Source organism: Setaria viridis, chromosome 1 (genome assembly GCF_005286985.2).
Source record: "Setaria viridis chromosome 1, Setaria_viridis_v4.0, whole genome shotgun sequence".
In the NCBI taxonomy this organism is placed as follows: domain Eukaryota; kingdom Viridiplantae; phylum Streptophyta; class Magnoliopsida; order Poales; family Poaceae; genus Setaria; species Setaria viridis.
The window spans coordinates 32,919,378-32,987,148 of record NC_048263.2 but is presented as its reverse complement, the minus strand read 5'-3'; the positions used below and the strand labels follow the sequence as shown (position 1 = coordinate 32,987,148).

Below are 67,771 nucleotides of genomic sequence, written 5' to 3'. Positions count from 1 at the left end.
CTAGGATCCTTGTGAGCATCTATGATGTGATACCCCTTAAATCCCCCACAGGTTCAGCTTGAATTTGTAGTTTTCCCAAAGTCTCGAGTTCTTGGTAGGGTTTCAATGTTCTCCAAAATTAGTGATGAATATTTAAGCTTTTTGAAGTGATTCTTTGGGAATAGCTTTGGTATGTTGTTGTGAGTCATAGGTTCAAATTTCATGATTTTTGGAGGTCGTTTGATCGAGTTTTGGATTTTTCCAACTTCCTCACGAAGGCTGTTTTTCTGGAGCTGCGGAATATTCCGGAATATTCCAGAAATTTCTGTAGGTGCGGAATTTTCCGAAGAACTTTCTGGAAAATTCCGTAGGTGCGGAATATTCTGAAGAATTTCTCGGAAATTCCGTAGGTGCGGATTCTTCGAAGGTTTGTGCGGATTCTCCGGAAGTTGCGGAATTTTCCGAAGACTTTTGCGGAGTTTCCGTACTTTTGTGTTTTGACACTTGTTTGCGTTCTTTTCTGCTTCCGCTAGTCTCTAATTTGGTTCCTAGCACCATTCCTAGGTCCATTAGCTCTTGCATAGCTAGCGGAACTTGATATTAGAAGAGAGGTTTGTGGATTGGTTTGAGATTTTCGCCAAGTTCATTGAAGAAATTTGAATCGGCAGTGCCGCCCGTTTGGATCCTTCACCATGCTACTTGTCTGACTAGTACCCGTGCAGTGCACGCACGCGGTACGTGCGGTCGATAGCTTACCGAGTGTACTGGACCCTGAGGCGGCCGGCGTTGCGGAGCAGGTCATCCTGGCCGGGCTTCGCCATGGCGCCGAACGCCGTGCCGCTCAGGTCGAAGTGCACGGGCTCCTGCTGGCACGCGCCGTCGGGGCACTCGTCCGTGAGGACCACGGTCACCGGGCTGCCGGAGCACGACGCGTGCTCGGTGCATTTCACCTGGAGGTAGAGGAATTTATTGTTAACACCAACGGCGGCGGCGTCATGCATTAAGTGAGTGCAGTAATACGAGTGACTTTGAAGATACGGCCGTGTCATGGTTTGCACGAACAGTACCTGAAAGCAGGAGCCGCAGCCCTTGCCGTTCTGGAAGATGGACAGGCCGCCGGCGGTGACCATGGAGGAGAACGGTGGCTGTTCCACGGCGTTCTGGTACCCGCACGCGCCACCTACACACAAAAAAAATTGTGACATTCACGTACGCGGGCAGGCATTACTAAGAATTCTTCGTCTATGCAACTATGCATGCGGTTGGAGCAGAAAACGTATGAGTGCGGTTCGATTTTGCTATGGATCGGAGAACTCGCTACGCGCGTACATACAGTTTCATGTGTGTCTCCGTGCATAGACAGTTCGACACCGTCGCTCCCAGCTCCGTGGGGTGGGCCGTACCACGTCGCGCCACCGTCGTTGGACCAGTCGGAGAGCTCAATGGGCGCCCCGGGACGGAGAAGGCAGGCGAGAGCCACAAAGGGTGTGAAACGAAACCGGACCTGGATCTTGGAAGCCATGACGACCTTGCCGAAGGACAATACTCAGGTACGAGGACGAGGGGAGTGGTTCAGCGCAGTGGTGTGTGCTACCAAGTGTGCTCGAGCCGTCTACTCTCTATTGTAGCCTGCAGATCACTAGGTAATATACGTGGCAGCAGGTACACGGGAGATTTATTCGGTCAAATTCCTCTGAACACATAAAAAAACATAATATCTGTTACATTAAAACAACATGGGTTCTTCCAATAAATACTTTGATGAGTAGCAATATCTACAAAATATTCTTTTTACTGAAAATATCTATAGAGATATACTCCATTCATTTTGAAATATAGACAATTTGACTCGGTACAATCTTCAAATTAGACTTTGACCTATATTATATTATAGTGTTGGTAGCAATAAAATAATAAAAATAGGATATTAGTTTCAAATAAGAAATTTAATACTATCACTTTTGTTTAACAAAATTTCATCTTGTTAGGCAAATTATTGGAGAAGATTAATGACAATGGTCAAATATTTAAATTTATGCATGCCTTATAAAAAAATAGAGGGAGGATCTGGCGGCGTGCACAAAATTTTCATCTTGTTAGGCAAATTATTGGGTTAAGATTAATGACAATGGTTAAATCTTCAATTTTGTACATGATTGTCCTTCGTTGCCTGCCTGCATCGTCAGGTCGATCGATTGGAGTGGAGTATGGAGGCAGGCCGGCGGATCCTCCCACCGCGTTATTTTAAAATAGAAAGAATTGTTTGTTATGAAAACATCTTTCACAAATCTAGCACATCCAATATTTTGTTCTAGACATTAATAACTACGATAAATGACACAAAATGTTATATCATAACAAATCTAGATGGATTTTTATATTTGTGTAACTTGTGGTGAAGACAAAAACCAATTCTACCTGAATTTATTACTGACTCGTTACTCATCTGCTGGAGCGCGACATGCACAATTGCACACCAAGCACATTTGTTTAAAAAAATTTCAATATACAGTTTAGACGCAAAACACTTACATGCATACATGTATGGATACTTGCGTATATAAATGCACACACGCACATTGTGTTTGTCGCTGTCGATTGACACTTCGTTTATCACTAAAAAATATCATTAGTTCTTAATATAAATTCATCAGAACACAAAAAGCACATGTGTTGATTGGATGATACGAACATGGTTATATTCCACCACAAATAACCTATCTAGGTGATCTATGCTCGTCTGGTAGCATGCGGATAAGATCAGCCTATACTCTGTTATTTGTGCAGAATAATTAGTACAATCTAGATACGTCTTCCACGGCGACGATCTTCGACTTAACCGAGTCCAAGATAATCTCATTAAGACCTCGACCAAAATTTCGGATGGACACAGTCCCAACTGAGTGCCTCCTGATCATGCCAGTAACTAGTCCTACCACCGTGAGGGTATGGACAAACCTACCTTATTCGCACCTAAATCCATATAATTATTATTCATTCCTTACCCTCCTCAATCCTAACCATATCAATAAATAATTAACTTTGTACTATATATATATACATATGCAATTGATTAATTTGTACCCTCCCATTTTTAATGGGTATATTATTTTCTATCTATATCCTTCCATTTAAAGTGGGTGTGGATTTGGGGAAGGTGTGGCAGGCCTCCAGTAACCGAGTGCACCCAGCTTTGTTACCCAAGACAGACCCGAGCCGGCGTAGCAAAGTGCTAATAACGCGGTGGGAGACTGGGAGGACCCGCCGGCGTGTGTCCGCACTCCACTCCGATCGCCTTGAGCCCTTGACGATGCAGGCAGGCAGCGAAGGACAACATGTAAACGCAGGTGGCCAAACTCTTGCTGAAGAAGACCGCAGTTTCCGTTGTCAAGTTGCTCTCTCGGTCTCTCCCCCCGATTCCTCCCTGATCTGCGTGATCCCGGCCCCGCCATCCCGCCTCGCCGGCGGAAAGAACTACCCGCAACGTGGGCCAAAACTTCATGGCGGAAGCAGAACTGATTGCAGCGGTGAGCCGAAAGGCCCAGCCTACGTTTTGTGGGCTGATTAAACTGGGTTAGGGAGAAGCGGCAAAAGTTCGATGGCTCAGCTGACCTGGGCTGGGCTGGTCCGTTCTTCGAAAAAGTCACGGACCTGAGCTGGGCCGGGCGGCTGCAGCTGAAACTGCACAAAGTGCAAGTGCCACAGACTGCAGCAGAGGAGCTGAGCCAATTGATTCGCCAGAAAGAGAGACCAGTTCATTGATCCGAAAAAGGAGAAACATGAGTTGAATAACCACTAATAAAGTACATTAACGCGTACAGTTCAAGGAAAGCTGGTAAAGATCCCGTTCTGCATTTAAGCAGAGCTCAACCTAATGCTCAAGCACACCCAATAGGCTCGGCGTCGGCGATACCTCATCGTACCGGAACAAGTAGTACTGACTGCTTGCAATAAAACGCAACTAATCTCACCGTCTCTCTGTCTCTCAACAAACGAAGGCAAGGTGTTCTAGACTTCTAGACAGCTCGTGAACGTAAGAAACAAGGAGGCAGTCCATTTCTTGCAGCCAAAAACGAAGCATTTCTCGAGAAATAATCCGCTGCACAGCACGAGCGCCCCCGGCCCCAAGTGCCAAGCAACGGAACAAACGAAAGGCCACATTGCACGCCGAGACAAGGAAAGGATTTCAAAACGTTTGCTTGCCCCCACCGGGCCACGGGCCACCACCACACGCTCCTCACCGCCAAACCAACGCCACCCTCTGAAGCGGCGAACCTTGAACTCGCCGGTCGCCACATCGCGGTCTTCTCTTATCCCGCTCCGCGCCCCCGCGCCTGAGGTCGTCAAGCGGCAAAGGCAACGTCAATTTCCAATTTCCAAATCCCAAAACCCCCCAACAAGCCCCCCCGGCGGCTCGCATTCGTTCGAATCCTCAGATCCCCAACGCCCGCCGCGCACCGCCGGAATCGCCCCGTCCGTCCCCGAATCAGAGGCCGCCGCCCCCGGCCCGCGCCGCGCGCCGCGCTGCACGCCACATGCGGCTGCGCGGCGCCGCGCCAGCGCCACCCGCTGGAGCCGAGCCGGGCGCGGTAGATGCCTGAGGCGGGCGGGGACTGCCTCGGCGACCTCGGCCTCGGCAAGCGCCAGCTGCTCAAGGGCTGGCCCGACCTGTGGCTCGCGGGGGACAGCACGCCCGGCCTCCGCGCGCGCCCAGCCGCCGCGGCCATGGCGGCCGCGCCGCCGCACGAGCCCGACCAAACCCTAGCGCTCCCGGACGCGCTGCTCCTCCGCGTGCTCGCCTGCCTCCCGGAGCCCCACCTCACGGGGGCCGCCTCGCTGGTCTGCAGGCGGTGGACGCGCGTCGCGGGCCGCCTGCGCCGCCGCCTTGCCGTGCGGGACTGGGCCTTCGTCGCGCACCGCCTGCCCTACCGCTTCCCGGACCTGGCCGACCTCGACCTCTTCCCGGCCTCCATCGCCGCGCCCACCGCCGCGGCGCACCACGCCGCCTCCGCCGCCCCGCTCCTCACCTGCGCCGCGGTCTCGCTAACCCTAGACACCAGCGCCGACCCGCCGCTCGGCGCCTGCCGGTTCCTCGACGACAACGCGCTCGACCGGGGCCTCGCCGCCGTCGCCGCCAGCTTCCCCAACCTCCGCCGCCTCTCCGCCACCGCCGCCGCCGAGTCCGGCGGGCTCATGGCCATCGCCGGCGGATGCCCTACGCTGCAGGAGCTCGAGCTCCACCGCTGCACCGACCTCGCCCTCCGCCCGGTCTCCGCCTTCGCGCACCTCCAGATCCTCCGCATAGTCGCCGCGGCCCCTGCCCTCTACGGCACCGGTGAGGGCGGTGGCGTCACCGACATCGGCCTCACCATCCTCGCGCATGGCTGCAAGCGGTTGGTGAAGCTGGAGCTTGTGGGTTGCGAGGGGAGCTACGACGGCATCGCGGCTGTGGGGCGCTGCTGCGCGATGCTTGAGGAGCTCACCATCGCCGACCACAGGATGGACGGCGGGTGGCTTGCTGCGCTCGCTTTCTGTGGGAACCTCAAGACCCTGCGCCTGCAGGGATGCAGCCGGATTGACGATGATCCTGGGCCGGCAGAACATCTTGGGGCTTGCCTCACGCTCGAGAGCCTGCAGCTGCACCGGTGCCTGCTGAATGACCGCCGCGCTCTCCATGCCCTCTTTTTGGTCTGTGAGGGTGCCCGTGAGATACAGGTCCAGAATTGCTGGGGCCTGGAAGACGATATGTTTGCCTTGGTTGGCCTATGCAGGTACTAGAACCACCAATCTAATTACTTAAGTGTATTATTACTGGTTTCTTGATGTAGTTAATGATTGCATAATGGAGACAGTTTTGTGCTTTTGACTGTTTCATTCATCCTGATTTATGTTTATTCTGTGATTGTGACATGCTGGCAACAAATGATGCTATGTTACACAACGTTTAGGTGCTCTATTGGTAGGCGTCAGATGTAAGGCTAAGTTTGATTGCTGGGAACTCATGGACCCCTCTGCGTTTGGAGTCCCCACTAGTTCTCTGGTGATTGAAAAATAAAGAATTGCCTTGCCACTTTGGAGTGCACATCATGGTTATTTGCAAACCTTCTAACATCTGCACTATGATATCCTTCATTAGCAGATTTTATATGTTTACCGATGTTGCTGTACCCCTGTGTGACCCTGGCACAAGTACTGCAGCTAGGCGTTTGGTGCTCAAGTACAATTTGATAGTGTGCTTTTTGTCAAACTGGGGAAGAAAAATATACATCTCAATTGCAGAATGCAGACATGCGCCATTAATTTCGAAAATGCATTTAGTTGTGTGTACCAAGCCATACTGCCGCACGCCCGCACCTCATAACTATTGTTCCTCCTCCATGGCAGTTTATTTAGGCCAATGATATCCATACCCTCATGTTTTGTGTAGCTTTGATATATAATAGCCTTTGGATTATCTGTACGTCACTGAGAGTTTGACTAAATAATAACAAAATGTAAAACATGACGTAGATAAGAGAAACCTGAATAAGTGGGTTTGATTAAGATAGCAAACGAGTCATTTTCAGCTTCCACCAAAAATCATAAACCAAACGTTATAACACGACTATTCAGAGCAATCAAGAATGTCATGTCGATACTGAATAAGTATATGCTTTACTTGTTTGATATACGGCTGAACAATCTTCTTAGGCTTCCTAGGTTGTTAGTGTTCTAAAAGGTCAAGAATCGACCGTGTTCCAGTATTTCATCTACTAATCTAGCTGTGCAAGCTACTAACTTTGATAGTTTTTTCTGTCCCATATGAAGTTATTAGTTTACTATGCTATTTGTGCACAAATGTGACCATGTCTAGACAACTCCTGATCTCTGTTCTTCCTAATGGGCTCTGGGTGTAAACATGTACCATTTGTAAGTAGACTTGCATGTGTAGTTAGGGACCCATATTTACATGTGTGCTTTACTCTATGCCTTTGATCTCGATTCTTCTTGAGCTCTGTCTCAATTTTCGTTTTGTGGTCTCTCATTTTCGATGCATTTCAGTACTCCATGTAAGGTGCTTGGCTTTCCTTCTCATTTTTCCACTTTCATAGTAGGGGTTTGCAAGACAACACAGTCCTGGGTTTGCATAAAAAAATTGTACCATCTCCAGTGTCGTTACACTTGTTGCTTTACTTATCAAAACACCCCTTCTTGTTATGTAGTATTAGATACAACTCAGTGAATAGGGAAAGGAATGGCTAGTAGCCACAGGTGTACTTCTACTGGAATCAGTAGGGTAATTACTAAATATTCTTAGCTTTCATCTGGATATTTATATCTTCCCTCTTTGGAAATGCCTGAGTATGACCTGCAAAAACATGGTACTAATAGAATTGGAGCGATATGGGGCGTACCAATATATTTGCAGCATAGAGGATTAGTTATATGTGTATAAACATACTATTTATGAGACCTGGTACAGGATTGTGCCTAACCATAGTCATGTTTTCATCTTGTGCAGGAGAGTAAAATTCCTGTCATTAGAAAGGTGCTCACTACTAACAACTCGAGGTCTAGAATCAGTGATCACCTCATGGAGTGACCTGCAGAGCCTAGAAGTTGTCTCCTGCAATAAAATCAAGGATGAGGAAATAACACCTGCCCTTTCAGAACTATTCTCCAATCTCAAAGAGCTGAAGTGGCGGCCCGACAACAAGTCACTTCTTGCTGCGAGCCTTGTAGGGACTGGAATGGGGAAGAAGGGCAGGGTATTTTTCAAAAGGGTATGAAGTCTGATCATCCTGGTGCTCCATTCCCTGCGATGCGCTTCACCTGTAATCTGCCCCATAAGGATTGACCTTTCTTGCAGCAGATCTTACCGGCCCACCAACGGATCAAAGGGAAGGTGCTCAACTATTCAGCAGGTGTTGCTGCTTAGTTGTTGGATTGCTGGTAGTCAGGAACTTCGTGCTCAGAAGCTAAATTCATCGACTTTAGACCAAAGGCAGCCACATTTCTTGATACTCAAAGGGGCCAGTATGCGAAGTCTGGCACCCGTTCTTCGTTCAGATCAAAGACACATCATAACTAGTCAGAACCTGGTAGTTAGAAGCACATTTTCGGTACTGGGCGCCCGACTGTGTTTGTACCTGAGTTGTAATTGACAAGCTGAGATTTGCTCTGAAGAGCCTGACCAGAGTATTTATGTATGACCAAAAGCATTCCTTCATGAATTATATGCAAACTTTGTTAGTAATTGATTGACTGGATAGAACCTTCGGAAGTTTATGTTTACAGCATGTGATTTCGCTGTCAAACGAGTTGTTTCGGCACATTTGCTGCCGTGTGTAACGGTCTGACTTGAATACGTAGCTCACTTCTGTTAACCTGCCTCCGTTTTGTGGATTTCTGTATCTGCTAACCTGAGCTGCTCTGCTCTAGAATACAAGGTGTCAAGGTGCTTCACAACTGCTGCAAAGGCGGGCCCACCAGTCAGCAAGCCTAGAGCATCGCATGCCGCGGCCCAACAGCCAGAAGGCCCAAGACCTGGAAGCCTATTACATGATGTAAAGCCCGCACACATGCTGTGACACGCCGACACGAACCCCCTCCTCGCTCCTCCTCCATCTGTCGTCCTCAAGGGATCGAAGGCACAAACACAATTCACGCGCGCGCTCTGCAATTAACCAAGAAGAGGCGGGGAGGGCGAAAGGAGCAGAGCAAGAAGCCAAGAAGATGGCGGCCGCCGCCGCTGCCCCCGTCCCCGTCCCGGACGGCGTCTCCTCCTGCGGGAGCACCAACATGCGCCGCGCCGACCACCTGCCCCCGCTCCCGATCCCACTCCCCTGCATCGGGGAGCCCACTGCGGCCTCCCGCGTCTCGCCGGGCTCCTCCCCTGCCCGCTCCGAGGCCTCGCGGGGCGCCCCGTGCTACGCCGCCGATGCGGAGCCGGACACGGAGCCCCAGGTCGAGGCCTCCGTGGGGCGGAGCACGCAGATGCTGCTCGCGATGGCCGCCATGGGCGGGCGCGGCGGGCACTACGGCCGCCGCCCGGCCTCGTCCTACGGAAGCTGCGCCGCGTGGAGCGCCGGGTCGCTCACCAAGCACCGCCCCGCGTCGCCGTCCCCCATCTGCAGCCCCGTGAGCAGCCACGGCGGCGGGGGCGGCGGCGGGGGCGGCGGCGAGCCCCACGGCGGCGACGACGCCTCCTCGTTCGTCACGCCACGGATGGTCAGTCTTCGTGTTCTTGCCTTCTTGGTTCCCTTTTGCGTTGCTCCGCACAGGTTCTTGCTCGAGATGGAGGTGGTTCCGTGGTTCTTGGTTCTTGATTTGGCCTGCATTTGATCTTGATTGCTTACTTATCAGTTCGCGGTTCTTGAATGCTATTGGAATACGCCGATAAATTGTGATATTTGTTTTCTGGCGTAGAGGTGATTTCTTCTTTCTTGGATGGAGGTTCCCAGTATCATCCATGCCTTGTAGGAACAAACGGGTCAATTTCGACCGTTGTCTCAGTTTTTTTCATAAATCCTATATTTGTAAATGTTGCTGGAGCAGTGGAATTGTCTGGAAATTCCCAGGCTAATTAACTTATACAAGGAGCAAAGCTTGAAATTTTGACGATTTGGGCTTTTCCGCATAGCATTTCTGTTTGCCAATTCTTGAAAGGGCCAAAATTCGAGTAATATTTGCTCATTCGTCTTGATTGTTGCACTTATTTCCTTAGCTTCTGCGTCATCAAATAGAAATTGGATTATTCAGGGTCTGATGCCATCCAATTGTTACATGCAGCTCCCAGTTTTATCTGAAGTTTGCTATTTTCTCTATCCATTTGATCTTTCACAACTCAGACTGAAGCAGAAATTAATAATCCAAATATATTACTGCAGGAAGAAGAGCAAGGGAGGCTGCCAACCAGAGCAGATTTCATGAAGCCTTCTGCTACACCGCGAAACATCAGAATACAGACACCCAGGCTGGATAGGAGAGGTAGCACTTTTCACTTGTCTCTTCCATTCACAGATCAGATGCACATTTACTAGCAGGGCATGTTGTATAAACCAATTTCAAATCTGCAGTTGACGGGGCTAATCAAGTGCCTCCAAGATTCATCCACAAGGCCACACCAGCTAGATTGATGCGCCGAGTTCGCTCCTCACATAATTTCCGTCAACGTGTGGGTGCAATAGATGCTATCAACGAATGGAGATTGCCCAAAGTCAGTGAAGGGGAGGACGAGGGAGGCGATCAAAAGGACTGGCAGAATGAGACCGTGTCATCTCGTATATCCTCAGGTATTGGCCTGAATCTCATGGGGTTAATCAGATCTTCAGCATAATCTGAACTTTGAGACAATCATGTATGTTGCAGCTCGCGATTGGAATTTTGAGTCTGATGGTGCCTTTGAGGGTAGCAACCATAGTGACCGTGCATTTGGCGATTCAGATGGTGAGAACTGTCCAGGTGCAGGGCCAAGGGTGGAGAGACGACTCCCGAGTTCTGTGTTGAAACCCCAAGGCAATTTTGTCCATGCCAAGTTGGTTGCCTGGAAGGACGCACAGGTTGCAAAGCTCATAGAAAAGTAATCCTTCTTATCTCATCTTCTATAACATCTAAACTTGGTACTTGTTAGCAAGTAATTTTGAACTTACTCAGAGAAAGAATTATAGTATAACTACTTTGTATTGCTATTATGATCAGATCTTATTTTCAAATGACCTGTTACATGATTATGTAGCATCAATATCCCTTTAGCCTGAAATTGTGTTTGAAGTAACAAGCTCAATTCATTATTGGTGTGGATACAAAAATATTAACTCCTGTGAGTAGTCACTGTGCGCTCATTGCTGAAAATTTGAATTTAATAACCCACAGGTCTTTGATTTTCTTTTACTACTCAGATCACTACTAATCTTACATAAATTAATTAGGCTGAAAAGGAAAGAAGCCGATGTTGATGATTGGCAGAGGAACAAGGTCGCAAAAGCCAGGCAGAAGATGAGAAACACTGAGGTATGCTTGATAACAGTAGTTCTGTTTGAAACGGATAGGGTCGCTCTCCTAATTTCACACTCTCTTTTGTACCTCAATTGAAAACAGCTGGAGTTGGAGAAGAAGAGAGCGGAAGCGGGAGAGAAGATGCAAAAGGCGATAAAGCGTGCACAAAGGAAAGCTGATAAGAAGAAAGTCAGGGAGCAGGCAGCCACTGCCAATCAGATAGCTGGTGTTGAGAGAGCACTGGTGAAGATGTCAAGGACAGGAAAGCTCCCCTGGTCACTGGCTTTTCTGTGATCCAGGTCTTCATTTCTGCCTGTCCCAGAGAAGCTGGTTTGCCGAACCGTGAAAGCTATTGGCGATGCCTGCGTGGCAAGAGCAGTATGAATGAAATATCTGCTAAAACTTGAAATCGGTACATAGCGTATTAAGAAAAAACAAAAGGATATATTGGTGATTACCCATTCTTGATGATGGAAGTTTTGAACATGACATGAACAACTGGGGGTGAATTAAGCTAGTTTCCTGTATGTTGAACAATAACCGTTCTCAGACATAATAACATCCTTGATTCTTGTAAATTGACAACTTTGCTGTGTTGGTGTACAAAGTAATTCAGCTTTATGAGTATGATGTGACGAACAATGCTTATTCAGATTTGCTTATGCGATTTTGTCTTCTTTGGTCTGCGTCTTCCCAAACTATTCCAACAATATATGCACTATATGACGTTTTTGTGTGAAACTTCTGCAATGTGTAGATATCCTTTGGGATGTCCCTGGTCTACTCCAACAGATTTATGACGTGCCGTTTAAATGAGGATCTAATCTTTGACGGATTTGAAATCGTAGATTAGGAGGACGTCGAATCCGCCGCATTGTCCTGGCCGGAACACAAAAACCCAATCTTTGGCCTTCCAATTCGGCTACATTTCTTGTCGCATTCGTCCCTCACAGGCCGCATTTTCTTCTCTTCGCTTCTCCCCTCGGGTCAGGCATAAATCGGGTTGTTTACAATCATATATTCGCAGACGCATTTTATGAGACGGAATTGACGATTCCATCAACGGTTGGCTTCATAGCTGGGCTCCGGCAGCGCAACCTAGACCCGGCTCCCGGGTGGGTGGGATCGCGGACGACGTAGAGCGGGACTGGCCGGCGGGAAGCGCTGCAGCGCAGGAGGCAGGAGGATTGGAGGAAGAGCGTGTTGCACGAGCCTAGCAGCACCAGAGACGCACTCGCAATGCCGCAATGGCACTGGGATTTGCCGGCACCCGCGAGAAGCTCCATCTCCAATGCCCAGCAGCAAGAACACGACGGCGACTCGCGAGACGCAAAATCTCACAACTCCGCTTTCGATCGTGTATATGATTAGACAGAAACTGACAGCCGAACTTCAACCATAGCCATGTGGGCCATGTGGCTAGAAGCCTAAAGCTCGCATCCTATCGAACTCAAATGAAGAACTCCAATGCCTGATACAAACACATACGGAGACTTCCGTCCAAAGGTGTACAAAACTGAAGGAAACAACCAAAGCTAACTTCGAGGTTCCAAGTATTCCCTGGCGATCTGATTCACCGAATTTAAAGGAACCGACAGCATATGCAATAATACCAAATCATAAACACAATTATCAGTTCATTCTTCTCTAGCATTATAACAGAATCGCGTTTGGAATTGTACTGAGCAAATACAGCCCAGACATCCTTGCATGTTATTTATCAAAGGAAATCACAAGGCATCAGCTCAAAACCTTGAACAACCTTATGTAGCCAAGATTTGTGGATAGGGTAAAAAGGAGTACTGCTCCAGACGTTCATTTAGATAACTACTCTACAAAAATCATTTCAGTCCAATAGCACGACATGAGCAGGTCTTCCAGCGGTTTATCACCTTCGTACAGATAGACCCATCTCTATATAAAAACAAAGAAATAAAGCATAAATCAGAGGATTGGACATTTAATCATTCTTCAATTATAAGTGTGAAGCATACAGTGTTGCATTGCATGTGAGGCCCGACAGTAACATTTTGACTTTACAAGTTTGGCTCTAAAGCATAAGCTCTATGACTAAAATGTGGTTGTCGCATCATTGCCAAATATCCAAGCACCCACCTTAAGACATTGCGTAAATGTTTCACGTACCATCATTTTCATCTGAGAAAAGAAGAGTGATCATATGGTAAACTACAACGGCGACCAGATTAAAATTCTCTGTTGAATAAAAATATCAAGCAAGCATGCAGCTCTCTCAAGATGCAAACATGAGTCTCAAATAAAAATGCAAAAAAGGAAAGAAAGAAACCAGAACAGGCTTACATAAACAATAATTTCAGCATTGCACCCAGACATTGACTCAAGTAAATGATCAACTACCGTGTAAAACATTCAAAAAGGATGCCACATTATTGCATCAAGATATTCCTCAACAGAGGCAGCTAGTAATTCTAGCTAAATAACATAACTCTAGTCTCCCATTACAATTTCACATGTTAAGTACTCATTCTTCATGATAGTATGAAGCAAAACAGCAAGCTCCAAGTAAATTCTTTCAAGAACTAGCAAGATCATGTGCCTGCAGCAGTGCCTGCAGAAACCAAATTTCTTACTTAATTGACCTCAACTCACGAAAGAATATTTTTGGATAAGAGAATCTGAGGAATTGTATGGCATGCAAAACACTATCTTGTCTTGCCATACAAGCAATGATTGAAAATTTTCTCTAAGGAACATGAACATATGAGACATCTTGAGCAATTAAACAGCCTCAATACAGAGACTGTAATCTAAAAAATTAGGTAATCTGCTACAGTCTTATTCCTACCTATCAAAGAAAATTATCCTTGTGGGAGGAAAGAGAATAGGGAAATTCATCATTACTGCACACAATTTCAACATAACTAGTAAATTATTGTTCCAAAGTTATTATAGGGAAATCCGGCAAGGCTTTCTTTAGACATTTCCTATATATGCACAAGAATCACAATACTGGAATCATCTAATAGATTCAAGGCTTCATTTCCGTTTAAATATATAGCCATCAAATAAAGGTGCGTGCATTCAGCGTTCAAGGCTTCATTTTTTACACGTACTTTCCATTCAGAGTCCATAAGGCAATCATGTATTGAGCACTGCATAGAGCAGCAGACAACATTCAGGGAAATGTAGAACATGGTCACTAGTCAGCTAAAATTGTTAGGATGATATTGTTAGAGCAGAACAATGAGTGGCATTTATTTGTGTCCAGATCAAACAAGCACACCAGTTTCTTCAAGCACGCAGTTAACTATGAATCGACTCGCGTTTAGGAAAACAAAATACACGAGCGCGGTTGTCACCCAAATGGAAAGCAAACACAGACAAGAGCACAATCTTACGATGTTAAAGCCCGGGATAGGTGCGACAGAGGATACCCTGAGAGAGAGCGCGGCAGCTCGAGTCCGTGCTCAGCCGCGACGTCAGCCTGGCCGCCGCCACCGCGCTGTGCAGCGGCAGCAGCGACAACCCCGCGCAGCACCCGAGCTCCACCGGTATCCTGCACACCGCCACAGTCCATCCATTACAGATCTGGCACTAACGCCCCTCACGGCACTAATGCGCCAGCAACAAGGGAAAAACAGAGAGAGGAACGGCGACCGTCACCTGGAGAAGCAAGGGGCGCGGCGGGCAGCGGAGGAGGCGGCGCGGCCGGCGGCGAAGGGGGCGGAGCGGGCGGCGGCCGCCGACCGGCTGGCGGCTGAGGCCACGCGAGCGGCGGCGCGGAAGCATGTCGAGACCATCTCACGGGGACTGGGGAGGGGAGAGGTCAGAGGTGGGCGGTGATGATTGAGGAGCTAGGTTTCGGCGTCTGGGGAATGCGATGCGGCGGCGGCGGCGGCGCCACGGATTGCAAGGATCGGAATGGGGTTCGCTTTCCTTGGAGAGAGGGAATGAGAGTGCTGGGCCGTCGAGCCCACTATAACGGGAACCTGTTTGGGGGATTAATGGGCCGATGTGGGTTCGACCTTGGTAGATCGTATTGGGCTTTTCTGGTACAGTCCGGAATTTTTTTGACTACATAACTTCCATTGTTTGAGATTTGTACCGATCAAAATGAACGAACGCGATTGAAGCTGGTGGGAGAGCAAGCAGGGTGCAGCTGGACAGCTGACGGCACATGGGTGGGTGTATGCATGAGTTAACTAGCTATATTCCTTTTGGTTTTGATCTTTGAATTCATTTTTCTTCCAAACTATAAATTCTTTTGAAATCCGTTTAAACCATTGTCTTAGTTAGAATTTATACATCAAAACAAGATCCGATATGAATATATTTTTAAGTTTTTAAATACTTTTTAAAAATAAACATTCGAAATGTACTGTTTCAACATTTTAAATGTGTGTATTCAACAATTTGGATATACTAATTCAACATTTGCATATAAAATGTTGAACTAGTTTATTAGATTCGTTGAAGTAAGTTTGAGTACATGTTGAATCTAGTAGTTTAAATTGTTGACTACATTAATTTATTTTGAACATACTAGGTCAAAAATATTTACAATAATATTGAATTATTGATACAGGTTATAAAAAAAAAACCCTGCCACCAGTATGTTTGGTTGTCCATCATATCCTCGTATCTTCTCTGTGCCGCTGTTGTGCTGCTTGGGCCTTGCTTCCTGCGCACTACTTGCTGCAGATCGGGCCGTGGTGGGCTGTGTGTTTGCAGACCTTGCTAACGTACGGAAGTTACGTAGGAGCTCCCCTCAGTTCGGAATATCCTTTTGGGCTTCTACAGCTTCACGAGTTGGTGGAGTCGTGGAGAATATTAATTGCTATTTATCCTGTCACTGAAATCGGTACTTACAAAATTGAAGTCGCGCAGCCAGCAATTGTGGTGCCTCGTTCAACCTCGGGCCTATTTGGTTTGAGTTGCTTAAGCCACTTAGGGGGGTGTTTGGGAGAGGGGTGCTAAATTTTAGCCCCCCATTTTAGTCACTTTTAGCCACTAGTGCTCCCAAACACCTAGGCTAAAATGGAGGGGCTAAATTTTAGCCCCCCATAATCCATTAGCCCCTCAAGAGGTGCTAAAATGAACTAAAGGGGCTAAAAGTGGTTCCCCTATCCAAAATTCCTCCCCTTGCCCCTCTCTCTCTCCTCCCTCTCACTCCTCCAACATGGGTAAATAGATCTTTTGTCAACATAAGTGCTAAACTTTAGCCCCTTACCCAAACACCCCAAGGGCTAAACTTTAGCCTCAACATTTGAGAGGGCTAAAGTTTAGCCCAAGGCTAAATTTTAGCCCCTCCTCCCAAACAAGGCCTTAAAATAAGCAACTTATTTGCTTATGAAACCAATCACCCTGACTTATTGGGTTGCTTATGGGACTGCTTATTTTTAGCAAATAAGCAACACAAGAGTTGCTTATGGGGACTAAAAGGTGCACCTTACACCTCCTACCCTCATTCAATGCAATCTACTCCTCTCTCTCAAACAACTAGGGGCAAATATGATAATATCCACCTCATTCAATGCTCATAAACAAGGGTATCCAAATAACTAGACTAAAAATAAGTAACTCCTTTAAATTGCTTATAATAAACAACTCAAACTAAACAGGTCCTTATATTGTGTATGTGAGTACTATCTCCAATAGTTGACCTCATCTTCTTGTGTGTTTCATGGCAACACAATGGGCCTCCTTACCAACCTACAAACATTGGAGCTCCTCTTAATTTTCTTTTCTATTTTTGAGAAGGAAGAAGTAAGAAAATAGAAGGGGGAGAAGAAGAAAGGGAAGAGGAAGGAAAAAAGACAAAGGAGAGAAGAGGAAGGAAATAGGATCCGTCGTTGGTTTGGATCCACTCCCTCCATTCCAATTTAACTGCATTTGTAAGGTTAAAAAAAAGTCCCAAATTAAACACATGAAGTGCTCATCAATCCAGCACTTAATGTGTGTGCCGTTTTCAGTCGGTAGCTGCTGAAATTGGCTGTTACCCAGTGTCTGGGTCGAGTGATGTCTTGTTTTACGGCAGCTAGACTGATGAAAATATGGAACTTGCCGTGCGTGTTAAGAAACAGTTGGGCATGGCGAAAAGAGATGGAATCATGGGAGTAATAACGTGATGCACCAGCGCTGCGCGCCTGCGCCACTGCCGCAACAGCAAAAGGGTAGGTCCTCCCGGGGCTTTTCCTGAAAAGCCGAGCCTCCTCCATGCTGCACCAGGGTACGCTAGCCGCCTAGCCGGGGGGAGACCCACAAAAATATCTTGCCCTCCCGGCTCGACGAGCAGCCGCCGTACGGTCATCATCTACAACGTTCCATGGATATTGCTACAAGTATCTCTTGCTTTATTGCCCTCCCTGTATATGCTGCCCGGCCATATCTCGTTGTTGCTTGCAGTTGCAGGCTACAGAAACAGAGGATCGCATCGCATCGCATCCGTCCGACGGCAAACCAGGCAAATGAGGCGGTGCCATGCGCTGGGCTCAGCGCTACCCGCCCCACTCGCGCGGTCCACACCCTGTGCGCTCGCTGCAGGATTCAGTGGATCACTGGATCAGGCGGCGTGCTCTCACGTACTAAGCTCATCGACAGGCGGGCCGGGCGCGCTCGCTCCCGATCGCTCGTCGTCCTCGCAGGCCACAGGAGCAAGCTCTGGATTGTTCCGCGACAGCGAAGAACCGATCGGCATCGCCTACCTGCCGTGGGCGTCAGCGTTTCATGTGCGTGTAATGTACTACCCCTAATCAAATCCGGCGGTGCGGGCACATGCCGTAATAGTAACCTGACGGCGCGGCGCCGCGGGGCTCGGGCGCCCGGGGCACGGCAGGCACGCCGCACTCGGTCCACGCGCCATTACCCCCGCGCTTGCGGTCCTGTCCTGCAGCTGCTGCCCGCGGATGAGGCCGGCACCAGCAGGCCGCCGCCCAGCGCCCGTGCTAGATCTAGCGGGTAGCGCGCGCATCGCTCGACCCCCCATACTCGATCCCCATACAACGTACGTACAAGTACATGCAAGCGCGCGCGATCCGACAGACAGAACAGAAGAAAATAAAGGCGAGAGCTTACTACGCTACGTAGACCAGCAAAAACCAATGCAAATGTAAGATCGCGAGGTGTCGTCTCCTCTAAGCAAAGGATCGAGTTCTCTCGAGAGGGGATCCGGTACTGTGTGCTCGCGCGCGTCAAGGTAGTACGTACATCCAACCACAGATTATCACGTTGCATTCCAAGTCGTCATGGCGTCCGTGTACTACCATGTACTAGAGGCTTAATAGTGTGTACTCCATCCACGCTGATTGTTCATTAATTTCGTACACGTACAAACAGAGCGACCTAATCGGTTGCTGGTTCCCTTCCTCCTCAAGGTGCGGGATTGCTCCCACGATTTCTTGAACAGTCGAACGATTTCTTGAACAGTCGAACCAATGTACAACTTCCGTTTTAAAATGTAGGATGTTTTAATTAATTTTTCTAGATATATAAATTTTACTATGTATCTAAACATAACTCTATATTTAGATACATAACTCTACATTTAGATACATAGTAACATCAATGTATCTAGAATAAAACCTACAACGATCTATATTTTGGAACGGAGGGAGCAACAAATGCTCTACTTTACTCAAGCATTTATCTTCTCCACACTAAAAAAACTACTCTTCCTGTATGCAGCGAGATTCAGTCTTATCTTATACAGGGAGTGTATTTTCTTGCTTACCTACTCGAGTCACGAACTCCATCTGCTCCAGCAAAATCGAGCTACTACGGTGAATCTCGACTAGAGTTCAAGAATCTATGGTGTATTTTTCCCTTAAGACAAGCATATGTGATTAGTATACAACTTTTAGGATATAAAATTGGTGTTGTTAGATTCCCATTATCTGAATTACTTACTTTTAATTAAAAGTATGCATAAAAAATGACACATTGATAGAATAATTGCTAGTCAAAGAACTCCATCTGCTCCATCTCTAGAGATATTTTGCTGACAACGTGACCTTATGGGGTTAGGGGAAGGGAAGGGGTCGAGAGTTTCTAGTGGTTTCTAATAAATATTTTTTTAATACCAGTTAATAGGATATCACAATATTATTTTTATCGTTATTGGAAGAATTACTTTTGCAAGCTTCTAGTAATCTCGTCCCAATCCAACTGCTGTATTAGGATAGTCACAGCTCCTCCTTTATTCAGGGAGAATTTAGGTGAATTATTGGGTTGTCCCAATAATTATGGGAAAAGGAAAAGTTAAAGGAGATCGGAGCACTGGAGACTATGTTCTTCTCAACTCTCCAAGCACGATGGTTGGATCGGAGACAGGAAGACTACTAAAGATGCACCACACCTTTTTTTTTCCTGCCTTTACACGCACGTATAGACGCTGGGACACGTGGACCGCCTCCCCGTCCCGCCCGGCTACCCGGTCCCACAGCTCCTCCGGCGACCTCACACCTGGTTGCCGGGGCCCACCCGCCCATCTGACGATCTGATCTCTCCCTGCTGCCTCCATCGACATCCCTCGCTCTCGGATCAGTATTTAAAGCCTCGTCCTCCCTCCGATCCGGCCTTGCTCCTTTGCGCTGCCACCGCGCGCGCGAACGCGAATCTCTTTCTCCTCTCTCCGGCCTCCAGCTCTCCAAGGCTAATAGGCGGCGCGCGGCTACCGTCCGGTCCACGCTGACGCGCGTCTCCGTCCGTGTCCGCCGATGGCCGGCACCACCGTGTGCTCCATGTGTGGCGACGTCGGCTTCGCCGACAAGCTCTTCCGCTGCGCCCGCTGCCGCCGCCGCTTCCAGCACTCGTACGTACGCCGGCCCAACGACTTCATCGTCCTTCCATTGAGTCCGTCCAGCTACTTCCCTTCGTCATCGGACTAACCATATTTTCGTTCCTTCCAATGCATGCGCGCAGCTACTGCACCAACTACTACGGCGACGCGGCCCCGGCGGAGGCGGGCGCGGGCGTCTGCGACTGGTGCCTCAGCGACGACGTCGGCGGCAGCGGCGGGAAGAAGCGGCCGTACAACTCCTCGGCAGCGTCGGGCTGCAGCAAGCAGCAGCAGGCGGCGGCAGCGGCGCAAGGCAGGAGCGAGCAGCAGGCGTTCCCGACCATCAGCGGGTGCGGCAAGGGCGCGGGAAAGGTCACCGGCGGCGAGCTTGAGGCAGGCGGCCGGAGAGCCCGCAGGTACAAGCTCCTCAAGGACGTGCTCTGCTAGCGAGCTGGCTTTAACTACCTAGCTAGGCGTGCTTCGATCGTTGCACTATAAAACAGTTGCTCGCTAATTAGACAGGTGAAACTAGATTAGCTCGCGAGATGGTTTGATCTTTTTTACCATCCCTTGTACGATCGAGTGTTTGTGCGTTATGATGAGGACTTTGGTTGTGCATGTGTATAAGCTAGCCGCTGCCTTTGGCGTTGAGACTTTTCCTCATCACACGCGTGTTGTGTTTGAGTTTGAGTTGATTAGCAGCATCGATCGATCTCTTCGTCAAATGCGCTTGGTCTTGCGTATCAACAACTCGTGGTCAGCCAACGGACGTCACTTGCTTCCGTAAGATCGATCTGCAGGGAAACCATTCGCAGCATGTGTTTTCATTTTGACTAGCCGGTCGATGCGACGGTGGTTTAGCTTAGGCCATAATCAAAGCACACTCTCACCTACTCCTAAAGTTAGGAAAAAAAAAAAGGGAGCGTCTACCCCGCACTCGAGCGTTTCGGAGGGGCCTATCACCCGAGCATTTGAAACAGCCAAAACACCTGAAAAGTGGAGGAGCAAAAATCGTGTGTTTCGGGGCCATCTGACACCCGGTTTTCTGACCTTTCAGATCAGAATCAGGCGGCTCAAAAAAATGAACACCAAAATTGAGGATAGGCTATAGCTTCTACAGAAAATACAGCTACTGAACACATTCATATCGTGCCAAGACAGAAATTTAAATTGGGCGTGATCATATTGAGTCCGTTATGATATGAGCTTCACAATCAAGTATCTAAATTTGTACATGACACCATGTCTGATGAGCCTAGATAATGTCCATATGTTCCCCAAAAAAAAGCTTATGAGTCTGACATAATACAAAGATAGCATATTTACATTGCTTCAGTAAACAGCAAAGAAAACAAATGAGGGCCTGAACAAACATTCAGATGTCAAGCCTCCTAACAACAAGTTGAGCAGTGTTGTCTAAATTACAAGGTTGAATCTTGACTTTGACAACAGCAGCAAAGGTAACTTGATCTTCACCGGTATCTTACACACGTCTATGCAGCATGGAAGCTTGTTCGTTAGTAGGAAGCAGCACATATACAAAGTTGCGGAGATGATCTAAGAGCAAACCTGCACACAAAAGAAAATATTAGAATATGGTTTCAGTCATATGCAAATCAAAAGCTTACACACTTAAGATTTGGGGGGAAAACAACAGATTCTCAGATTTTTTTTCTATTGCAGTAAAACAACAAATTTAATGGTTCCGTAATGAAACCCTACATATGCAAAAAAAAGATAAGCAAAGGAATATCAGCAAGACTAAAATATGAATAAATTCTCAGATTTTTTCTATTGCAGTAAAATAACAAATTTTATGGTTGCTTAATGAAACCCTGCATATGCAAAAAAGATAAGCAAAGGAATATCAGCAAGACTAAAATATGAACAGATTCTTGGATTTTTTTTTCTAGTGTCAGTAAAATAACAAATGTTATGGTTCCGTAATGAATCCCTACATATCCAAATTTTATGCCTTAGATAGGAGAAATCACAGTAATTTTGTCCATGTAAATGGAGTACAATTGAATTGTACATGAATCCTGTATATTTTAGTTGATGCAAATAGCACCATACCAGCAGTTGCAGGAACCAAGAAGACCACTAGTGTTGCAGGGATCAATTCATAGCTGAGAGTCACATAGACGCAATGAAACAGGAGCATATGTGCATCAAACTGAACAGGTAGTAATTTTTTTCACAAAATTTACATAATGAAAAGGCTAGAAAACCTTGAAATTTCAAAACTTATTATCTATTAATAAGAAATGAACTACCAGCACCAATATAGTGAACAAATATACCTTGTATGCACACAAAAACACCAATTACACATGCACATATATGAAATTACAGTAATGTCGTCAGTGTAAATAAAATACAATTGAAGTGTAAATGAATTGCACCTTTGAAACCATAGTTGCGCACAGGTTAAATTGCAATAAAGAACTGAAAAACTTGTAGATCCAACAATATTCTCCAAAGCACAAAAAGTAACCATGAAACGGTTGTTGAGTCCACTGCCATCAGATAACCTCAGTGGAATGCAAATAGACTAAATTATTTGGGTGCTTAATTAGATCCAACAAATAAAGATTGGAGCAATGGTAAAAATCCAATCTATCATGATGCAATACTCATGAATAATTTGCTGTAAAATATTAGTGGTGTCAACTGCAAACCTTGTGGTTCAGAAAAAATGGGACTATAACAGTTTGAATTGAAGGAGATGGGAGAAACTTAGCATTCATTTTGCAGGAGCCATTACCAGACAACATGTATGATGATACATCTGAACTTGAAACTGGCAGCTTCTCTTAAAAAAAGGAAAGAAACTGGCAGCTTGATCTCTTGGCCCACATGGAAGTTAAGCAAGTGAAGAAACTTATAAATATTGTAATTAAATGAAGTTAATGCTAACATCAACAACTTGTATCAGATACATTTTTTTATAACGAAATATCAGATACCTTGTGATGGCAGTGAGGATCACCAAAAGCAGTTCAACAAACAACACTTAAGATTCAGGGAGCAACTATAGTGCATAATAAATTATGCAATAGACTGTCCTGAAAATGATGGCTAAGGAACAGAGAATGGTCTAATCATTATCTAGACAGTAGAAAATTTGAGGGGAAAGTATTAATAAATAAAAAATGAATTACAGGTCAATTTTATACTAGTGTAGCAATTGAAAAACTATAATTAGAATGGCATGCAATACTACTCCATTCAAATTTGAACAAATGCAAGCATGATCCCTACTACGACCATCCACAAAGTAAAATATACAAGATATTAGGAGTTGTGGTCAAGAAATCTGCTCATCCCCGCAACACATGGATGGTCATCATAGCCAGATGCAGCTTCTCCTCCCCCACTTTGTTTGGCATGAGCTACAGAAATAAGTTGAGCTAATATAATGCCCGCCACATATTTAGCAAATGATCATGTAAGAGGGACGTATGTCTTGCCAGCTGCTCAAGTGAAAATTAATCTTTGACTCATACTGATACATGAACAGACATAAGCAAAATAATAGCACAACTGACCACATAACCACACTTCCATATCCATACAGTAGAATTGCCAGTGATATTATAACTGTAAATGCAGTACACTAGAGTTGTAAATGAATGGTGTGTGTTAACTTTGATGTGTATTTGGACCATATTTGAAGATGCAAGGAGAAAAATATCTTATTGAATACTATGAAACCCTTAGATTTTACAAGATATATTGTCAATGATAGGAAATGAACTCTCGGATTCAAACAGATGGGGGAATGCATGGCCTTGATGAATATCTAAATACACTGTTTGGCAGACAACAGGTATACATATGAGTTCCCAAAAACTGATCTCGGAATCAAGCCCATATACAAATTTGAATTACTGCAATAGGGGGGAGGGGAGCTACAGATATGCACAGGTGCAACCCATCGGGCGCACAAGAATATTTACTGGATTAGATAAATATGATCTAGAACCTCGGAACAACGATATCTTACTAAGATTTAGTAGCCGAAACAAATTTGAACAACAGGGGGATCTAACAGAACTAGAGCAAGATTAAGCTCATGCAGGTACCGTAAAAAAAAATCGATCAAGCCAATAGAATCCCTACAGACATACCAAATTGATTCAACTGAAAAAAAGAGAGAAAAATTGAAAGAGGATCGTACAGAACAGTAACCCAAGGGGCACAAAAAGCAAAATTACTTACTACCACAACCAAATAAACAGGAACTGTATCAGGGATGGGAGCTAACTCATAAATCTACCCGCGGGAAATCCATTGAGCCCCTCGAATCCCCTGCTGATTTACCAAATCTAACCAAAACGAGATCATACAAATATGAACCCTAGGGACGAAATTGGCCACGGAATGGAATTAAATACCAAACAACAATGATTCCACGGAAAATACTAAACGCCCCTACGAAAAATCAGGAGGAAAACACAGAGGGCGGACGAATCGCCTCACCTCGGCGGCTTCTGCCTGATCACCTCGCAGGAACAGACGGGAAGGGGAAAGGAAAATACGGCCTTGTTTAGTTCCCAAATTTGGAGCGGCAAAGTTTGCATTTTGCCATAAATGTACAACTATAGTATTTCGTTTGTATTGGTGAATTATTGTCCAAATATTGACTAATTAGGCTCAAAAGATTCGTCTCGCAAAGTACAACAAAACTGTGCAATTAATTTTTGATTTCATCTACATTTAGTACTCCATACATGTACTGCAAGTTTGATGTGATGGGGAATCTTCTTTTTGCATAGTGCCAAAGTTAGGAAAAAGGGAAACTAAACAAGGCCTACGTGGAGATTGGAGCTGAACGAATTAATAGCAGATAAGACACTAACAAAAAAGTCCACAAAACAGAGCAAAAGAGATAAGACCTTGACTCATCCCATCGAGTTAGCCCCGAGACAAGTCGTCCTCTCCTTGGTCATCAGGGGAAATTATCTGACCTATAAGACAGGGAAAATTACCTGAGCTATAAGACAGGACGTGTAAGAATTTACTTCAACAGCGAATTAAATTTTCAAGTTGTTCAATTTTTAGATATTCTACTTCATGCTACATGATCTTTTTATCCTCCCTTATGATGAGGACATCAACATCAACAATACATCCACGCCTATACAAGTACCAGTTTTTGGTCCTATTACTTCTACCCGTGCTCATCAACTTAATCATCAAGTAAGTTCACTTTTGAGTTCATGTACATCCTATTTAGACCATGGAGATGCGTGCATTCTTATTTTGGTTAGGAACTAGGGAGAAGACCGAAACAGAAAAGGACTCGCGCAGGCTGGATTCGGACTCCAGAATAGTACCAACTTGTGATGGTCACCACGGTCGCATACGGACTCGGATTGGGGAGTTCAAGTACTTCACGAATTCGTTATGAAGTCTATTTTCATATGGATCTACACTCAAGTCCATATCTGATCTGAGGCGGTCGCAATGACCGATTTACTACCGAGAGGTTTTCTGGTGCTACGTCACTTTAATTTGGCCCAATGGGCCGTGTATCAAGTCGGGTCCAATAGGGACGCGTTCTAGGGTTGTAGCACAACCCCAACACCCTAGTGATCATCCTCCCACCTTCATATACCCCTTAGCCACCACCAAGAACAGTTGGGTTTTGTTTAGATCAAGTTTAGCTCTCGCTTAAGCTTAGCTCTTGCTTAAGCGCGCGTGCTGGATCAGCCGTCCGTCTTCTTGTCTTCGGAACCCCACCTTATTGAGATTAAGATTGAAATCTTCGTCTTCATCTAGTAAATTCAGTACTTGTTATACTTGTTCTTGCTAGTTTTTCGATTGTTTGCAGGACGAGTGCCTAGTGCCCGCGTGACGCGCTCCACAAAATCGCGACATCCATTGGAGGTGGTGTATCAGTTGCTAAGGCGCAGCTTGGAAGGCTGTAGTCGGGCCGTGAACGTCGTCTCCATCCACCAATCGAGTTATCCCACGTCCTCTCATCGAAAGATCGGGGACCAACCCTAACGGATTCCTATTACCTTGACAGCTTAAAAACTACTCGGCGTGCCTCCTGTCGTCTGGCTGACCTCTCTGGTTTGGGGTGGGAGGCGACTTGACGTGCCTCCGTGTCTTCACTGGTCATCTAACCCGGCACCTACCGGCTGCAGTGGGTGGACGGCTCAAGCGTCCCCAATCCATGTAACATCGAGCACCTGCGACGCTTCTACCATTCGGACTTAAAAGCTATGTATTCTTTTCTCCCTTTTATTAAATAAATAAAACCCATCAAGTTCTTTTTGCGTAACTACCGCCTTATTATTTTTTCCCGAGCTGTTCCTGATGTTCGTGGGGCTGTCCGACCTGTTCAACAGCTCACTCGCTCTCAAACCTGGGGGCTTCCTCTAGGCGCCGACCTCTGGGTCCCGCTTCCTTCTCCTCCCCTATTGAGGCTACACAACTAACTCGTGTGATCGGTGTCCTAACTCGTGAAATCTAGACAACCTTGCGTTCACCCCTCCTACAAGCTCGAGATCCGCTCTTAGCAGAACACTGGTCAGGCAAGGCTAGGCGATTAGCGGCTACAGGCCTTAGCTACACGTTGTCGCGCCAAAGGAGGGATAGGGCATCTTTTTCTTGGACCGCATACGATTAAGTTCATTACATCACATATTTCATCACACAGATTGATACATCGCAAGATTTATTTTACAGATCCCGACTCGGCGTGCCTCCCGTCAACCGGCCAACCTTTCTTTTTTTTTGATGAAATAGGAGGGGAAAGAATTCCCTATTGGTTATATATATTACGACAATTTACAGAAAACAAGGTACAAGAAAAGCACAAGGCTTAAGAAACAAAAAAGATTAAAAAAAGATTACACAAGCTGCTCTATCCATGCAGACATAGGAGCTTTCAAAGTTTCTTTTACTCGAAGTATAACTTGAGTAAAAATGAAACTGAAGTTTTGCAAACTAGTTGTTATGGATGGAGGAATGCCCTTGAAAATCCAATCATTTCTAGCTAACCAAAGACACCAACTCATAATGATTATGATCTCCATAAAGAAAGGTACTTGTAACTAAAGTTTGAAGCTTTCCAGGATATCATATGGGTCTGCAAGAAGGTCTACAAACAGTCCAGTATGGATCCAACAGTGTTGTGCAAAAGAACACCCAAGCCGTAGGTGAAAGAGGGTCTCTTCAGTGCCTTGAGAGCACAGGACACAATCGTAGGAAGGGAGAATCATAGACTTCCTTCACAAAATATTCCTTGTACTAAGTTTATTTTGAGTACCAGCCAAAAAAAGACTCGTTTATTTTGACATCTTGATTTCAAGCCAGCCGACCTCTTTGGCTCGGGGCGGGAGGCGACTCGGCGTACTTCGATGACTCGTCCTGCTCCCAGGCTCAGGGGCTAGGTGTCGACGACCACTCGGCGCACCTCCAGTTGCCCGACCGACCTCTTTGACTCGGGGTGGGAGGCGACTCGGCGTACTTTGACAACTCGTCCGGCTCCCACGCTCGGGGGCTGAGCGCCTATTTTAGGTCGGTGTGCCTCTGCGGCTCCGCCAGTCCTCGACTTTGGGGGTTGGGCACCTAATTTTGGTCGGTGTGCCTCCGTGGCTTTGTCTATCTTTGTGCTCGGGCACTTGGACTTGCTTTTGGGATCAACTTTTTCTTCTTTGACCATTAGACAGATTATCCTAATCACTTCAATGCTCGAGGGCTACTCCTATGGAGTGCGTCTTGCGACGCCCTCCGTACCCGTTGCTTCAACCTGCTGGACGCCGACTTCCATCAGTCCGGCACTCGTCTTCGCTCTGCGCTTTGGCTTTGCGCTCACTCGGATTTTTTCTTCTTTTTTTAGCACTGCGCAGCCTCTTCGTCACCATGACGCCATCGCAGCTTCAGCCGACCTCATTTCAAGCTTCATTGCGACGACCTCAAGTTACTGTTCGCCTACACATCGCTCGGGGGCTTGAGGGATATGGGTACCCTACGGGTCCCCACCAACCAGGATACTGATCGAACCTGACAAGTAGGCTTGCACGACCAGGGCATGCGGACCAAGGACATGAAGTTACTTGGAGTACACGGCAAGGCAACTAGACTGTCCAAATCTACCTGGATACTATGAGACGGTATGGTAATCCAACTTAGATTACCTTCCATGTAATACCGAGTAGGTTAGATTCAAACCGACTTGTAGCTCTTGGTTGCCAGACTATATAAGACGGCCAAGGGCGCCCCCTAAGGGTAACGAACAACGAAACATTGACTCTCATACTGAGCAATACAATCCACGTATACAGGATGTAAAGAATTACTCTCCGGAAGTCCGAACCTATCTAAAACCTCATGTTCCTTCGTGTTCTTGTGATTACCACCGAGTTCTTGATTTCGTGACTATCCTCACCTACAAATCAACCGTCTGGTTAACCTTCGGTAGACTACTGGATCCATAACTCCGACGCTACTTGCCCACCGGCTAGATCAGATCAGACGAAAGACAAACAAAGCTAGCAATGATCGGAGGTGGCAAATTCGGGTGACGAGGCCACCAGAAACGCTCGGGTGATGCCTAGTTTTTTTAAGAAAAAACAAAAGATGGACGCCTTAATCAAACCTAGACCTTATTTAGTTCCCAATTTGGAAGTGACAAAATTGGCATTTTGCCATAAATGCGCAACTGTAACGTTTCGTTTGTATTTGTGAATTATTATCCAAATATTGACTAATTAGGCTCAAAAGATTCGTCTCGCAAAGTACAACAAAACTGTGCAATTAGTTTTTGATTTCGTCTACATTTAGTACTCCATGCATTTACTGCAAGTTTGATGTAATGGGGAATCTTCTTTTTACATAGTATCAAAGTTGAAAGTTTGGAGGGAACTAAACATGACCCTAGGAGTCTTCCAGGAAGCCCGGCTGGAATAAAACGCAGAGATTCTTTTATTCAGGAACAAGAATGCGAGTATTCTCGCCACGTCACTGTTTGGGTACAAGGTGCCCATGCGTAATCCTTCCAGTTTCCTCCACGCCGATGAGGTCTGGAAAACTCCAGAAGGTGCTCGATCGATGCGTCGCAAGCTGCTCCAGTTCGATCGATCCCTATACCCTAGCAGTTTGGCACTGCCGGTAGTGGTGGTGGTGTCGTGGTGATGAACTGCAGGACGGATGGAATCGGCATGCACGATTCGTCACAATGACCTGATCGAAGAAAGTGGCCGACACAGCCCATGTCGAAGCATGCCTGAAAGCCCCACTCCTGCAGCTAGTCTAGCTAGCAGACGTCGTGGCTCATCAGCGCGTCGCGATCGGATTCCAGAGATCTTTGTGGGCGCGCGCAATAATCCACCCATGAAACGCCACTCGCGGCGTTTCCCTTGTCCATCTGAGTCTGACAGGCCAATCTGTCGGGTCAACAGTGTCATGATAATGCCCGTTGGTGCATGCCATGGCGTCGATCATAAACGAACCGTTAGGTTAGGTTTGTGCTCTGCCATGCAGGTCCCGATCTCCTTGTCAGACACGTGAAACCTTGTCTGCGTAAGTACGGATTGGGTCTAGGCCTTATTTAGTTGCTAAAATTGTAAGGGTCAAAATTACTGTGCTGGCACTATAGCACACTGTAGCGTTTCGTTTGTATTTGTGAATTATTGTCCAAACATTGACTAATTAGGTTTAAAAGATCCGTCTCGCAAAGTACAACAAAACTGTGCAATTAGTTTTTAATTTCATCTACATTTAGTACTCCATACATGTACCGCAAGTTTGATGTGATGGTGAATCTTCTTTTTGCATAGTGCTAAAGTTGGGAGTTGGAAGTGAAGTAAACAAGGCCCGTCTTTCTGAAGTAGCTGAGTACAAGTACATGCGAACTTGTTTTTTTTCTTTAAATCCCTGTTGGGAGCCTCGGGACTGAAAAATTAGTCCGACGTTGGGTTCCTGATTGACTATTAAATATAAGGTAATTGGAAAACTAATTGCATAATTCATGGCTAATTCATGAGTAGAATCTACTAATTCTAATTAGTTCAAGATTAGCTCATGTTTATTGTAGCACCACATGAGTTAATCATGACTAATTAGGATCGATATATTCTACTCATCAATTAACCATGACTAGTGCAATTAGTTTTGTAATTAGCTTATTTTTCCAAACATCGGACTAATTTTTAATCCTGGGGCTCCAAACAAATCTGAAGGATATTTTTTAAAAAAACTGAAGGAAACGTGCATTTGGTTTCTCTATAAAATTTGAATGAAGTCTAAACTCTTGAGTCTAATGGACGAATTTTCCTAGCGAGGATAATGGTTGAAAATTGAAATCCAAGTATGTGCTGACTTTCAGGGGGCATCGGATTGATGAGACTGGGATAGGATCGGATATCCCACTAGGAAATTGGCTTTGATCTCATGATCCATGCATGTACCTATAGGTCTTTTGAGGCATATGCTATAATTAGCTATAGTAAAGCTTGTGTGCATGCTCTGACGTGCCTAGCATTTTTAAAAAAAGATTTGTCTATACCATGCTTGGGTGATTTGAGGCCTTCCATCACCCGAGTGATTTTAAAGATCAAATCAGCCAAATCAATGATGGAACAAAATCTGAGTGATTTGGGTCCTATTTTCACTCATGTGATTTGGACCACCAAATCACCCAAAACTTCTGGTGATCAAAATTCGAAGTGAGCAATAAGAGCTGCTCACCCAAATTTCAACCAACCAGCAGGGGAAACCAAAACAGACAACAATTTAACAAAATCAAACAGAAAATAAGTCAAAGTGATGGAGCCCCAGAAAAGTGAAATGAGGAAAACTATCAAAGAAAAAGATGAATGCAGATATGCAAAATTATTGCCAAGTAATTGGAAAAAAGGAAAGACAAAAGTAGACATAAAAACAGAAATTGAGAAACACACGGATATATAAAAAATTGAGAAACATCAAAGAGACATATAGTACAGAATTATCCAAAAAATAGCTATAGTTTGCAAAAGTGCAAAAGTAGTTGGGTGTAATGAAACCCTCAAATGCAAAATGAGATAGCCTGCAAATGACATAGATGACAAAGATTCATTCAAAATCTATGATTTACAAATCTTCAGAAGTAGAGGGGAGTGCATAAAAAAACCATATGCAAATCATCACCGCTACCCTGTTCACCAAAGCATCACCAAGTTGGGGGTTAACCGATGCAAAATCCGAAGCCAGCACAAAGCAATTCCGAAGGAGTACTACACATTCAACAGACCCCCTCTCAAAATTGACAAGCCTCATAGTTGCAAGCCATCTGGGGAAAAAAGGATAAATTTTGTGAGATAAAAAGACATCATGCTGATGCAGACAATGAAAAAAATCAGACTTGATGCGTACAAAAACCTTAGACTCAGAACAACATTGACAGTTTGACAGTGTCAATACACCAAACTAGCAGCAAGATAATCACTGTAAAAATAATGTCAAAACACTGTATATGATCACAGGTGCATAACGCATTAGCATCAGGAGAAAAATAGCCATATAATTATAAAGCATAAAAATAGATTCATTGATATATATTATTGGTAAATACTGGACATTGTGGACTTTTTCATGGTCAGAGATGCAACTGTGAACAAAAATCTCTACATGTGACTTCACACCACATGCTTCGTAAATTATTAACAGTCAGCAAAAAAGAATTAGCAGTCTGACAATATGCAGAAGAAACTGACATTTTCAACAAAACACAATGCAAAAAATCAAACTAACCATTTTTACAGTATCATATAGTAGGAAGAAACTGACATTTTCAACAGAACACAATGCAAAAAAAACAAACTAACCATTTTTACAGTATCATATAGTAGGAAGAAACTGACATTTTCAACAAAACACAATGCAAAAACCAAACTAACCATTTTTACAGTATCATATAGTAGGAAGCAAGCTAGTAGTTCTTTGATTGCATAGACCATAAGTAGAAGCTGACATTTTTGTTTAATTACAAACTGCTAGCTATGTTTTACATACTAGTTGTTTAAATGTAGAAGCAAAATATTGTTAGTATTTGTTTGATTACAGCTTCAATACAATAAATTGACAGTGAGATTATCAGAGTAAATTCAAGTAAGGGGCACTATACACAGCCAATAAAATGTGAAGCCACGGAATTGCCACACCTGACTGAAACCAAAGAGAGGAGTACGAAATGACTTGCAACTTCAAGATGCAGCTCTTCCCATCCGAAAAGAGCAGGACATTTGCTGGGTCCTAGAAACAGTAAAGAAGAAGAAGAAAAAAGAATCCCACCGGGCAGCCCACCTAACCATTGAAGGGTCAGAAACAACTCCTAGGCAGATCGGACAGCTCCAAAATCGAGTGATGGAGTGTCACAATGCTCAAATAATGGTTAGCTTTTCCCAAATAAAAATAATATAATATATGGACTGGTTCCAAAAGGTATTGATTCATAATGGTCAATAAATGGAGCTAGAGCACAACAGCATTAAGAAAAATGGCAGATATTCAAAATAACAAACGATTCTACATATGTAAAATACTTTAAACAAATTATCAGATGCACACTAATTCAAAATAGTTCTATGGTTTCAAAAGGTACAGAAATTGGGGTAGCTAGCTAAACCCCTCATATGCAAATGTCACCATTTCAAAAATTCAGAAAAGGGCAGATTTCTTCAAAATATTTCTATGGTTTCCAAATTGATAGATGATGGGGGAGGTATTTGAACCGCACAGATGTAGCTGACAGAAATTAAAAAAAGCTCACAAAGCTCAGACTTATTCAAATACTTTGTAGGTTTCCAAAACTACAGATTTGGGGGAGCTATTGGAACCCCACACATACAAATGGAAAATTCATTGCAGTTGTTGAATCAATGTTAAGCGTGCGCGGAGTCAATGAGTAAATGTAGTGGAACTTAAAAATGAGCAGCCAATCAGCTTTTAATCATACTCCTATAAAAAATAAGCAGCCAGTCAGCTTTTAATCATACTCCTATGACATGGATACAATAGGAGAATTGACAAAAAAGAATATAAGTCTCAAATACATAGAAATTACATGTGACAGATATAGAAATGACACCTGAATACCTACTGTCATAACAGTAATTTTTTCATGTACTTAACCTAGGCAACTAATTTGGCATGAGGGAGAGTTTAGAATTTTCAAGATAACATCATGGGAGGAAAAAAAAAAGATAACTCCTTCCATAAGATCGATTCATGAAAACCATCACTCTCACTGTCATTGGCATATGAATTTTGCAGATGAAAAAAGTTCATTAACCGGAGGTGTGAAGGAGTAAATCTGACTAGCCATCGGAAACAAATTAAAGGGATCCAAATCCAAATACCCAGAAAACATCACCCATCCAACTAGCAGCAACTAATCCAAGGAGGTGGAAGGAGAGGTCCCAATCAAATCAGAAAGGGGGCACCAAACAAATCAGGCAATCGACTAACAAATTCGACTTGGGCATCGACACAATTACCCAGACCAACCCCAATCAACGACACACTACCAGCCTACTGGAATCCTTGCTCATCTAAGGACTTACTATCATAAATCAGGGATAGAAAAACAAGACAAATCACAGATCATAAAACAACAAATATCAGATAGTTTCGGATCTGATAAAAAAGAATATGAATGCAGCTAAGTAGATTGTTAAGGTTTCCCAAATATATATGTTGATTGCACAGATACTTTAAACATAATTTCTATCTAATGCAGACTACCAGATAATTAGGGTGGTTATTGAAACCCCATATATAAGCAAATTGGTTAGAAATTTCATATTCTCATTACTATATGCAGATTAATCAGATACAACAGATTTGTTTCTATAGAATGCAGATTACCGGATTAATTTGGGTAGTCAAGGAAACCCCCAAATAGAAGCAAATTGACAAATCAGAAATTTCAGATTCCCATAACTCAATGCAGATTAATCAGATTTAACAGATTTTTTTCTATGAAATGCAGATTACCAGGTTAATTTGGGTGGTCAATGAAACCCCCAAAGACATTCCTGAACACCTTCTTGGATACCAAGATAAGTCATGTTATCCCTAGTCATCTGAACATCATCCCTAACAAAGGCCTTCTCACAAAAATGACGTTTCAGAAGTCAATAAGAAAAAGGAAAATGAACACAAATTAGAACAGGTATCTAGCATGACAAACAAAGGATGGAACTATAAAGAATTAATTCAAACAAAAGGTAAAGAATAACCTTAAAGAACAGACTCGTACAGAGAAAAACCAGCTAAAAAAATAATGCAAAAATGTCTAAAATAAACAAATGCACATATTTTTTTGTAGTTAGTAAAATAACAAATATTTTGGGTAAGTGTGCAACCCCTCAAATACAAATCCAACCTACATAATGTTTTCTATAGTTAATAAAATAACAAATACTTTTAGGCAAGTATGCAACCCCTCAAATGCAAACCCATATTTACATAACAAAGTTATACATTTTACAGTAATTAAAGCACTGTAAATGAATCAGTTTTGTACTGTAAATGATGTAGCACGCATATTATAGATGATACGGTATGTGATATTTAAATAAATTGGGTTATCATTGAGAACAGGAACAATTTAGTGATAGCTACCTTCATCATATATTCTATCATAGTAATGGGTCATATTGTTAGTGAAAAATATAAAGATACCTAGATAAGGAAAATACTTATATACAGAAACCATAACAATAATCACATGTGCAAACAAAGCTAGCAAGATATTCGTGAGATGAAATAAAAGAGAAAAAGATCAAAATCCATAAGTATTTGCTCCATTCTTAATTTGCATAACAATTTTTCTATGAGAAAAATAACCAATTGAATCAGTAAAGATAGTACCTTGGAGATCATAGCCATCTTGCAGTCATAATACCTAAAAAATTGAACAAATAATGCAGATTTAGAATTTAGATAGAAAGAACAAGAAATAGCTCTGAAAAAAGGGGAAAACTATACATCATGTTGATAGAACTAACTGTTTTAGCAGAGAAAGTATATAGGTGATGAACATGAATAAACATGGAAGTCAATAAGAAAAGGACCTGAAAAATTGTACAGGTCATGGCAAGAATCAAAAGAAATAAGATGATCCAATGAAGAAACTGAGTCTGCAGAGTTGTCAAAATAAAATGAATGTTTAGGTCAACATACAAACCTCGAGTTCTCCGGCCTCTGCAGTTTCTCCTCGAGTTCTCCAGCTTGTACCAACAGCAAAAGTGTCAGATGTAGAGATGTGAAAGTGGAGAAGCAATGAAGACAGCAGAGGGAGGAGGAGGTAGAAATACAGATGGAGGCAATAAAGTGGCCCGTCAATAGAGGAGGTAGAGAGGTTTATCGGGTTTCACACCAACGAAAGCGAAAAGTAGAAAGAAAAATAAAAACCAAACTTGGCTACCGAAAAGAAGGACGAGAATTGAAAAGCATATTAGGGATAAAGAGGACGAGAAGATTAGAAGGAGAAGAAGCCAATGTGCGGACAAAAAGAAGGAGATGGAAATAGTCTTCAATGCAAAGAAAGAAGAATTAAAGAGGCAAGCAGATAATTACTTGTTCTGTATGTCTTGTTCTTGTCTCCCTAGTAGAAAAATTTTACTTCTCAAACTTTGATCTCACAAATGGTAAGCAAAAAAGTATCTCAACTATCTCAAGTGCAATTAAATGACACTATGGTTAGCTCATAGAGATTTAGAAGATAAAATAATCATTATGAGACTATAGAGTTTGGCATGACCCCTTTATAGAAAAGGTACAGATGCAAAGGATTAATATATATGATATAAAACTTTTGTATGAAAATAGTTATTCACACACACACACATATATATATATAGAGAGAGATCTCCAATACCTTTTTTATTGCTCATGAATATGCAGTACATATAAACTGTCAGTTAGATATACCTTTTGTAAAATATGTTAGGAAGAATATAGACAAAGCAGTGGCTTGTTGGAATCAAATAGAAGAATCAATATGAATTACCAAAGCAAAGGAAAGTCAGACATGTATCAGATAGTACATGTAGATATTTATATGTAAGATTCATCTAACTAAAAGTTTAAAATGTACATGTATGAGTTGCCTCTGGAAATTTCTGTAAAGCTGCAGATCCCAAGGCAAGAAACATCATTAATTATTGAACAATCAAGAGGAGAGTTTGGAGAACCTATCCAAGTGATTTATTTTGCTTACAACTAAAATTAAGTCCAAAATAATACAAAAGACTCATAATATGAAATATTAATGTATGAAGATAAGTTACATATGCATATTGCAGAAATTACAGCAAGTTTGACACTGTAAAAGATATAGAACCTAGTTGTACATCAATTTAATGAACTGTGTTTATGGATCTTGCTAAATTTTGAAGAGGCAGGAACACAGTTTAAAAGTAAAACTACATGGAGCAATACAGAATCAACAGCTACCAACACATCATGAAGGAGATGCATATGTGTATCAACAAGCACATGTAATACAGCTTCCCAAATAAAATTTTTAACACTAATTCATACTAATTTTTTTGAAAATGATGCATTTCAATACATAGGGGGATGATCTTACAAATTGATGGGCATGCTAAAACACAGATTCCACATGAGTATCTTAACATATTAGTTAACAGTAAACATGTATATATTGGTGATTGAGAATAAAAGGAAAACATGATGATCCTAAATTACTGATTGAATTGCATTCAACTTGCGGGGTGCATACACTGTGTTGTTAATGGAACAAATAAGAAATTCACAGAAGAAGGAGACGTATTTGGAAGTTCCTGATGGAGCTAATTTTGAAATGGTAAAGCGAATGGTTCATGGTCAAACGATAGTATACAAATGTTTTCATAATAATTTTAAAAATAAGTTCTTCAGAATTGAACAGAATGAACCAACAACTATATCACTAGATTTATAATCAACAAGTTTGGCTACCCACTTAGAAAAGTTATTAGGAACAAAGCACTTGTCGAATAGAAAGACAGAATCAAGTCCATATTTTTCAATGACCTTCCTCTGATTAGGAGTCAATTTGTTGATGACCTTAGAGAATGCAGTAACAGAAAAACGAGTGAAGGCATATCTTGATTTCTTGACAGACTTTTGCTTGTTGATCTACTATCGAGAAGAATGAACTAAATTAGGATCTAAATGTGTCAAATAATATAAGTGACATGTAAGGATGGAAATTATGTTAATGCTACATACCTCATTGGTCAATCTCCTCTTCATTTTATTTTTCAACAGCTTGATTTTCTTGTACTGACGATTTTGATAGCGGCATGGATATATTACACCAGCATGAATATATTGCATAGCCACATAATCAATTGGTCAACAATTGCTATGAAAGAATGTAATCACCATGAAGATAAATAGGAACAATAGAAAAACATGTAGTAAACCAAAGATACATTGATGAACTAGTAATGTTGAAAAAATAACAATAGACAACTTACATCAGAATGGTTACATTCATCACCAGAATCATGGCCACCATATATCTCAATATCTTCAGCTTTAGAAAAGGTTTCTTCAAACATATGGGTATCAACATCTTTGTCAAATTCACTATGGATAAAATCACCTATATCTCTATGTCTCTTACGAGCTATCTGTCGGGGATAGATCCTCAGTACCCGTGACGAAGGAAGAAGACGGTATCCTACTAGGATTCCTCTGTAATCCTACTAGGACTCGTACCATGTAATGCTACTAGGACTCCTTCTTGTAACAGACTAGTTATCCTGTCTCCTGAAGTATATAAATGAGGGCAGGGGTACCTAGAGGAAGAGAACCCTCATAACCACCAAGAGGTTCAACATCAAACAACACCCAAGCGAAGGGTGCAATATACAACACCCCAAACAAGACATAGGGTATTACGCTACTATGGTGGCCCGAACCTGTATAAATCCGTGTCTTGTGTCCTCGCTTCTATCTTCGAGTTCCAGGTCCAACAATCCCCCACCAACCAATCTACTACCTCGGATACCCACTTGGTAGGTTGTCGGGTATAAAACACCAACACTATCTGAATAACAGAACATAATTAAGCATCTAATCAGCTATACTACACGGTAGCAACAATTCATACACAACATTGCAACCTAGCATGTAAATTTAGATAGAAATACTGGTATATAACACATGAATTTTTAATGCTCCACTACTCAGATCAGGAGGAACGTAGGATAAGGAATCCAAATGGAATATACCACATACAACAAATACATTAGATCAATACAATGAGGAATACCACTTAATCGTCAGCAACTCACTGCCTAACAGAACTGTGAAATCACTTATCAAGATAGAGGCAAGCAGAGCAAAACAAGAGTTCAACTATGAAATTGAGATCAAAATGGTGAGAGTTGGATTGGCAACAGGGGACAACGAAACAAGCAATCATACTAAGGACAGGCATGGGATTCATAATTCCAAAAGCTCAACGATAAGGGGAACAAAATCATCAACCTCAGACAACTTGAATCCTCTATGGGAACATAACCTAGAAAACAAACCCTAGAATGAAATTCTAGCAGAGATTTAAAATAGAGTACAACACAGGAAGCAATCATACTAAGGATAGGCAGGGGATTAGTATTTCCACATAATTAACCTAAAATCGAGGGCAAAATGAACCAAATTGGGTGGATAACAGAGTGGGAAATCAAAATTAATCAACACACATCAACAAATCAGCGATTCATCCAAATCTCACATAAAATAAAACAAGAGGATCGATTGAGAGCAAGCAAAGGGGCCGAATCGCCTCACCTCGAGGGCTCGCCTAGTAAGCGCAAGAGCAAACAGAAATGGAAGATGGGGAAGCAGAGAAATGAGATGCTGTCAACAGAATAGACAACGGGAAGAAATAAAAGGGTGTGGTTCCCAAAATGAAACAGGATACGCTACCATGTGAAGGAACATAGAACTGAACGCAATCGAGAAACATTAATTATATAAAAAGCTTACACCTTAACTCCATATAAATGACAGTATAATCACCATAGTTAAGATTAGTAATGACTAACGATGAACCATAATCATATTATATTACTAACTAAATGAGATGTCTTCATTTTCTCATTGTTGCCAAGTAGCCTCTGTGCATATTAGCTTGTTCTCTATAGACAAGTGTCGAGTTCTTATCATTAAAGAGTAAAGACCAATCTCTACGACTCACCCCAAAGACACAGATGCATCTAGATATAGATGCGCAAATGAGAGTAACAAAGGATCATACTGACTCAAAATAATCTATGGACTCCAAAATTTCTGATATTATAGGACCTAGTGAAACAACACAAATGCAAATGCCAAATTAAAAATCTAAAATAATGGCCCAAAATATGTCATTATCATCACTGGAAGAGGAATGGTGAGAGCAAATTTACTGAAATGGGACATTAAGATTGAAATAATAAAATTAATGTTACGTTAAAAATAGATGTTGATAAAACACATAGAAGTAGACACTGGATAAAGCGTTAGATGTGAACCTAGATAAGGACATCAGCAACACCTCCTGACTACTAATAAGTTGCCAATGCTGGACTGAAACATGACATGAACCTGCAAGTAACAGTCCATTTATGGACACACAAGTATGGAACCCAAATACAATATAACCGGATAAGATACTATGAAAGTGAAGATACAGAAACATAACAAGAAGAAATGTCCATCTTCCAGCCCTCCTTTGTTCTAAAGTTTATGTAGTCGATGCAAGTGATATTATAAAGGTATACCATTCTCACTTCCTATTTTTTCTTTCAATGAGATTGCCAATCTACAGATTGTATCTTCCTGAGCTATAGTAGTTTTCTGCTACAAAGATATATCAATTTGTGAAATTGGAGAATTGAATACTAGAAATCAAATTGACGTGTACATTAAAGCAGGCAACACAATAGTACGCATAACAATTATAGAAGAAATCCATGCACATCCAACTGAATAAGATCAAATCGGAAACCAATCCTGACTAATGCAACTACAACACAAAAGAATTATGCAGCATACAAACTATCGAGGCAACTGAGAACAGTTGGAGTGCACGCAAAATCAGAGGTCCCCGATATCTCCATACCTCTCAGATGGCCCTGTGCGAGCTGCTAGGTTTCTCAGTCGCTACTGCCACAACGTCGTCAATCCGGTGAAGGTGCACGGGGCCTGCGGCAGTGTGTAATGGCCTTAGGGACAAGGGACAGGAAGCTCACCACCGCTAGAGATCGGCACCGCAATGGCGGAGGAGGAGGGAGGAGAAATAGGTTAGAAGACACGTTCAGCATATCCAACAAATCATTCATATGCAAATAAATATCCAACAAACTTATCACTATTCAACAGAGAAACGAGAAGGAAGAATTGGAACATATCACATAATCGCCCCACCTGGACAAGCTCGGGGAAGACGATGCCAAAATGGTGGATTGGTAGGCGGAGCCGTCAAGCTTGGGAGGAGGAGAATGGCGAGCGGAGACGATGACCTTAATTCAAAAAATCCGGGTGCCGACAAGCGGGGCCCGCATGCCAACAGAAAAAAGAAAAACGACTCAAATCATCGGACAACGCACAAGCTATTAGAAGAACAGATTGGACGGATACCAAATTGAGTGACAAATAGGTCCAAATCACTTAGGTGAGCTTTAGTTTTTCCTTACTATAAGACTAGGGAAAGGTGCTCTTTACGTTAGGATGGAAAGATGAGGCTGATGCATGCACTAGAGAGCATCTGGTCACCATACCGCGCCATCATGCGTTGACCCTACCATGTTTACGACGATCCAGGTTCTTTGCAGATTTAATCACCTAACCGTGTGTCCTTTCGTCATCGATTGTCTCAGTCTTTCAGATCCACCCTTTGCTGGTCCCGTTCGAATTGCACGAGTCGAAAGTTGGGAATGCGAGTATAAATAATATCTCTGCGTGGCGCCGGCCGTGTGCATCCTCCGATCTTGTCCCGCGACGCGGTCTCCCGGGTGGCCGGCCGCCGTGGTTCCCGCCGCAACACGCACGCGCGAGTAGCGAGCACCCCGCACCAAAGCGTCGTTTGTTACCATTCTTCATTCGTAGGCAACGACGCTCCTCTCGTGCACTATTCGGAGATTTCGGAATAAAGCAACAGGCCAAGAACGCATGCGAGTAATTTTTTTTTCAGATTTAACAACTGAGGATGAGATTTGCAGCCTGTAGAGTCTCTAAACCGCGACGTCTCTCGATCGAACGAACGAACGGAGTAGTAGTGTACTCTTGTATCAAAATATATGTTCTTATTGATTTTTTCGTGCAGTGTTTGACCATTCGTCTTATTTCAAAATTTATTGTAAATGTAAAAAAGAATAAGTCATATTTAATTAAAATATTATAATAGTAAAGTAAACCACGAATAAAATCAATGGTACTTACATCATTTGAATGGTCAAAGTTGTAACAAAAATTAACAACGACAATATTTTGATACTTGAGCATGACGCGTATGGCGTTCGCGTCTGGTCGTCCAATGACAGCTGGCTACTAGAACTCTCCAGGTCCATCCGTTCCTCGCAGACAGGGTCAAACGGCCGGATGCCCGGATGCATTCATGCATGCATATGCATGGTTGACGGTTCATGCATGTGCGCGCAAGCATGCATACATGCACCTCAGGGAAAATTGCACAATCACTGGGCCTTCTCATCTCTGCAGACTGCGGCGTGTCAATGCCCTTGCAGAGCGTGCAAAAAGGTCACTTGCACATGCAGGGCATGGCCATCAAGTTTCGTCAGTGGTGTGCTTCAGAGGTCAGTGGAGATGGATAAAGTTTAACGAGCGGCAAAGTTTAGCTCTTCTAAAATTTTGAACTTTCAACCATTAGTATTTTCGTTGAAGATATAGCTAATAAATAATGAATAGAATTAAAGTTCGTGAAAAGTCACTTCTACCTTTTTATTTCCTCACCTCCTCCTTTTCTCACTCCCATTTTTATCTTTTCACAGACCATTAGCACCCATTAGCTCCTCCCCGCTAGCTAATACTTTTGCACTTTTCGAAGGTACGCTAAAGTTTAGCCCTCCCATTAGTCCTCCCGTTTGAATGCTAAACTTTAGCACTTTTTTCCTATTAGCCATGAGATCAAACATACCCTAAACTGACGCCCTAAACTGGTGGATACATCAACCAGATAGCAGGTTCAGCCTGTGTTGGGGATCGCCAAAGCACTAAACACCCTCTAGCGCCTTTCGTGGATAAAAACTCGCTAACCTCGCAGGTTCTTATAGGAACTATTTTGGTAGCAAAACTCGTACCCTCGCATCTTCTTTGTTACTGAAGAGACTCGAACTGAAAACTGATGACAAAACTTCAACTAAGCTAACCCTTGAGTGTTTGGAGTTGATCCGAACGCTGAGCTTTTACCTTTTTACTCTTTACTCGGGAACAGGACTCTGAGGAAGACTTCATGAGGTTATGAGTTCTTAGCGAAGCTTAGCAAACCAGATGACACGAGATTGGACAACTATCTCGGATCGGGGACGAAGACACGAGGCTAGAGAATTGGCCTGACGTGAAGGCGAAGTCTCGAGGTTAGAAGGATAGAAGTGTGAGAAACGTAACCACATGAAGGAATCCAATTTGTACACGTTAACACCAATGACTTTTATGTACGACATAGTGTTTGGAGTTGATCCGAACGCTGAGCTTTTACCTTTTTACTCTTTACTCAGGAACAGGACTCGGAGGAAGACTTCACGAGGTTATGAGTTCTTAGCGAAGATTAGCAAACCAGATAACATGAGATTGGACAACTATCTCGGATCAGGGATGAAGACACGAGGCTAGAGGATTGGCCTGACGTGAAGGCGAAGTCTCGAGGTTAGAAGGATAGAAGCGTGAGAAACGTAACCACGTGAAGGAATCCAATTTGTATACGTTAACACCAATGACTTTTATGTACGGCATAGTGTTTGGAGTTGATCCGAACGCTGAGCTTTTACCTTTTTACTCTTTATTCAGGAACAGGACTCGGAGGAAGACTTCACAAGGTTATGAGTTCTTAGCGAAGCCTAGCAAAGCAAATAACACGAGATTGGACAACTATCTCGGATCGGGGACGAAGACATGAGGCTAGAGGATTGGCCTGGCGTGAAGGCAAAGTCTCGAGGTTAGAAGGATAGAAGCGTGAGAAACGTAACCACGTGAAGGAATCCAATTTGTACATGTTAACACCAATAACTTTTATGTACAGCATATTCTAGGAATGTAGTGGTTGAGGAATGACATTTTCAGACTATAAAAGTGAAAGCCTACCCCATTGTAAAGAGGGACCCATCATTTTTCTATTTTTCAAGTGTAATTGTCTTTTATTCACAGATATGTTCGGTGTCAAGTTCTACCAACTGCCTGCGAGATTTAAAAGGGATGGCCGAGATGGGTGGACTGGATTTGGGAGCACGATAACGATATTCAGGCCTTGTTTACTTCCCAATTTAGGATAGGCAAAATTGGTATTTTGCCATAAATGCGCAACTGTAGCGTTTCGTTTGTATTTGTGAATTATTGTCCAAATATTGACTAATTAGGCTCAAAAGATTCGTCTCGTAAAGTACAACAAAACTGTGCAATTAGTTTTTGATTTCGTCTACATTTAGTACTCCATGCATATACCGCAAGTTTGATGTGATAGGGAATCTTCTTTTTGCATAGTGTCAAAGTTGGGAGTTTGGAGGGAAGTAAACATGACCTCAATAAAGCGATTAATCTGTACTACCACTAGCAGTTGTGTTCTTCTTCTTGCAAATTCCAGTTTCTTTTTTTTAGAAACTGTTGTCTTTTGCTGCTGATGGAAAAGTTGAAGCTCCCGTTGAAACTGGTACAGATGGAGTACGAACAGGCCTTTTGAACGATTGGATCAGAATTTATTTAATACAGTGGGCCGCAATTTGCAAATGCTTACGAACTCAGTCCGACCGCACGGTTCAGATGGTCTCTTGCCCAGGAGTAGCTAACTGGTCTGATTAAAACAGCCGCCTCCAGCCCAATACTACTCCGTAGTTCCCAAAGTTAAATTTAGGCCTGTAAGCAAGGTCGTATTAGATAAACCAAAATTCAGCCCAATATGCTTCCTCTTCCTCCAGCCCAATACTAGTTCCTACCGTAAGTCCGTTACCACCAATTCGCGCCGCCGTCGCCCTCCTCTTGTGTGCGCCGCAGCCGGCCTCGATCGGTCCCGAATTCCGATCTTCCGTCTCCGTCCTCCGTAACCGGCAGTCCGGCACCCACCTCCCCGCAGTTGTGGCCGTCGAGGACGAGGAGGGGTACCTCCACCTTGCCGAAGATCCGCACAGGGTCATCACGTGAGCTATGCAGCCTTGAGCGGCGACCGTCGCTCGGACGGCTGTGATTCCGGCGAACTTCCAAGCCGCCTACCTGCCACCAGAGATGAGATCTGCGTCTGCGGTCAGGTTAGATTAGGAATGCGCTGACTTCGCTGCCGCCGCCTGCCGCGACCATCCGCCCGGCGGCTCGTGCCGAGCGCCGTTGTCCGAAGCCTCCTCAACTCTGCAAGCCTGCAACCTCGATCTCGTCGGGGGCGTGGTGGAGGGAAGCTCAGCTGCCGCCGGCATATCACACACAGCGATGCGTGGCGGATGCTTCAATACTGTTGGCGTTAAGCACCTGCCCTTTCATTTAGAGTTTCATTTGTATTTATGACAACATCTGTACAATGCAGGAATTTTCAGACACGCATGACGAATTTTGCTGCCCGTACTGATCACGGGTGAAGGCTAGCAAGTCAAATAAAGCTATATATCACATTAGCTTCCTTCTAGCGTATGATTCCCATGTGGACTCCTTTGGTCAACATTATTGCTGACTTCCTTCAATCTGATTGATTTTCTAACTGCGTCGTGGTTTCACCTTTCCCGTGCAATGCAAGTTTTAACTAGGAAAAAGAAAATGTCTCAGGTACTTTTGTGTCCCTAGAAGTTAGATATTGATGTTATTCCCTTGGGTCACAAATACCTATGTTCTGGACAAGGTTTTTGGTCAATTCTTTTTGAACGTTGGCTATCATCGGTGAGTATCAAAATCTTTGTGGAGGCACGAAAAACTATTTGTGGAGTGTTTTCAAAATACTTTCATGGTATCGTAAACCTATTGAATTTTAGAAATATAATATGATTGAGAATAGTAGCCAAAGGTATATCCACGTGTTTGAAACCTAATGCATTTCTTTACAAGATGAGCATGTTTGTTTGAGCCGCAACTTTTGAGCTTTTCTAAAAAGCTGCTGCTAGCTTTTTGTTTCAGAAAAGCTAACACTAGCTTATTTATAGCTTTCTGAACTCAAAAAGCTACGAAAAGCTCATAAAATTGAGCTTTTCAGCTTTCCATATAAACTCAGCTTTTCGAAAGCTACGCGAGAATATCGTTGTTTGTTTGAGCTTCTGACTTTTCACACTGAGAAACTGCCAGGAAGCTCAAACAAACACGGCCTATACAGTGATTCTGTACCAATCAAACCACTCACAACTCACCAATGTACCTGTTTGTTTTCCAAATCAACCATTGCTGTGGGGCTTGTGGGTTATGACTTATGAGTATGAGCAGTATTTTCCCCCCAGGAATGCAAGTGGCAGATAGCTTCTGAGATCTACCATGCACCCTGGTAAAGCTCCTACCATTTTATTTGCAATAGTAGATGCATATAATTGATGGACACAGAGTTCTGAACCGTGAGATTCTCTTTAACTTCAGAGTTCTGTCACTATGTTAACGTGGATCTGGAGTTTTGCAGGAACTGTGAAGAAGGAACCGTACCTAAAACTAAAAGTCTCACTCACGAAGACCAAATGGGCAAGCCAGACAGTCAGAGAGACAGGGCTTCTTCGGCCAACTGGACAAGGGATGTGCCATCATGTGCTGAGAGATTACCAAATCCGCAATTTGCAGACGTGCCTTCTCAATCAGTTTGCACAAAGCGATAAGGTAAACAACCATTGGAGCATTGTTAACAGCAGCCTAGCATGGCAGGATGCGTCATCTGAATAATGCGGAGGGCAGGACAGTAGGACAGGACACCTAATCCCTGCAAATTCTAGTGGCTCTGGGACACTGATCATGGCCCAAAAGTGCTAACCACTGCATTACTAAAACGTGTGGGTGTTGCGAGTTCCAAGTTGGCTGTTGTCACGGAATGGTATGAAAATGCAAAAGATTCTCGCTGTTTTGTTGAGAGTTAGTAAATTGGGATGACTTCGGCATGACAACAGCACAAACCTTACATATTTGGTAAGACTTGCAACAAAAATCAAAAGAATGCTAGTAGATACCAACAAAAAGGAAAAACAGAGCTAGCATGAACACTTCTTTGATCACAGTTGATCAAAGGTGTATGGCCCTCAGACAAAGCTGTTGATGATGGTCAAACACTTTTGCTACCGAATATCGCAGTTGTCCTTTGGTACATTCACAAGTTTGATCTTATCATCACCATCAGAAGTTCAGAAAGTCTCGATGAAAACAAATGGAAATGAATACTGCTTACTTAGCTCAAATTCATATTCCGTTGTTACAGGATACTTAAAAAAGGTACCAAAGGCTGTTCCTAATCATACGCTGAAGTCGTTGCCACCAATGGCAGCTGTACTGTCAGATTGTCGTGGTTTTTCAATTGCTGTACCTGATGCAAACGTAATGGGTTTACTAATCTTGCACCCGCCGACTTCAACATGAAGAGTGCTAATTTGGTCCACGTCACCATCACCGGTTCGAACTGTCTAGAATGGCAGGCAAAGATGATTGGACAGGCATGCAGGGAAAAAGAGCACCGATGACGATGTATGCGAGTTCCCACCATTGCGAGCAATGATTATCAGCCACACGACTTACTCTTCAGAGCTAACCACTGCCATGCAGAGAAAAAGTGAAGCATATTGTCATGATCTACAACGAAGTGAAACAATCAGGCATGCTAAAGTGCTGAAACTTTACTGATCTCTCATGTTGGACAACAAAGAATACGGGAATACATCAGCAACGCAACTCTTGAGCTTTGCTTGCTGAATGACCAGCTAGAATTTCCAAGCATTTACAGGAACATGACTTTAAGTTTCAGAAAAACAAATACAAGGCCACTAAATAAGCGTGGGGATAACATATCCTCCAGATGACAGGCAATCTGCAACTTGCAGCCATTCAAATGTACGATTAACAAAATATTTAAGCGCTACATGAGATAATATATCCTCCAATTAGGGCCTTTAGTATTGTCATTAGCTCATAACCATGGTGCATCCTCACATGGACGCTGCATAAGAAGTTCATAATAGCAACAGACATATGAACAAAGCATGGTGCGCCTGCCCGGCCGGACTAGCTAGTACTACCAATCATGGAATAAGCTAGTACCCTAAATGAAATTAAAATGGTTTTTAGCGATTATCCACGCCGTCCAGAATACTCTAATCCACAAGTTGAGGCCGCCCATGAAGCCGCGAGAGGGCGACGCCATGTGTATAAAAGGGGCCTAAGCTGAGTGGACTTGCTGCATCAGATTAGTAAGCAATCTCAAGCGCAGAGAGCCAAAGCTTTCGGTGTAGCTCGAAGAGCAAAGCGAAGGCAAGATGGTGAAGCTCGCGTTCGGAAGCGTCGGCGACTCCTTCAGCACCACCTCCATCAAGGCCTACGTGGCCGAGTTCATCGCCACCCTCCTCTTCGTCTTCGCCGGCGTCGGTTCCGCCATCGCCTACGGTGAGTTCTGCTGTTCCGTCGATCTCGAGGCGTATCGTACACTTTGACTCCGCGTGCTGATCGATCGATTACTTGCCGTGCGTGTACGTGCAGGGCAACTGAGCCATGGCGGCGCGCTCGACGCTTCCGGCCTGGTGGCGATCGCGATCGCCCACGCATTGGCCCTCTTCGTCGGCGTCTCCGTCGCCGCCAACATCTCCGGCGGTCACCTCAACCCCGCCGTGACCTTCGGCCTCGCCGTCGGCGGCCACATCACCATCCTCACCGGCCTCTTCTACTGGGTCGCCCAGCTGCTCGGCGCCTCCGTGGCCTGCCTGCTCCTCAAGTTCGTGACCCACGGCAAGGCCATCCCGACCCACGGCGTCGCCGGCATCAGCGAGCTGGAGGGCGTGGTGTTCGAGATCATCATCACCTTCGCGCTCGTGTACACCGTGTACGCCACCGCCGCCGACCCCAAGAAGGGCTCCCTCGGCACCATCGCCCCCATCGCCATCGGCTTCATCGTCGGTGCCAACATCCTTGCCGCCGGCCCCTTCAGCGGCGGCTCCATGAACCCCGCCCGCTCCTTCGGCCCCGCCGTCGCCGCTGGCAACTTCGCCGGCAACTGGGTCTACTGGGTCGGCCCGCTCATCGGCGGTGGCCTCGCCGGCCTCATCTACGGCGACGTCTTCATCGGCGGCAACTACCAGCAGGTCGCCGACCAGGACTACGCCTAAGTCCGATGGATTGAACCGATCGATCGAGTGCAGCGTTTCAATCTTCGTCGTCGTTTGCTTTGCTCTTCGACACGTGACATGGTCACGAATTTGTATTTACAAATGATGTGCCATTCATGGTTCTTGTGTTCATTTCCCTCCTTTTTTTTTGTTAAATCGATGTAAAGATCTCATCCGATCTGCGGTTCTCGTCTTTCAAGGAAAAAAAAGTGTGTTTTACTTTTTAAATTTCGTTTACGCGTGGATCTCTGGTTCATTTTCAGTTTTCAGCCACGTCCGGCTCCAAATTGTGACGGTTGCAATCGAATTGTGTCGGAACGGAACGATGCTAGCAACCGCTGGTAACTACCGCGCAAACTTCCATTTCTTCGGCCTTTTAAAGGGAGACACTGGCCTGCCAGTTTCTCTCTGAAACTCCTGAATCGCACACGAACAGGACGAAGAAAACTACCGAGACTAGTTTGCAAGTTGCAACCATGGCGTCCTGCGTGGTGGGTTGCTTGCAGCAGTGCTTCTCGCCGTCGGCGCTCCGGTCGTACCTCGCCGAGTTCATCTCCACCTTCCTCTTCGTCTTCGCCACCGCCGGCTCCGCCATCTCTGCCCGTACGTCCGTCGAACGCCCTACTCCGTCCACGAAGCTTTAGTTACACAACCGCTCGTCCTTGCAGTTCACGGCCAAACTCATCGCACGTTTCTTATGCGTCCTGCAGGTATGCTCACGCCGGACTCGACATCGTCCGACGCCTCGTCCCTGGTGGCCACCGCCGTTGCCCAGGCGTTCGCGCTCTTCGTCGCGGTGTTCATCGCGGCCGACGCGTCCGGCGGTCACGCCAACCCCGCCGTCACGTTCGCCTTCGCCATCTGCGGCCACATTGCCGTGCTGCCCGCCGTCCTCTACTGCGCCGCGCAGTTGCTCGGCGCCACCTTCGCCTGCCTCGTCGTCCACATTCTCTCCGCCGGCCAGGTACCGACTACCGAGATCCGTGACCACTCAATCGTCTGTCACATCAGCACAGCGTTCACTTCTCTCGCGAACGAATCTGAGTATCTGATGTATCTTTGAGCATTCTGTGTGGCCTGTCACATCAGCACAGCGTTCACTTCTCTCGCGAACGAATCTGGAGTATCTGACGTATCTTTGAGCATTCTGTGTGCCCGAACATCTACGCGTGCAGGCCGTGCCGACGACGAGGATCGCCGTGGACATGACGGGGTTCGGCGCGTCGGTCTTGGAGGCGGCGGCGACGTTCATGGTGGTGTACACGGTGCACGCGGCGTGCGACCCCCGCCGGGTCAGGGCGGGCGGCGGGAGGTCCGCCGCGGAGACGGCGACGGGGTCGCTGGCGATAGGGCTGGTGACAGGGGCGTGCGCGCTGGCCACGGGCTCGCTCACCGGCGCGTCCATGAACCCCGCGCGCTCCTTCGGGCCGGCGGTCGTCAGCGGCGACTTCAGGAACCAGGCCGTGTACTGGGCCGGCCCGATGGTCGGCGCGGCCCTTGCGGCGATCGTGCACCAGCACGTGATGTACCCGGCCTCGTTGCGGCCCGGGAGCGTCGAGACGGTGGTTGTGTAACAGCACAGGCCCAGTTGCTTTCGTCAGGTAGGAAGGAAGTTGTCTGTCAGTAGGCAGGCCTAGGCCTTTGGGCCCGTTACGTTTAACGTAGTGGCATGTTGGAAAATTTCATCTGTAGTTCTGTATTTGAAGTCGGGAACAGTAGTTGTTGTGATATTGTGACGTTAGTTGCGACGTTATGAGTTTGTGACCACCATGTCTTGAATCTTGCTCAGCACATTGCCGTGAAAAGTCTATTCCTTCCTTGCGACAATCTGCTAGTACGACGTACCGAGAGTCCGAGACACATCCTATCATGATTCAAAGTATTTCTGATTTCTGAAGTTCTCTCAGCACAAACAGCAGCACTAACTGTTCAAAATTTACTCCTGGATCTCCCTTTAGTTCTCCCAGCTTTGCCGGAGCCGGTGGTGTGCCACAACACAGACGCGTGGTAAATTTCACCAGATGTCCACCGGTCCGCCCCCCTCGTCTTGACTCGTGTCCGTTTGCTCCGACAAGCTCGGCGTGAATCCACCGATACGACGAATAAACTAGCACGGAATATTCACTGGCAGGCTCACGAGTCCGAGGAGTCCTCATCCAGCCATCCCCTGGGCGTTTTTCTTTATGCAGCGACGCCGACAAACCCCGACGCGCCTGTCTCCCGTGCGCCCTCCCACACCGCCGGTGCAGCGTACGCGGGCGGCAACAATGGCCACTCCACAAGCAACACTGTCTACGTGTCGCTCGATCCGCGCCGACCCATGAGGGCAGGGGAGGCACCGGCGTCAGAGATCGAAGCCTTGGTGTTTCCTGCCGCCCACGCATCCCCTTCCCCGTGCTCCGTGTCTGCCGAGGCCTCCATCGGCGGATAAGTAGGCGGCGGGGGTTAGCACCAGCCGGACGCGACGCAATGCGATACGACGATTCCAACGGTCAGGGAGGTGAGGAGGAGCTGAGGATGGAGGGGAACTTGATGGCGAGGATGAGGAGGAGGGATCACCTGCTGCTCACGGACGCCGGGGCCGGGCCTCTGGCGGTGCTGGCGCCGCAGACCCCGATGGAGCCCATGGAGTTCCTGTCGCGGTCGTGGAGCGTGTCGGCCTCGGAGATTTCAAAGGTGCTGGCCGGCGGCGTCGGCGGGAGACGGAGCTCCAACTTCGTCGTCGACCGCCTGTCCGGGATGCTCATGCCGGAGACGCTCGCACTCGCCGCTGCCTCCGGCACCAACATCAGCCCTCGCAAGCGCGTAAGGATTAATCCGATCCCATCACTGTGCATATCTGCAATGCTAGATTGCTAGTGCATTTTGAAGTTTGAACTGAATTGATGGAGATTGTTCTGCACGATTTGCTGTGCAGACCCTCAGGAGCAGGAGCGCCATCTCCGCGCACCAGGTCCACCACTCGGTCCACCACACGGTCCACGCGATCGGGAAGTGGTTCCACCACTGGGACTCGGGCAGCCGGGTGGACAAGGCCCGCGCCGAGCGGGCGCGCCTGCACGCCGCGGTTTCCGTGGCGAGCGTGGCGGCCGCGGTCGCCGCCGTGGCCGCCGCTAGCGCCGCGGGCCCGGACGCGGACGTCGTCGAGGGCTCCTGGATGGAGACCGCGCTGGCCTCCGCGACGCAGCTGCTGGCGTCGCACTGCGTCGAGATCGCCGAGCTCGCCGGCGCCGACCACGACCAGGTGGCCTCCGCCGTGGAGGCCGCCGTCGACGTGCGGAGCCCCGGAGATCTCCTGACCCTCACCGCCGCTGCGGCCACGGCCCTTAGGGGAGCCACGGCGATGAGGAATCGAGCGCAGCGGGAGGCCAGGAGCAGGGCGGCCGTGGCGCCGTACGAGAAGGCCGGCAGCTACCGCGCCGACGTCTGGTGCAAGGAAGGGGCCCTCCTCAAACGCAGCCGCAAAGGCAAGCACCTATTTTTCTTTGGTACATTATCAGCAAGGGCGTACCGTGACAACTTTGGGCTGAATCAAATCGAACTTTTATCTCCGCAGGCGCTCTGCATTGGAAGCAGGTGGCCGTGTACATCAACAGGAAGTCGCAGGTGATTGTGAAGCTGAAGAGCAAGCACATCGGCGGCGCCTTCTCCAAGAAGAAGAAGGGCGTCGTGTACGGCGTCTACGACGACATCCCGGCGTGGCCCGCGCACGAGGGCGGCGGCGCGCCGGGCTCGGCGGCGGAGACGTGCCACTTCGGGCTGAGGACGGCGCAGGGCCTGCTGGAGTTCCAGTGCGAGAGCAGGGCGCAGAGGCAGGACTGGGTGGAGGCGGTGAAGAACCTCATCCGGCAGGTGGCCGGCGGGACTGCTCAGCTCGAGCACTCCTTCGAGTCGCTCAGGCTCAGCTCGTCCTAAGTTTGGATGTGTCTGGTCTCTGGCGTGCAAATTTGCCTCCGTTTGTTCACTCGGCTTTATCGCAGGGAGCAATCGAGGTGCGATAAGCAGAATAATGTGCAGAGATGTAGTGTATGCTGTAGATAAAACGTTAATCTCAAGATCCTACCTATCCTAGCCTTTTTGATCTTTGTTTCCTGGTTTGATTACCTTACTACCAGTGAAGCTAGCATCATCACAGGCGGCCAGGCTCCATTATATGCGTACCATTTGTCCAGTTACTAAAATAACAATGTGCTAGCTGAGCAAACTTCAGAAAATAACTGTATTATTCGTTGTAAGGTGATATGATCATCAATAACGAGACGCCTACGGTTACTTCATAAATCTTAAGATATGGACATGGTTTTTCTTTTACGGGAGCTTTTCGTACTCGATGTTTAGTTCTAGACATGGATTAGGAGTTGTTTGGATATGATAGAAACTGTGGAATATGGCTTTTAATTAAAAGTTCATGCTGATCCAAACAAGTCACCTTTTGCTCTAGTTTTTACAAAGTCGCAAGCTCTACCTTTCTTAAAAAAGACAAGCCATCTCTCCACTAATGTTTTCCAATGGGATTTTTTGAAGCACTAGTTGATGCAAACAAGCTAGCTTCTTGATTGAGCATTTACAATCTCACATGCTACAAGCCAGGTTCCACAATCTCTAGTTGATCTAAAGAGGACCTTAGTTTGTCTAAATTCTTAATCAATTGAGACACTGGTCATACACTTTATTTCTTTATTAATCGATTTTGCCAGAAGTTAGATGGCCATTTTTTTTGCCACAAAAGTAAATATGGCAAGATTAACTTAGTAACCTCTAGTTCTTATAAAAATGTCTAGCAAACTTTTAGTCTTTATTGGCCCACATGTTGGATGGACCAGGCCTCCCGACCCAACAAGCAAAGTCCTTTCCTTTCTTGGGGAAAAACAAGTAATATTTGTCCCATCTAAAAAATGAAAAGAAGAAGAATAAGCAAAGGCAGGTTTTTCTGATACTTGGATTTTGCATCAGGGTTCGTAAGCAAGGGTGCACGGCGATAGGAACGGAAGTACCAAGCCGGCCACCGTTGAGGCGGACTCGCAGAGAAGATGCAGGACAGCCCCAGCCACCGGCGGCGACAGTTGCGTCATCCGATCATCGTGCGACCTCTTGCCCACTTGGCCCGGCCTCTGTCCCGTGCCCTTCGTCTACTCCGCGTCTCCGCGCGTCGTCGTCGATCGGCGGAGCTCTACCTCCACGCCACGTCGTCGTACTGCACTGGAGCTGGATCTCTGTCTCGCTCTCGGATCTTGAATTCCTTCCTGCCTCGGCACCTTGCTTTGCCGTCCTGTTCTTGAGCTGCCGTTCCCGTTCGTCACGTACGAGTAGGATGGTTGGGGTCGCGAGGCCTCCGGCCTGTCGCTGTCTCCTGGATCCCGGCGCACGCTTCGCGCCAGCCAGCGTTAGTTGCGGTTTCGATGCATCGCGGCACGTTATGTTCCATGTCGCGTTACGATTTCGACGTGCGGCGCGTGATGACGTGAAGGCAGTACACTCGTGGATCAATTCGCAATTTCGCATGCGGAACTATCCTGTAACCCGTCGGAGGCGTCGTCAAGAGAACGAACTCGCGGCCGGGATCAAAGAGAGGTGATACCGTGCGTGAACTGGCTTGGCTTTACGCACGTTCTCGGAAAACGGGTGAAAAGATTATCCGAGCCTTTTTGAGCTTTGACAGCTTTGCCGAATGCTAATCACCACGCAGAGTAGCGTGTGCGGACTCTGAAAGCAACGGCGTGTGGAACCAGCAAGGAGCTATGTTAGCGATCGAACCCCCGTACATACCTGGGATATGGTTTGCTCCTTGGGTGGGAGCCGTCTTTTGGCTATTTGCGGTTCAGGATCTTGCGGGCGGGACCAAATGGCGACGTCGATCGATTCCGCCCCATAACGAGAATCGGAGAAAGCTGAAAGCAATTGGTCGCCGGGTTGGAAAACCGTTGGCGCACAGCTGAAGCTACATGGCCTTGAACTGTTCTTCTTTTCTGCATGTTACTTCCAGTCGGAGCATGAGGATTAACACTACTATTTGAAATACATAAAAATAATTTGATACATCATTTCTTCGCAAGACCCATGGGAGAAAAGCATTACTACGAAAAGAGGAAAAAACTTTATTAGAATTAGTGCAAACCAGTTTATATGACATTGAGTTCGTAACATCAATGGCTGCACATGGTATATTATCTTATCCTACAACAACTCATGGCAAGTGAAATAACTCGACCCATCTATTTTATCATGTTGTTCACATCACAAAAATATTTGCAAGTTATGAAAAGGAGATATGAGATGTCCTTGGTACATATTGTTACAAAAACATTGCGGCTGCAGCTGCATCAGCTAGCTAATAAAGTTATGGTAGCTTAATTGATGATGTAGGTGCAGTCAAAGCAGCAAGCACAAAATCATGCTTACGAATGGACCTGGGCATTTTAGGTCCGATCCGGCTCGACCTAAGCTCACATGATTTTGGCCCGTCCAGAGCTTGCTATAGGGCCGGGTTTGATCAGCGAAAGTCTAGTTAAAAAATTGGATTGGGTCGAACCTAGCCGGATAATTTATTTTATTTATTTTCTAATTGAAAAATATTAAGAAGTTCGAGTCTGGTTAAAAAATTAGCCCGACAATACCCATGCGCCGTGCACATAAATTTTATTTTTGTCTAGAATGAACCAGCTTTTTTTTTGACCTGGCCCAAAAATACTCCGTTCTACTCATGAACTATAAAGGAATAGGTTTCATTTCACATCAAAGTAAATACTAAATACGTATAGAACCATAAAGTTTTAATAATCTCCCACATGAATAGTGGAAAGGGATAATCTAAATTTGTAGAACCAAATATCAGGAGAGTAGAAAAGTAAAACAACCAATAAGCATGCTCAACACCACAAGAAACCGCACAAGTAATTTGGGTGACTCCTAGCAATACTCAACCTCTCTCGAGATATATATAAGAACATAACAAAAAAGTTTGGAGATTTTTTGCAACTCCTCGAGGCTCCAAAGGCCCCAAATCTTTCTTCCTGCTCAAACCAATTTTTATCCATCCCATCCAAGAAAGTGATTGGATAGCGCGCGCGGTGCAGGCGAGGAGGAGACCTCGAAGCCGAAGACATCTTGCTTCCGGCCGGCGATGAGGAACCCGCCGGGCAGGCACCTCCTCCGCCTCAGCAACCGCGCCGTGCGCTCTTCCTCCTCCTCGTCGGGGCTCGGCGCCAACGCCGGCGCCTCAACCTCCGTTGCATCCCCGCGCCCGCTCCCCGTCGCCGGCGGCCGCCCCCTCCGCGCCAGCTCGCCTCCCCCGCCCTCCGCGGTCGCCGCCGCCGCGTATTGGGAGTCCCGCGCGCTCCGCCGCGACGGGGAGGACGGGGATTGGGAAGAGGTCGTCGCCGGGGCTCCCGGTCCCGGAGAGATGGAGGAAGAGGAGGAGTACAGGGTGGTGTTCTGGTCCCCACCCACCATAGACGAGGTCACCGGCGCCGTCACAAGCATCCAGGAGTAAGATTTGCTTGCTCCACTTCGTTAAAGCAGACTTTTTTTTCACGCACAATTGCTTAGATTGGATCTACCTTTGCGTTTTGATGTTCAATGTTTTGGTGATGAGCGTGATTGCCAGGGCGTAAGTTAAACTTTGCTTACATGGATTGAATTAGATTGGAGCTGTCTTTGTATGTAGTTTGATGCGAGATAGATAGTTTCTAATGGGGACATGGAGCCTTTCTTGCTTTCTGTTCGTTGGTTTGAGAGCGTTCTATTAGTGGTTTGTTAGCGTTGTGGTCATTCGTGGTTTGATCTGCGGTCCCTGCCATCTTTGGATGGAGCCCAGGGAAGTTGCATGGACAGACATCCGCAGCAACTTGCCGTACCAATTTTGTCATCCAGAATTCATGAACCATCATGAATGAGGTTCTAGGAATGCTGGGTTCTCGAATAGTTGGATTGCTCTTTGACATAACTTTATGGTAGTCTGTGTTGTATGGACTGTTGTAGAATTAGTAGTTACATATAGTAGCTGCGATATATGATAAGGAATTAAAATTGGAACTATGGTAATTGCTTTGTACTTGTTTGCTTGCTACTTTTTCCAACTCTCTGGGTTGTATTACTTGCACAATTTGGTCCATTCCTTCAAGGTGATCCCCGGAACTAGCTTTGTTGGCCTAACAATTTTACATTTAGCTTATAACAAAAAAAAAAACTCATTTTCGTGAAAAAGGATCTTTTCCCCTTAAAATGAGTCTGTACTCTGTAGTAGACTTTTGCTCATTAACTTGTGCTGGAAAGTTGAATTTTAGGTGTTACTGTTCTTTTCTCCATATAATTGAGTTATCGTTTCTTTCAGGGTATTTGAGAATCCTTCTGGTGTGTATTCAGATACAACCGACAGACAAACAGCACTGCTGTCCACCTCAGGACATTCATCTGGCAATTCATCAGGATCAGATGACTGGATTGAACCTGCTGCCTATGTTCTCAACTCAACTGCTCTTCTTTCAAGGGAACATAGGAATGTTTTGGATGCTTTCCGGCTGTTGCAAAAGGATCCCACCGTTCAGGTCTAATCTCAACCCATTCTTCTTATTTATTTCGCGACACTTAGTTAGATACTGTCATTATAAACCACATCATGCTACACTGCCCTAGTGTCATATTTTGATGTACCATTCATAATTTCTGAGCTGTCCACTAGAAGTTTCTGAACAGCTTATCTCTCCACTAATGTGTTAACCTTGTTCATCATGCAGAAAATGGTTATGTCTTTGTCATGTGATAAGGCTGTTTGGAATGCCGTCATGAATAATGAGGCAGTTCAAGATTTCAGGAGATCTTTACATCATGGTATGTTGCACGAAATTTTCACGCACTTTGTACGGATATAAAATGTTACATTTGTTAAAATTCCAAGCAGTAATCTGACAGCTACCTGCACTTTTAGCTATGTACCATTTGCAAGAAATATTCACTGCATTTGTTAGATTACCACTTCTCTTTTTGATCTTTATGTCTTGACTTATTTCGATTAACCTCATCGTCCAGGAAAAGAAAATGATAGAAAGGGAAACACTGGTGGCCCTGCTGAAGTACTTAAGTGGATCCTGGACAGTGCCCAAGCAAAAATTGTTGAATTCCTTGAGAACGTGATGAAGATATTCAACATGCTGATCCACCCTCAAGAGGATGAAGAGAAGCCAGATGCATACATTGATGCAGTGAAGGTGTCGTTCATGCTCACGGTGTTTGTCTTCATCGTGGTGGCCATTGCTCGTATCAAGTGAGCACAACAATCCGTCGACTTTACATTTCTCTGTTTTGTTGTCTCTTGACTGCACACGGGAGCAACTCTAGTAGTCAGTTAAATCAAGATTGGTGATGGCAGCCTTAGTTTGACAGGCCTAGAATTTGCAGTTGCCACTGTGTGATTGTGGGGAACCACGACATTATCCCAGTAATATTAACGTTATTATCCTTTCATTCAGCGTGCTTATGCTTTTCCCTGGTGGTTTTGTCAACAGTTCTGAACATTGGGATTTCAAAGTGTGGTGATGCGAGATTCTGGCATTCTGCAAGTCGACTGTACATGTTTTGTAGAACGCACCAAGCTTCAAAACTTAGGTCCACACGAAATTATGCATCACAGTATTGTTTAACTGTATCATTTGACCTTGGCAGATCATGCAAGGGAATGTTGTTGTTCTGGGTCTTTAGTTATCTGTGTGTGCTCAACCCCCTTGGAGCCACAGAAGTTTAGATCGTTGAAGTAAAAAAACGCATAAATTTCCATCGATGAAATTATTTGTATAAATAAAGTTGCAACCTGAATTTGATTTGATTCAGTCCATGAATAACATGACCCATCGGGTCACGGGAATGCACTCTTGTTCAGTTCACAAACACTTGGGTGCGTGCGTGCAAAACAATTCCGACAATTGTCACCACTCACCCCTCACGCATACCAATGGCAAGGCTCACGATGAGCTTTGTAAGCTTCAGCCGGTGATCATGGTGCCGGTGCCCTCGTCCGTGAGGATCTCGAGCAGCAGCGAGTGCGGGACGCGGCCGTCGATGATGCTGGCGGTGCGCACCCCCTGCGCGATGGCGTGGACGCAGCACTCCACCTTGGGAATCATTCCGCCGCCTACCTTGCCCTCGGCCACCATCTGCCGCACCCAGGCGACGTCCACCTCCCTGACCAGGCTCCCGGGGTCGTCACGGTCCGCAAGTACGCCTGACACGTCGGTGAGCAGCAGCAGCTTCTCGGCGCCGATCGCCGCCGCGATCTCCCCGGCAGCCGTGTCCGCGTTGATGTTGTAAGCCTGCCCGGCCTCGTCCGCGGCCACGGTAGCGATGACCGGGATGTGGCCCGCCGCAATGATTGGGTGGAGCACGGAGGGGTCGACGCGCGTCACCTCGCCGACGAAGCCGAGGGAGGCCGCGTCGCGGGAGGGCCGCGCGGTGAGGAGGCGCGCGTCCTTGCCGCAGAGGCCGACGGCGGTGGCCCCCGCGAGGCTGATGAGGGAGACGAGCTGCTTGTTGACCTTGCCGACCAGCACCATCTCCACGACCTCCATGGTGATCGCGTCCGTGACGCGGAGCCCGTTGCGGAACTGCGGCTCCACGCCGACGCGCGCCAGCCAGGAGTTGATCTCGGGCCCGCCGCCGTGGACGAGCACGGGACGGAGGCCGACGCAGGACAGGAGGACCAGGTCGCGGATCACCGACGCCTGCAGCTCCGGCGACTTCATCGCCGCGCCGCCGTACTTGACCACCACCGTCTTGCCCTTGAACCGCTGGATGAACGGGAGCGCCTCCGACAGCACGTCCACGCGGCTCAGTGCCGCCGCCGCCGCCACGGACGCGGCGGAGACGCGGAGGCCGCGGCGGGAGCTCGACGAGGCTAGGGGCGTAACGACGCGGTTAGCGGTCGGGCCATGCTTCGGGAGCGCCGCGGAGGGGGCGGCGAGGGAGGAGGAGTGGGGCTTCGTGAGGAGCATGGCTGCGGCGGCGGGGCTTCGGTGCTCGGCGAAATGCCTCGCCCGGTGGACGATTTGCGTTTGGTCTGTGTGTCGAGCGGGAGCGGGCTGTGTTGCTCGGCGCTGGATGTGCCGCTGCGGCGAAGCGGAAGTGGGTAATTGTAGATGGGGACGGCGGCGGAGTAGGTGGCGAGTGGCGACACCGGAGCTGGTGAAGCCGCCGGCGGTTGACCCCAGCACGTGTTTTCGTTTTGGGATCGACTTGCTTGCTTTTTGTGTGTTTCTAGTTTCGTGCTCTAGCTTTGACTATATGATTCGGTAGGAGCAGCACATTTGATTGAGAAATTTGGGTCAGAAATCTGAAAAGCGCCATTCCCATCAGGAGAGGTCTTGGTCCGTATGAAATTTCTGATGGAGTTTCTCTGTCCCTTTGACACGACATCCGATGGAGTATTCTGAAATTGACTCAACAGAACAAAAGAAAAAATAATGAAAAAAGCAAACAGAACAAAAAATCAGGTTGCCCTTGCAAGAAAACAAAGATTAGGGTTTCCTGACGGGCGTGGCTGCTGTCTCAGGCCGGGGTTGCATGGGTCGTAGTTTGAATTGAACTGTCTTTGAGCCCAAGTCAGTTTCCTTAAGAATGTGAGAAAGACAGCTTAGGCCGGCCCCTTGAGAAAATAAACCCAATACCTTCTTTTTGATGGGTTAGAGGCTGGTCAGCCCATTTGTCCCATTTATGGACACAACTATGGCGAGGGCCCAATTTCATCATCGTAGACTTCATTTTCTTGGGCTGTGTGGATCGGCCGGGTAATCCATTTTTGGGATTTTTTTTTTTGAGATGCTGGGCTGGTGGATCGTCTCCTGTTAAAACAGTCAATATTGCTCAGAAAGAAACAGTCACTAGATCTAAAGGAGTAGGGTTACTTACAACAGAATGTACCATATAAATTAGCAGTTTTTGTAGCTTCCTTTTGTTGTAATAACTGGGTTATTTGAAGGGTTTATCTGCGTTTATCCTTGAACTTTATACCTTTATTTTTTCAGTTCTTTCGCAGATACTGGGATCACAGTCAGATACAGTGTGTTCGTGGCAGAGTACAACCCCTTCCCCCCCTCCCAAAAAAAAAAAGGAAAAGAAACATTCAACTAGATTATGCAAAAGTTATATCCGTTGAAATCCTTTTACAGTGTATTTGGGGCTGTCGGCGCACGCTACAATGTGCATCGAGTAATCATTAGTTTCCTGGCAGTGTGTTTTGGACGGGCCCGTTTGTAATCTCTGAACGTTTTACAAGCCTCCATTCATTTGCTTGCAGCTCCAGTGGCAGCACATTGATGGTTTCCCTTGTTCCTTTGTGGAGACAGGTTGGTAAAGACTGCAGTTCCCTTCGCTTTTTTTCCGGCCATACTGCTACGCCGGAGCGTCATGTCAATCAGCGATGCCCCCGTATTCATTGTGGATTGAAGCCCGGATGATATATCCTCCGCCCCTGAACCCATTCATTGTGAGCTTCGTCTGGTGCTTCCAACATCGTGCGGGGTGGTTGGCCACGGCGGCCCGGAGGGGTCATGTCATCAAAGGCAAGCAGGCAGGCAACATTGCAATGCACTTTGAATGAATGAAAGAATGGGCGTCTTGCGTGGAAGTATCATTCGTGTTTTGACTGCCTAACAGTGCTTTGCTGCCACAAAGTGTGCGGCTGTCTGGCCATTCCTTCAGGCTCGTGTTTATGCTGCGCGCCACTGTTTTTCTACGAGAATTTCGGAATTCAGATCCTGTTTTGCGTGTAGCCCTCCATGTGCATGCATCGCGCATCGCAGTAGAGCTCACCTGCTCGTGTTCTCACGTTTTGCGGTAATAACCTCAGTTAGCTAAGCTGCGTAGGCTGAGCAGAGAGCACCTCCAGAATCATCCAAGAAACCACTTTTTCCAAGGGAATAAACCCTCAGAATCCCCCTTGTCGCACAGCGTGGTTGACTGGCCGGTAGTCGTGACTCGTGACGTGGTCCTCCTCCTCCAGGTACAGTGCAGTATTGATTGCGGCGAACACTGCAGCATCGCCCCCCTGCTCCGGTGTCCGGACCAGCACGGCGGCCGTCCAGGTCCAGCTGCCCAGGCGTCGTCCCGCCGTGCTCCACGTACAGGCATTAAAGGCCGCCCCGTCCCCCACTCTCCCTTTCCCATTCATCCATCGAACCCGTCCCGGAACAGGAGCCGCGCGAGCCCAGCAGTCACCGGCCGCATCGCTGGCCCGGCCGGCCGGCCAGCCGACCGATCGATGTGCCCCGGCGCGCGCGCTGCTGTGCTGCCTGCTCCTACAGATCGCGTGGGTCTGCCGAGAATCCGATCGATACGCCAAGCCCGGCAGGGGGGCAGCACTGCGCGCCGGCGCTAGCCACGCGCCCGTCCCGATCGGCTGCATCGGCGGCGCCACGGCTGCCAGGCCGGGCCGCGGCGGCATGCATGCAAGCGTTCCAGCCGCGCGTCGGCCGTCTGAAATCAGAAGGCGCCGCGCGTTTCTGTCCCTATCGTGCGATGCCTTTGTCTACCTAGCTATTGCCTCGCTCGCACATGTGGATGGAGCGAGCACCCACGGTCACGGCCTCACGGGGCTTCGTGCTGCGGTAGTTGCACTGTGAATGTCGTGACGCTCGTTTCGCCCCTCGCTTTTCTTTCTTTTCATGGAATAGGGGACGGGGATGGATGGGTGGAGACCTCGAGAGCGCCCTGTCGATGGAGAAACCACGTGGGCGCCACGCCGGCTGAGAATTGGACGAACGGGAAGCACTGGACTCTCCGGCCGTGACCGCGAGAGCTAGCCAGCCGCCCGCCCGCCCACCATGTGGCAGAGCTCCTGCTCGCACTGTTGCCGTCCCGACGAATGCGTTGCCAGGCGCCATCGTTTTCCTCGTCTTAGGCCACTCGTTCCACGGAGTAAAGTTCAGTACTTCACATCGAATATTTAGATATTAATTAGAAGTATTAAACATAGATTAATTATAAAATTAATTGCACGCTATATGAATCTATTAAGATTAATTAGTCATACGAATCCATTAAGATTAATTAGTTCATGATTTGACAATATGATGCTACAGTAAACATGTGTTAATCATGAATTAATAGGTTTAATAAATTCATCTCGCAAATTAGCCTCCATCTGTGTAATTAGTTTTATAATTAATTTATGTTTAGTTCTGCTAATTAGTCTCCAAAAATTCGATGTGATATGGACTAGACTTTAACTCAAGAATACAACCATCCCAAGTTGACCCCTGCATAATCGTACTGTGGATCCTCTCGTGTTAAAAGCCGGGAACGAGCGACCGTGCTGCACTGCGCGCGCACTCGTGGATGGCTAGCTTTGCCGGAGCTGGGGCCTGCCGGCCTCGTACCTGCCTGTAGAACGCCATCACGAGAGGATCGGATTCCCGTTCCACTGCCCCCTTCGCACGCGCGTAGGATTCCCTCGATAACCCTCTGGCTCTTTGGTTCCCCGATCGGGGTTTGGAGCTGCTTCATTATCGTGCGATCTCAGCCAAAGGGAAGCGAGTCGGAGGCAGCTGTGCGTTTGCCGCTTCGGTTGGGCCGGTGGGTGACGCCGCAGGTTGCTCAGGTGGTGGGCGCCTGGCCGGGGTGGCGCACTGTGACACTGACACGCACTCGCCGTGTAAAATCACGAGACCAACTGGCACAACCGCGACATGCACTATGCCAGAAATTATTTGGACTGGCATAAATAAATTAGCGTGGTGGCGGATGTAATTCACACCCAACAGTACGAAGTTTCCTTATCTGGTGGGGGAGCACCTACCAGCACAGTAGCAAGTGTGCTAGCGGTGACGCAAGCACCCACCAGCATAGATCATCCCTGGCGGTGGGCTTATGTCGTCCGCCAGCCTAGACGCCCGCCAGCACACATGGGGTGATGTGTACTAGCGGTTGGCTTATATCGCCTGCCAGTATAGAGCTCACCATAAATGCTCCTGTTCATCTTCTTCCCTAGGCAACCTTTCATTTGGAGCTTGCTCGAGAGGAGCTCAGGAAAACCTCCAAAAACACCAAATCTAAGGGGAAGGTTTTGCTCTTAATTTCCTTAGAGGAGATTGCTATATAAGGTGAGTTTGTGCCATTCCAACCTGAACTTCTATCCATCATGTCTAGCTTCATTAGCTTGTCATCTGGATCTACATCTAGAACTAAGAGAGAGGGAAGAGGGAAGAGAGAAAAAAACTAGAAATGGATTATTTTTGTCAATAAAATTCTATAGTCATTATAACCGTTACAATACTATGTTTGTCAGTTTAATGTAATATAGAATTAAGTTTGATTGTATTTTTCCTTCTTATTAATTATTACATCCATAATTTTAATTAACCAAGTTGATTATTCTCATTTAGGGTAATATAGAATTGGTTTTTATTATATTTTTCCTACTTATTAATTATTACATCCATAGTTTCAATTAATGAATTTGATTGAATTAATATATAATTGAGTTTGATTTTTTTTCATTTTTCTTATGAATTATTATATAGAATTGTTTAATTGAGTTTCATTTAGCGTAATATAGAACTGTTTTTAATACATTCATATTTCAATTTAGTTTATGGAATAGCTCATTAAATTAGTTAATATAACATATAAATCTTGTCATAGGTTGTTAAAGATGGATCAAAAAGCATGGATGTATAGCATACGAAGACATTCGCCTATTTTCATGTCAGAGGTAGCGAAGTTTGTGGAGGATCTTGTTGACCTTCAAATCAGGCCAGAGCTCCACAGCAAGAACTACGTAATGGTAAGCATTACCTTCCCTTCACTAGCTACAACTTAACACTAGCAGAGAGATTGGTCATGTGCAAGTGCTTGCGTGGGTTGAAAGTGCTGACCAGATCCTCATTAAACATCCGGTCACTAGTCTCATTGAAGGACATGACGCTTGCCGGTTATAACTCTCATGATTACTATGTGATGATCACAGTTTTTCTCGCTATTGCGATCCGGACTATAAAACCAGTATTCGTGAAGATGGTTATACATGGATGTGTTACTTCTTCAACGTGATTTCGTAGAAAGTGATTGATTATGTCGAGTTGGCTAGGCTTCAACTGTTTGTGTTGGAAACTCACGTCTAGCTCAAGATGTGCTTCCCTCCATCCTTTTTTGATATCATGGAACATCTCATAGTCCACATGGTTCAGCAAATAACTGAACTAGGGCCTATATACTTCTATCGGATTTTGACATACGAACAGTTCATGTTGACTCTCAATGGATACATGAGAAACCAGGCCTTTCCAGAGGGCAACATGATCAAGAACTACCATATAGAAGAGAGTGTTGATTGTTGCATAGATTACATAAAAGATAAGAGAGCTATTGGTTTACTGGAATCTTGGCACAAGGGCAGATTGTCCGGGAGAGGTACCATTGGAATGAAAAGATTCATAGACAAGGACAATCAGCAATTGGAAAAAGCGCATTCAAGCGTTCTACAACAGCTTGCTATAGTGGAGCCCTTCATCGAGCAACACCTAAATGAGGTCCGTGGATAAAGTAATGGTCGCTCGGAGGATTGGATCATCAAAGAGCAAAAACATTGATTCCCATCATGGTTGAAGGGCCATGAGCATCTATTTCAAGGAAGTTCCATAGAAGATGTAACATTAACCAAGTTGACATCTGGGCCATCAAGCAATGTCACCTCATAGAAAGCATATGAAATTAATGGATACACATTATACCACCGCAAAGGACAACAAAGTTGTGGCTTACCAAAGCAGTGGTGTTCGCATAGAGGCGATTGATACATCCGGAAAGAACATAACTTACTACGGTTTCATAGAGGAAATATGGGAACTTGACTATGGAGAGAATATCCGGATCCCCGTCTTTCGATGCCAATAGGTCAAACACCCAAGTGGCATTACAGATGACAATTATGGGTTGACACTTGTAGACCTAGCCAATGTAGGTGCTGACACAAAACTTGGTGCGGTGTCAACAGTAGGTTACAAAGATGACCCATGGGTACTTGCTGAGCGTGTCGCACATGTATTCTACATAACCAACCCTATTAATGCAAAGAAGCACATTGCCGTCTCTAGAAAACAAAGGATCCTTGAAGTTGAAGGTGTAGTGGACATTGAGGATTACAATCAGTATGAGGAATGAGACCTTTTCAAAGACCATGAACGAATAATCAAGCATGTTGAAGCAAGCATTGATAAATCCATGAAGCCATGGTTACATACTCACTGTGAAAGAAGAATTGTTAAAGGATAAATTAATTTATTTTCTCTTATGTTGTTTGACTAATTAATATTCTTGTTATCTTGTAAGACTTTGTTAATGCGTATTAGACTTTATTTATTAACTTGTAACTTACTACCAGAACTTCATCAAAATAAGTGAGAGCACGGATGAGTGCACTCTCCTTCGCTTCACATGGACGACCATATACATAACTATAAATGGAGAACATTGGAGACGTTAACTGATGTGGCCTATAGAAAGAGAGTTTCACCTGGAATCCCAACTCTAGGTTGAACATCGGGTGTCCACCCATGTAAGTCAAATGAAGCGTATTCAGAACTTGATCAAGAATCGCGTGAAGGCTCGCTTCGGCAATGGTACTACCATGAATTATGTCCTATAAAAGATGATAAGAACATGATGAAAGTTAAAAGATGTAACACTACTAAAGTTAAAAGAATGATAAAAGAATGTTCCATACCATGTCATGAAGTCGAGAAAGCCTCTCAGTAGTCATAATCACCTTGTTGTCTCCCTCCTCAAGGCATCTCATTTGAAACCATGAAAAGTCTAGCACAAAGTATCCATGATGGTTAAGCTGCTCTAGGCAGGCCTCCATGATGGTCATGTCAACAGTCACCATAAATGCCGCTGCGCTACCCCATGCGGCAATTGAGACCATCGGGATGGTCTGTCCTGGTGACAACGAGGTGAGAACTGCATGTCGATCGGGTACTTGAAAAGAGGGACGCTTTCTTTGCATATTTGGTCCTACGTCCTCTGTTTGGACCACCGGAAAAGTACCACCTAAATCTTGGACAACATCTCTGAGCCATCTAATATTATTGATAAGCTGCATTGAAGTAAATTTAGAATTTATTTATATGTAGTAACAAAATCAATTAAAAGAATGAAAGAATATTACTATGGTGGAAATTGTTCTTCTAGTTTGATTGCCGAATGGAATGTTAATGGGCCCATGGAATTGCAGTTCTGCAACACTAGGTGGAGTGTCATCGTGCCCAAAATGTCCATAGCAACCTCCACGGCCGCCACCACAATGGCGGCTACCACCACGGCGGCCACCTCCACGGCTGCCACCACTTGCCGTACTTAGCCCAAACTATCCACATAAAATTTACAAAATGCTCAGAATAAAAGATTATTTAAAATAATGGAAGAAATTTGCAATTGTCGGTTTAGATCTCATGAACATTGTTATAACTAATTGTAACATATTTATTATCGTTTTGCTATTACATGGAGTAAAAATCATATAAATGTGGAGTAATTTCATATAGGAGACAAATAGTATAAATGTGGAGTAATTGCATGGAGTAAAAATCATATAAAATCATATAAATGTGCATAATTTCATCAAGGATACAAATAATCAAATAAACCATATATATGTGGATATAATTTCAATGAAATAATCATTTGGGATCTATTGAACAAAATGGAAACAAAATGAAACATTTGTGATCTATTGAACAGAATGAAACATTTTTGATCTATTGAACAAAATGGAGTAAATAACCATTTCTAATATTATTGAACAAAATGGAAACAAATTGAAAGTGCTTTCAATCAGTGAGGAGGAGAGAACGGTGTCGGAGCCTCGACGGCGGATGGGGAGCGGCGGCCCGGCGCGTGGGAATGACAACAGTACAATGTAGGGGCGACGGACAGGGAGCAGCGACGAACGGGGAGCGGCGGCGCTCGGGGATGTTGATGGCAACGCGAGGGATTGGGGGCGCGGTGGGATATGGCAGCCTGCCGGCGTCAGTTGCAAGAAGAAAGTACCACCGGGAGCTCGATAAATATGATCCCCGGAGCGGTATTTATACGTGGAGGACTCAGTGCCCTTCTCGCCGCCTCCCCTCCTCCGCCGCGCCCTCCTTGTCGCCTCACTCCTCTGTCGCGCCCTCCCCACGCATCGACGCCGGTGCCTCCCCGACGGTGCCTCGACACTTGCTGGACCACCCACGGCCGCCACTCCCTCGCCGCACCTTCCTCCTTTCCGCCATGATGTCATGCCACGCCGCCGCTCCTCCCCAAGCTGCGCCTCCTCCCCGACCGCCGGCACGCTGGCCCTCCCTAACGCCTCTGCGCCGCCACCAGCCCTCCTCGAGCTTGTCGTGTCGTCGCCAGCCCTCCGCGCCGAGCCCGCCGCGTAGCTTGCCGGCACTGAGCCACGGTGAGCCTCGGTCCAACTAAACAAAGGATAGAAACATGTTTTTGCGTAATAATTGCTAATGTAACTTGATATTTTCCAATGTTATAATCAACATAAGGTTGTGTCCAAATTTGAGTAGTGTACGAGTTCAAACTTGTTATGGGGTATTCA

At 45.8% G+C, this 67,771-nt stretch overlaps 11 protein-coding genes and 1 long non-coding RNA gene across 20 annotated transcripts in view; 8 read left to right on the top strand and 4 right to left on the bottom strand.

The window, feature by feature from the left end:
• The window catches only part of LOC117855947 (putative expansin-B14), a 2,943-nt gene extending 1,442 nt beyond the window's left edge, over positions 1-1,501 (bottom strand). The window contains exons 1-3 of the mRNA XM_034738350.1: positions 1,351-1,501; positions 1,047-1,159; positions 736-929 (exon numbers count right to left, since the gene is read on the bottom strand). Of these exons, the coding sequence (XP_034594241.1) occupies positions 736-929; positions 1,047-1,159; positions 1,351-1,501 (458 nt within the window). The remainder of the gene's footprint in view (positions 1-735; positions 930-1,046; positions 1,160-1,350) is intronic.
• Positions 1,502-4,187: 2,686 nt separating this feature from the next.
• On the top strand, positions 4,188-8,215 carry LOC117865444 (F-box protein At5g51370). 2 transcript variants are annotated; one of them, XM_034749649.2, is made up of 3 exons: positions 4,188-5,750; positions 7,481-7,742; positions 7,829-8,215. In XM_034749649.2, exons 1-3 carry the CDS (start codon positions 4,573-4,575, stop codon positions 7,895-7,897), a joined length of 1,509 nt encoding a protein of 502 aa, XP_034605540.1. In that variant the 5' UTR covers positions 4,188-4,572; the 3' UTR covers positions 7,898-8,215. The 2 variants fall into 2 exon arrangements, with proteins under 2 accessions (XP_034605540.1, XP_034605551.1); XM_034749660.2 differs by having other exon boundaries at positions 4,189-5,750; positions 7,832-8,215.
• Positions 8,216-8,344: 129 nt separating this feature from the next.
• Positions 8,345-11,618, top strand: LOC117865453 (uncharacterized). The gene is made up of 6 exons (XM_034749669.2): positions 8,345-9,189; positions 9,849-9,948; positions 10,038-10,253; positions 10,330-10,540; positions 10,890-10,971; positions 11,059-11,618. Exons 1-6 carry the CDS (start codon positions 8,695-8,697, stop codon positions 11,248-11,250), a joined length of 1,296 nt encoding a protein of 431 aa, XP_034605560.1. The 5' UTR covers positions 8,345-8,694; the 3' UTR covers positions 11,251-11,618.
• Positions 11,619-12,576: 958 nt separating this feature from the next.
• LOC117865462 (protein NONRESPONDING TO OXYLIPINS 2, mitochondrial) lies at positions 12,577-14,890 on the bottom strand. Of its 8 annotated transcripts, none has more exons than XM_072294389.1 (4): positions 14,599-14,890; positions 14,334-14,491; positions 13,072-13,113; positions 12,577-12,870 (listed from the first exon to the last, which is right to left on the bottom strand). In XM_072294389.1, the coding sequence occupies exons 1-2, from the start codon at positions 14,733-14,735 to the stop codon at positions 14,338-14,340; spliced, it is 291 nt and encodes a 96-aa protein (XP_072150490.1). In that variant the 5' UTR covers positions 14,736-14,890; the 3' UTR covers positions 12,577-12,870; positions 13,072-13,113; positions 14,334-14,337. The 8 variants fall into 8 exon arrangements, with proteins under 8 accessions (XP_072150490.1, XP_034605604.1, XP_034605569.1 ...); XM_034749713.2 differs by having other exon boundaries at positions 14,370-14,491; XM_034749678.2 differs by lacking the exon at positions 13,072-13,113.
• Positions 14,891-19,327: 4,437 nt separating this feature from the next.
• Positions 19,328-20,374, top strand: LOC117865219 (uncharacterized). Its single transcript, XM_034749373.2, has 2 exons — positions 19,328-19,744; positions 19,855-20,374. Exons 1-2 carry the CDS (start codon positions 19,650-19,652, stop codon positions 20,156-20,158), a joined length of 399 nt encoding a protein of 132 aa, XP_034605264.1. The 5' UTR covers positions 19,328-19,649; the 3' UTR covers positions 20,159-20,374.
• A 522-nt stretch (positions 20,375-20,896) lies between these two features.
• On the bottom strand, positions 20,897-24,272 carry LOC117842862 (uncharacterized). Its single transcript, XR_004637573.2, has 2 exons — positions 24,197-24,272; positions 20,897-23,106 (listed from the first exon to the last, which is right to left on the bottom strand). It is a non-coding gene; the product is annotated as an uncharacterized lncRNA (long non-coding RNA).
• Positions 24,273-47,268: 22,996 nt separating this feature from the next.
• On the top strand, positions 47,269-48,426 carry LOC117856623 (aquaporin TIP2-1). The gene is made up of 2 exons (XM_034738997.2): positions 47,269-47,482; positions 47,576-48,426. Exons 1-2 carry the CDS (start codon positions 47,356-47,358, stop codon positions 48,196-48,198), a joined length of 750 nt encoding a protein of 249 aa, XP_034594888.1. The 5' UTR covers positions 47,269-47,355; the 3' UTR covers positions 48,199-48,426.
• Positions 48,427-48,674: 248 nt separating this feature from the next.
• LOC117856525 (aquaporin TIP5-1) lies at positions 48,675-49,261 on the top strand. Its single transcript, XM_034738899.2, has 2 exons — positions 48,675-48,801; positions 48,909-49,261. The coding sequence occupies exons 1-2, from the start codon at positions 48,675-48,677 to the stop codon at positions 49,259-49,261; spliced, it is 480 nt and encodes a 159-aa protein (XP_034594790.2).
• A 93-nt stretch (positions 49,262-49,354) lies between these two features.
• On the top strand, positions 49,355-49,965 carry LOC140223044 (probable aquaporin TIP5-1). Its single transcript, XM_072294377.1, has one exon. It carries the CDS (start codon positions 49,404-49,406, stop codon positions 49,770-49,772), a length of 369 nt encoding a protein of 122 aa, XP_072150478.1. The 5' UTR covers positions 49,355-49,403; the 3' UTR covers positions 49,773-49,965.
• Positions 49,966-50,622: 657 nt separating this feature from the next.
• On the top strand, positions 50,623-52,479 carry LOC117856423 (uncharacterized). The gene is made up of 3 exons (XM_034738817.2): positions 50,623-51,003; positions 51,116-51,665; positions 51,755-52,479. The coding sequence occupies exons 1-3, from the start codon at positions 50,668-50,670 to the stop codon at positions 52,111-52,113; spliced, it is 1,245 nt and encodes a 414-aa protein (XP_034594708.1). The 5' UTR covers positions 50,623-50,667; the 3' UTR covers positions 52,114-52,479.
• Positions 52,480-55,183: 2,704 nt separating this feature from the next.
• Positions 55,184-58,019, top strand: LOC117865388 (uncharacterized). Its single transcript, XM_034749583.2, has 5 exons — positions 55,184-55,683; positions 56,528-56,741; positions 56,931-57,024; positions 57,223-57,457; positions 57,699-58,019. Exons 1-5 carry the CDS (start codon positions 55,319-55,321, stop codon positions 57,727-57,729), a joined length of 939 nt encoding a protein of 312 aa, XP_034605474.1. The 5' UTR covers positions 55,184-55,318; the 3' UTR covers positions 57,730-58,019.
• On the bottom strand, positions 57,945-59,517 carry LOC117865379 (uncharacterized). Its single transcript, XM_034749570.2, has one exon. It carries the CDS (start codon positions 59,175-59,177, stop codon positions 58,173-58,175), a length of 1,005 nt encoding a protein of 334 aa, XP_034605461.1. The 5' UTR covers positions 59,178-59,517; the 3' UTR covers positions 57,945-58,172.
• Positions 59,518-67,771: the final 8,254 nt, after the last annotated feature.

Coding starts and splice junctions, on each gene's coding strand:
- LOC117865462 (XM_072294389.1), bottom strand. CDS start 14,735: ATGGTCTCGACATGCTTCCGCGCCGCCGCTCGCGTGGCCTCAGCCGCC. Junction 14,492..14,598: donor CGCGCCCCTTGCTTCTCCAG/GTGACGGTCGCC, acceptor GGCGGTGTGCAG/GATACCGGTGGAGCTCGGGT.
- LOC140223044 (XM_072294377.1), top strand. CDS start 49,404: ATGACGGGGTTCGGCGCGTCGGTCTTGGAGGCGGCGGCGACGTTCATG.
- LOC117865453 (XM_034749669.2), top strand. CDS start 8,695: ATGGCGGCCGCCGCCGCTGCCCCCGTCCCCGTCCCGGACGGCGTCTCC. Junction 10,254..10,329: donor GTCATCTCGTATATCCTCAG/GTATTGGCCTGA, acceptor TGTATGTTGCAG/CTCGCGATTGGAATTTTGAG. Junction 10,972..11,058: donor AGAAGATGAGAAACACTGAG/GTATGCTTGATA, acceptor AATTGAAAACAG/CTGGAGTTGGAGAAGAAGAG.
- LOC117856525 (XM_034738899.2), top strand. CDS start 48,675: ATGGCGTCCTGCGTGGTGGGTTGCTTGCAGCAGTGCTTCTCGCCGTCG. Junction 48,802..48,908: donor CGGCTCCGCCATCTCTGCCC/GTACGTCCGTCG, acceptor TGCGTCCTGCAG/GTATGCTCACGCCGGACTCG.
- LOC117856623 (XM_034738997.2), top strand. CDS start 47,356: ATGGTGAAGCTCGCGTTCGGAAGCGTCGGCGACTCCTTCAGCACCACC. Junction 47,483..47,575: donor CGGTTCCGCCATCGCCTACG/GTGAGTTCTGCT, acceptor GTGTACGTGCAG/GGCAACTGAGCCATGGCGGC.
- LOC117865379 (XM_034749570.2), bottom strand. CDS start 59,177: ATGCTCCTCACGAAGCCCCACTCCTCCTCCCTCGCCGCCCCCTCCGCG.
- LOC117865219 (XM_034749373.2), top strand. CDS start 19,650: ATGGCCGGCACCACCGTGTGCTCCATGTGTGGCGACGTCGGCTTCGCC. Junction 19,745..19,854: donor CGCCGCCGCTTCCAGCACTC/GTACGTACGCCG, acceptor GCATGCGCGCAG/CTACTGCACCAACTACTACG.
- LOC117856423 (XM_034738817.2), top strand. CDS start 50,668: ATGCGATACGACGATTCCAACGGTCAGGGAGGTGAGGAGGAGCTGAGG. Junction 51,004..51,115: donor ACATCAGCCCTCGCAAGCGC/GTAAGGATTAAT, acceptor TTTGCTGTGCAG/ACCCTCAGGAGCAGGAGCGC. Junction 51,666..51,754: donor CCTCAAACGCAGCCGCAAAG/GCAAGCACCTAT, acceptor TTATCTCCGCAG/GCGCTCTGCATTGGAAGCAG.
- LOC117865388 (XM_034749583.2), top strand. CDS start 55,319: ATGAGGAACCCGCCGGGCAGGCACCTCCTCCGCCTCAGCAACCGCGCC. Junction 55,684..56,527: donor GCCGTCACAAGCATCCAGGA/GTAAGATTTGCT, acceptor CGTTTCTTTCAG/GGTATTTGAGAATCCTTCTG. Junction 56,742..56,930: donor AAAAGGATCCCACCGTTCAG/GTCTAATCTCAA, acceptor TTCATCATGCAG/AAAATGGTTATGTCTTTGTC.
- LOC117865444 (XM_034749649.2), top strand. CDS start 4,573: ATGCCTGAGGCGGGCGGGGACTGCCTCGGCGACCTCGGCCTCGGCAAG. Junction 5,751..7,480: donor GCCTTGGTTGGCCTATGCAG/GTACTAGAACCA, acceptor CATCTTGTGCAG/GAGAGTAAAATTCCTGTCAT. Junction 7,743..7,828: donor GCAGGGTATTTTTCAAAAGG/GTATGAAGTCTG, acceptor CCTTTCTTGCAG/CAGATCTTACCGGCCCACCA.